Source organism: Lepidochelys kempii, chromosome 9 (assembly GCF_965140265.1).
Source record: "Lepidochelys kempii isolate rLepKem1 chromosome 9, rLepKem1.hap2, whole genome shotgun sequence".
Lineage (NCBI taxonomy): Eukaryota > Metazoa > Chordata > Testudines > Cheloniidae > Lepidochelys > Lepidochelys kempii.
Genome location: NC_133264.1, coordinates 62017894 through 62089982, shown reverse-complemented (window position 1 = coordinate 62089982; position 72089 = coordinate 62017894). Strand labels below are relative to the sequence as shown.

Genomic DNA, 72089 nt, shown 5'->3' with positions numbered 1-72089 from the left:
CTTTATACACATGGGGCCAAATTCATACAGGGGGCAACTCCATCAAAGAGGAGAACTCTGGAGACTGAAACAATGGGAAGTAAGAAACCTAGAGCATAAGGGAGATAAGACAGCTTGGCTGCCAATTAGCTGTACCTGTTGTTTCCCAGGCCACATGCATCATCACCCAATTTTGTATCGCTTCTCCAAGGATGAGAATTTCGCCTACTCGGCAGACGATTGCTGTGCATTGTTATTAGGAACTCGTATACTGGGTGTTCAATTATTCGGTCTGAAGTAGCTCATGGCATTTGTTACATGTCATACAATGGTCTCGATAATTAATTGGTATTTAATTAATTAAGGGATAATGGCATTCAATTAAGGCATGTCAGTGTGGCAGGGTAATTAATGGTTTCCTGCTGCTACGCAAGTGCCCACTCAAAAGGGAGGCGTTCATGGAAAACAAACACTGAGGAGAGACAGATGTTTATTTCCACAGCAGGACGCTGTTCTGGGCCAGTGGTCTCTATTCCTCTTGCCCCACGCAACTGACGTAGTCGTGGTATCTGCTGGACATTGGTGCCAGAGCGGGACCATTGCTAGTTATACCGTTATTGCCCTGTGGCATTCAGATCGACTCAGGGAACAGCTAGCGTCTGACTGGTGGAAGCATTGTTTGTTCAGCTCAGCGGTTATAACATTCATCCAGTCCAGGGAATGTCCTGGGCTGCTTAATTTATCTCACACCATCCTTTTAAGGATCCTGATGGGCCTCATTTGCCCAGACTCTAGGCAGAAAGCAGAGGGGAGATTGTGATCATTTCAGTAACACCCAACTCTCACACAGCTCTTTTCATCAGTAGGTCTCAAAGTGCTTTTCACCATCCCAGTTTTACAGCTAGGGAAACTGAGGCACGATCATGTTCCCCTAATGCTTGGTCTTCACAGATATAGTCCAAACCTTCATTTCTTCTACACTCCTTTACATTTACTGTTTTCCATACATTATCTTTCTGCCAGGCAAAAGTGTTAGGATTTCTGAAGACTTGCCCAACATCACACAACAGGCCATTGGCAGAGTCAGGGACAGAGGCCAGGTCTCCAGAGTCCAGTGCTTTAACCACTAGGCAACATATTTTTAGGGACATGGAAAACTCATTCAAAAGATACAGGCATACTTTTAAAAAGTCCTGTTGTCACCACTGCCAGATTCTTTCTCAGCAGTGACACGTATGCGGCTCTCAGCTGTGGGGACTTTTTTCCCCCTGGAACTTAGTGTCTGAATGAGTTTATCATGAAACATTGTCATTAACATCCACTCTGAGCAAAAAAACCCCGACACTGACAGTCTGCACTCCCTGTTCAGCACTCTGAACCCTTGATCTGCTGGGCTGCTTGCTCCTGGAAAATGCAGAACAAGTTCTACTCAGTGTATCTATGCAACCTTGAACATACATAACAAACCCCCCAGATTTGGATTGACAAAATGAAAACCTGGGACATTTCACGTGGCCCAAGAGGAATTCCTGGGATACTAAGACACGAAAAGAGGGAGTCTGCTCCAATAAACCCACAGCAAACGATCACTTTACAGAGAGGAGAACGAATCCTGACAGTGTTTCCCCAAATCACAGCTTCTAAAGAGCGAGTAATTTGGCCAATCATGTCTAGCTGTCCTATAGCTGTATAATGGATGTGGAATGAACATACATATTTCAGATTTTAGTGTCTGTCTGTTCCTAGAATTTAGTGAAAAGACAAGATCAGCAATGCGGATATTCGTAGCTGAACCCAGCAACCTCCTCCATCAACACTAGTTTGGTTTTGGTGGCTTTCTTGGTACAGACATGGATGGAAGACCAATGAATTATGGAGCATGTCTTCCAAGGAATGCTGTTACATGGCTGGCGATCACCTACTCTCCAAAAAGCTTTGGTGGTGCAGTAAGATCACCAGTGATGGACAAAAACGAAAAAATCAGCCAGACTCCCTCCCCCCCGTAGGGACTTAGCTAGAGATCCACCTGAGGGTGGGCGCTAAGTCCCTTTGGCAATTGCCATGATGATGATGATGAATGAAAAACCAGGAGCAATATTTCCTTTCTTGATAGGAATTAAGCTTGTAAGATCTGTGGGGAAGGAACCATCTTTTTGTTCTATGTGTACACTACTTAGCAGAGTGGGGGCCTGGTCCATACCTAGGCACTCTCATAATACTACTAATAATTAACTTGCCTGCTAATAGCGGTAAGAGCCTTTTGAGTCTCTCAGAGTCAGAGACAATTTGCAACTTACCACCCAGCCTCTGGCCTCATCATTCCTTCATTTAGAAACTGGACTATTGCTAGGAGGAATGGAAGTTAAATGCCCTTATAAAACCAACGGGCAGCAAGAAGAGACATTGGAGTGGAGGTAGGTATTGTCTCTAGGGAATGGGAGATGATGCCATCACTTGAGTAGGACGCAATGGAGGGCAATGAGAAACTCGGCTGAGCTCTGGAAGGGTGCTGAGGTTTTCCACACCTCGTGTTCTCCAGCAGGGTTGCAACGGCACGACAGTCAAGCAATACGTAGGGTCACCAACCCCAAATGCTCAAAAATCATGAATAAGCCACTCCTCCCTATCACAAGATTAGCCAAAAAATTGCGATGGTTTTTTTAAATAATACTTTAGGGGTTCTTTTGTCTGCCAATTTTTCAACCTTTAGGTCACACTAGGCTTATATTTTTTAGCTTTTTTGTGCAACTATGAAGACTAGAAGCTTTTTTTAAACAATGGAATCTGAGATTCTCAATAAATAACATGACTCCAGCATTTGGGGCTTGGAGAAAAGTGCCAAATATCATGACACTCAGGATAAGAGTGGTGAGAAGCCATATATTACAAGATCAAATAGTCATTGATTGATGTACCATGTGGTAGGGGCATCATTTCTAATAGCATGCATAGCCCTTACAAATGGACCTGTCTATGGGTGTCACAAATCAGTAGGGGAGATGGAGTATGAGTTAGGATCACAATGCCAGAGACAAAGAGGTGCCTGTCATCAGCTGTGGTCATCCCTAGTACCCTCTTCTGCTCACTAGAGAGGAACAGAGTGCCATTCCAAGCAGGCATGGGTTATGCCAGCATTCTCTGCTCAGTTTCCTTCTCCGTAGTTGGTCTCCTCAGCTCTCCGCCTGCCTTCGGTGCTGGAGATGTGGCTTGGCCCTCCGACCAAGTCTCAAACAAACTTAGCAAAAGCCCAAATAACAAGTCCCAGCAGACAAAAAGCCCTTTGGGGGCTTCTCCTCAACCTGCCCTCTTGGCCTCTATTCCTTGCGTCTTTTCTTGCTCTCGTACAGCGCTCTGGGCCCCCAGGCTGGTTCCCCTGGAGTATCTGGCCTCTGGCAGACCCTGGCCATCCCCAGCCCTCAGGACACATCCCTGTTTCAACATCCAGCATCCAAACGCCAGAGGGAATCTGAATCCTGCCTGGCACATTCTGGGCGTGTCATTCCACTTCCTGGCCTGGGGTAATTAATGGGGGGCAATTTCCATGGGGAAGTTTGTTTTCTCCTGGCAGCACCTATGCTCCATCCTAGGAAATCTAAAGCCAGACCTGCCTGGACTCCTGAATGAGGCCGGATCCGTACCTGGGAAGGGGACACCATAGGAGAAAACTCTTGGGCTGCCAGCCTTTCTCCAAACATCCTCTGCTCCAACCCACAGAAAAACTCAATACCACTGTCCCTGCCTCCAGGAAGCCTGAATCCCCCTTGGATGACACGAGTGCTCTGTCCTCGTCTCCCTGTCTCCGGCTCAGGACAAGCGGAAGGAAGCTGGTGAACACAGCTGGTTTGCCTCCAGTAGGCAAATCAGTGATCATCCCCAGTGGTCCAGGGGATGCTGGGTGGAGGATGTGACCCCCTGCTCCCGGGTAGGTTGTCAGATCTCTTATCCAAAGCTGCATCCAAAAAACCTCCCAAGAACAGACATGCTTCAAAGTCTCCTGCCTACCCCTGCATCAAAGCAGTGCATGCATCGACGTCCCTTTAAGGGCAGCTCTCCCACGAGGCCGAGCACCAGATTGTAAAGATGCAGAAGGGGTCCCCTCCCCCCAACATAAATAAATCATATTTCCCTGCAGTCACCATGGCCTATATTTGAATATGCTTTTAATTGCCAATCCACTGTTTAAATGCTACCAGATGGAACAGGAGGAATGCTCACCATCCCGCTGAGCACCCTGGGGGCAGCATGGCTTTACCACTCCTTTTACAGCCAGGGAATTTGACTTATTTAAAGGGATGAGTCAGACACTGCAAACACAGAAGCCTTGTAATTAGAGATGGGCCTGCCCCAAAGCTCTGGATCGGAGCACCGCTGAACGCTGCCAGAGGTCAGATCCAGGGCCCAAGCTCCTGGACTTCCAGGTTCTCAAAGGTATTTAGGCATTTAATTCCCATGGGCTCTGGGGCCCAATGAATTATGAATAAAGCAATGAGATGCTAGTTCAAAGCCCATGGGAGTCTTTCCGTTGACTTCTTTGGGCTTTGGATCAGGCCTTAAATCTTGCAGGGAAATGGATGGCTCTGGGAATTCATGACAGGATACAAAGCCTTTTGTGTCTAGCTCACAGTGCCCAGCCTGCCTTTGTAGAGACCCACCTCCTTGACCCCACCCCAGAAATACCATCTAAGGAGGTGGTATCAACATTGCAAAGAGGAGCTTCCTGGTCAGAGACAAATGCCTCCTGCCCTTGCAGGTCGTCAGAGAGGAGGGGTTTGGAGCAGCTGTGTTTCCCTTCAGTGTGGCAAGCGCTTGGATTCTTTCCCTGGGCTCACTGTGTTCCTCTCAGAAGGGCTCAGCAGCCCAGCTACGAATTGTTTGGCCCAGAGGGACTCTTTAAACACATGGCTGGGTGAAGATGATGCTCAACGAATGCAAGGGGTGGGTAGGGCTGGCTAGAGCCAGCAGTGGGGTAAGCAGTTGCTGATTGATCAAGGCACCAGCACACCATTCTGCTGATGTGCCTCAGCCCCGGCCCACAGCACCCCTGCTAGGCTTGTCTTAGGCTCCCTATACAACCAGCTTGATCAATGCACCTTGATCCTGACCTGCCCCCCTCCCCTCCCTCTACTCCAGTCCTAGGCTTCCCCCACAAACACACAACTCTGCCAACAAACCTGAATGCTGATCCCCAGCCCTGCTGCTATTCCAGTCCTAGGCTGGCGGGCCACACCTCCAGAGCTCTGTCAATGTACCTTGATGCTTCCTGACCTGCAGCCCCTCTGCTGTTCCAGTGCTGGGCTCCTCTACCCATGCAGTGCTGATGGTGTGCCCCCATCCTAGCAGGCACCAGCAAAACACCACAGCTACTAAATCCTTTACTTCTGCTTCAGCAGCTGCTGGGACTTGGGGTGTTAACGGTTTGGTGAGCAGCCAGAGGAACAGGAAGAGAGCTGGGTTGCAGACTGGAGACCATCAGCACACTTGGTAAGGAGCATGGCATGACAGAGAGATCTAGATGGCACCTGCTTATTAATAAGCCCCCCCACATGCTAGTCCTTGTCGCTGCTCCCCATAGCACATGCAAGCCCAGCAAACAGCTCTTGATTTGGTCTTTTGGGCCATTGAGAGGAGGAGGAAGAGGAGGAGGAGGAAAGAAAAGGCTGCAAACCTCAATCAGCCAGGGGGTTTCTCAGGTGTGATTTCCAGACTGGCCTCTGGGAGTGAGGTTGCACAGCTCTGCAAGAGGGGTTTTTGGGGCAGGTTTTCTGACAAGCGCCCACCCAGACTGACATGGGCTCAGCACAGTCACAAGCGGGCCAGGGCTCCGTGTCTCCCGTGAATGAAGCCTGCGGAGCACTTTGGAAAACTCTGTTCTGGAAGGGATGGATCCTGCCCCAGTGATGTGATGGGAGTCTTGCCATGGATTAAAATAGGAGCCTAAAAGCAGGAGAAGGTGTTGCATTCTCAGCGGAATCTCCTACACCTGCCTGGGGCTCTCACGTGTCAACCTCTCTTCCTTCCACTCCCTCCTAAAAACTCACGTCTTCCACAGAGTTTATTTGCCCTCAAGATTGTCCCGATTCGGCCAAGCACTTCCACATCGAGGGTCTTCAATGTGGTGAAAGCAAAGCACCTGCTTAAGGCCCCAGTCCTCACAGGCATGTAGCCTCCTAATTCACGTCAATTTCCATGGGAATGAACTTAACACCTCTGGCTTCAAACCTCTGAGCCACTGCTGCCTGCGCTAAACACCCACCTCTGTGAGCCAACCTGCAGCAGGCTTATGAGTCTGTGTATGCCGCCCAGCCACTGCTAGAGGAGAAGAGCCCATCGGGCTGAGTAGATGTACGCACGTGCTCTCTCTCTGGGTACATCACTCTGTAGCTCGCTCGTCTCACTCTCGATTTTGCTTGCGTCCACTCATGTGCTCTTGTAACACGGACAGACCCCGAATTTAGTGAATGAGCTAAAAACCAACTGGCTGTTAGCTAAGGCTGTAGAGCAAACTCATTAATCTCTCGCTTTCTAAGTGGTCTCGGTGCCACTAGATGGGACAGAATACCACACGCAGGAGGTGTGTGGGTTACTGTTACCAGATTTGCCCATTACTTTGGGGTCTGCTTATTTATTAGGGTTACTTTTCCGGGGGGGATTCTGTAATTCTATCAATGTACTGCTTGTGTCATTTGTGTTCTCCTACAGAGCTCTACTTCTCCCTTCTGCAAGTCCCCTCCCAATGGAGCTGTCCTGCAGGACCTAGTTCCCCAGGGCCAAGCTGACCCCTTATATGTCCCTGGGCTTAGCAGGCTGGGTCAAACAGCACTTCCAAGCTGTCACCCTCCTATGTCCCAGGTTCAGCACGTCCCTCTCCCCACTTTCACTTTACAGTTGTTCTAGGGGGTTCAAATTGCAGTGTAGACATACCCACAGTGGGTTTAAAGGAGTCTTTCTAGATGCCAGGCTTTGTGCTGTCCCTCTACAACAGAATGAATTTACTCTTGGCCCAGATCTTCAGAAACCAGGTGGCCAAGGACAGGGTAAAGGACAGGGTACACACTCTAAATGCTGTGGCTAAGTGACCAGTGGCTTGTTTAGCTTTCATAGCAATTTGCTGCATATTTTTTCCAGAAAGTGTGAATCCATTTTTGCTCAAAATTGATGTGCCCAGTTGAAAAATGTAAATCAATTGAGAAAATATGCAAATTGGCCTTTCGTAGCTTGGTGTCTGGTGCCTCCTCTGAAGGAATTGATTGCTAGTTCTAATTGTTTTGCCCAAGAGTTTAATGATGCCATTAATAATTAATTGTTTCTTACTCTTGCTTATATATTACACTGCATTTTAGCTATTTTCAGCCTCTCCTCTATCACCCTCCCTCTTTCCCAACCCCCTCTCCCCCCACTTCAGCTTTTACCTTGCTGGAATTTGTAAGAAATGCAAAATGCAGAAAGCTGTTAACTGCCCTGCCTTGCTAGACTTTTGGTCTCATTTTGTTGTCTTGAAAAATGTCAGATCCCTTCCAAATGCAGATCGGTGAGTGGCAGTTTTCACAGGAAAGAGGCAATAATGATGAGTTTAATAATGCATCAGCTTCCTCAGTTCTTTCTCAATGGTCTTATGCAACAGGACAAAAGATGCAAGGAAACTCCTGGATATAAGAAAAGGGAGGAAGCGTTACACTACAAAGTTTCGGGCTAAGCATTGATTCTGTTAACCGTTTATATGCCAATAAGCTTGTAAATATATAAAATATTTCCATGTCATTCATGTTTTCCACAATGTCATTGCTCAGCAAGGCCCTGATCCTGCAGAGCACTTTAGCATGTGCTTGAGTAGTCCCATACTTTCTCTTGTGTGTAATTCCATTGATTTCAATAGGGCTACTCATGTGATCAATGTTACCCACATAATTAAGTGCTTTGCAAGATCTGGGGCTAAAAGCAAGTTGTGTTTAACTATGTTCTGAATTATTGCTCAGCTGTCATGCTCCACTACAGTAGGATAAGGCAGATGGATCTTGTCTTGCTGTTATGTGTGGGGACACAGTCACTGATGGGGGGACAAGGTCCCTAATAGTCTGCCCGACACACCTCTGCCCTGCTTGGCCTCCTGTTGGAAAGTTGCAATGAAAGAAGCTGCTTTTGACTTTCAAAGGCGGCCTTGTAAAATCTCCCTTGCTGCAAATGCTACAGTCTGGTGCATTGGTAACTTGGGATCTCCTGCAGGGGGAAAGCAGCCCTGTGCTGTGGGGGTGGGAGTAATGCTTTTGCGGGGGACAGGTTGCAAAGTGGTCATGGGAGCCCTCTATTGCTTCTGGAGCATTTCAGGTTGGAGTTAAGCTCTCGGCATGGGAGGATAACAGTTGATTAGTTGGTGCTGGTCCCGTTTTGAGCAGGGGATTGGACTAGATGACCTCCTGAGGTCACTTCCAACCCTGTTATTCTATGATTCTATGAGTTAGTGCATTGTAACAGGATGCCATGCTCCCAGCTCCAGAGCCTCCACACCCAAAGAATATCATCTACGCTAACTGAAACACTTGTTAAAAAACAGATCTCGACAAATTAGAGAACTGGTCTGAAATCAATACAATAAAATTCAATAGAGACAATCGCAAAGTAATACATTTAAGAAGGAAAAACCAAATACACCACTACAAAATAATTGGCTAAGTGGTAGTCTGCTGAAAAGGATCTTGGGGTTATACTGGATCACAGACTGAACATGAGTCAACAGTGTGATGCAGCTGCAAAAAAGGTGAATAACAGTCTGGGGTGTATTAACAGGAATGTCGTGTGTAAGACACAGGAGGTAAATGTCCCGCTGTACTCGGCACTAGTGAGGCCTCAGCTGGAGTACTGCAGCCAGGTCTGGACGCCACACTTTAGGAAAGATGTGGACAAAGTGAAGAGAGTCCAGAGGAGAGCGACAAAAATGATCAAAGGTTTAGAAAACCTGACCTATGAGGAAAGGTTGAAAAAACTGGGCGTGTTTTAGTCTCAAGAAAAGAGACTTGGGGGGCGGGGGGGAGCTGATAATAGTTTTCAAACCTGTTAAGGACTGTTGAGGATGGTGATCAATTGTTCTCCATGTCCACTGAAGGTAGGACAAGAAAAAATGGGCTTAATCTGCAGAAAAAGAGATTTACATATTAAGAAAAACTTTCTAGCCCTAAGGGCAGTCAAGCTCTGGAACAGGCTTCCAAGGGAGGTTGTGGAAACCCCATCACTGGAGCTTTTTAAGAACAAGTTGGACAAACACCTGTCAGGGATGGTCTAGGTTTACTTGGTCCTGCCTCAGCGCAGGGGGCTGGACTTGATGACCTGTTGAGGTCCCTTCCAGCCCTACACTGCCCTCATTCTGTGATTTTTACCTAAATGAACAGAAATCATTCAGGATTAAGACCTGGGGACATCACTGGGGAAAGTTTTGCAAGTAGTTGTGCTCAGCCTGACATGTGTAGCCACCCTTATTCAGCATGCAAGAAAAAGGGGCGTTCAACAGCACTGAAAGGCAACACATTGAGACAAGGGAATTTTTTTTACACATGCATAAGTGGCCTGGGGAACTCCCTGCCACTTGATATCATTGAGTCAAAGTGCTAAGTAGGACTTTTAAAAGGCTTAGGCAGGTACATGGATAATGAGAATATCCCTTTACAATAAATGGGACAGAAGGAAATTATAAGATTTTTAAACCTGTCTGCTTCAGGACATCACCCAGCTGGGGTAAGGAAGCCACTTCACCCCATAGGAAGGTTATTGCATAGTTATCCACTAAGGGGGTTTCTTGCAGCTTCCTCTGTCACAGCTAGTGCTGTCCATTTATGGAGGCAGGGGGCTGGACTAGATGCACGTGGTTTGGCCCCCTCTGGCAATTCCTATGCTCTTGTGCCTGGATCTGGCTCCTCCCTGCAGCTAAACAGCATGCACTGGGATTCAGGGTGGCTGATTTCCCCTGCACTGAGGCTTTTGCTGTCTTCCAGCTCCACTACAGTGAGCCCACAGCCACAGGCTCATCCCGCATTCCTCTGACTGCCTGGGTTCTTGTAAACACTCTCCTCCCACCCTAGGGGGCTGCTTATAAAAGGAAGAAGAATGCAACTAAACACAACACCCTCCCCCCCCCCCCCCCAGTTTCCTGACAAGCCAAGAAATTCCTCACTCCCAACAGTGCCTCAGAAAAGCCAAGAGTTGGGGTTTTTTTTTTTTTAATTTAAAAAGGGAACCACTATTTCTCTGTGTATTTCAGCCAGGCCAGGGAGCAGCTCTGGGGTGGACATGCTTGATCTTTTAGACTGAAGAGAGCAGCCTGGGTAAATTGTTTGGAATGAGGCTGGAACTGCCGCAAAATTTGGGGCAATTGCTTTCTGGCTTGCTGCAATCTCCCCACCCCCTGCTTCCCCACAAGGAGTTGCAAACATAAGCTGTTAAGGGGGGCGGGGGCAAAACTGTGCTTTCCATGTGGGAAGCATGCAAGGCACAGCATAACTGCAAAGGGGCACAGATGAGATGTGTGTTACTTCAGAGACCTCTCCCATGGGGAGAAATGGGTATTTATTTTCTACCTCCCCCACACCCCACTTTATTTGTCAGATAACCCCCCTTCCAAAAAAGTATTAGACATGACACAGACCCTGCAAATACACCACCCTCCCTTATATATGCTATGACCCTCACTTGATTAGAAGGGATTTTAAATATGTAAACAATAAAATTCATGGCAAGGTATAAGGTCATCAGTATTGTCAGCCCCAAGAATTTGTAAATCCTGAATCAGGCCATGAAAAATCCTGAGATTGGCTTCAAAACCATGATTTAAAAAAAAATATTAAATGTTGTTTTTTTCCATTTACCTTCTGGTTTCCAAGCCTTTGGGCTGCACCTTAACCAGGTTTCTAAGCTCTTCTCCGTAACCATCAGGCCTAGAAACATACTTTGATAAAGTAAATGAAAACAGTCTCAACTAATCACATGACTCCACGAGCTGGGGCTTGAACAATAACTATTGCAAGAGCTGGCAGCACTGGGTTGTAGCTGTTCATCAAACAACCTTGCTGAGTTACAAGGCAAGAGACAAAACTGCATGGAGTTCCAGTGCAGCTGCTCCCATTACCACAATCCCCCCTCCGATCCACTTCCTTTCTTTCAGTCTCTCATCAGCATTTTCCTTAGATTGCACCTGGGTCCCCATGCAATGTTTTGTGATAGTACCATTGTACTGAAGGGTATGACACAACAGGGGGACAATGTCAACCTGTTGGTATAGCAGACAGGAGATGCTACACAGGCTTTCTCTTGATCCTATAAGAATTTAGATGTGCATCATGGAAATTAGATGATAAAGCTCTCCTAGGCGGAATGCTGAAACTTTTACATTAAAATGAGAAATGCTCTCGAGTCCACTGCCAAGAGGCTGGAATGTGTTTGATAGTTTATACCTGGTGTTATTCTTGGCTCTTCTCAGATTATAACCAGAGACTGTCTAACACCCCAGTTCCCAACCCACCCCTGTCTGAAATCCTGTGGAGAACACCATGTTTCCTCAGACACATCATATTCTTGGAGGAAAAAGGGGTCTCACTTTTATGATCTACTGAGAGTATATTTCTGACTCTAAAATTTCTTCAGCCGAAGTAGCATCTGTGACGCTGTGTACCCAGGTGCCAGCTCACGATAGGGCTGCAGGCTAATTCACTCACATGCTAATAGAAATCAAACAGGGTATGACCCAAGAGATAGTGTAGTGTCTGGCCAATTCAATTCTGTGTCAGTTTAGTTGAAAGGAAATGTTAAGGGTATTATCTTCACTCATCCATAACCTGTTGATTGCTGTCACATTACATTATGTCTATCCGCGTAACTAGTTAACCCTGGTTCAAAAGTGTTTGCTAGTGTTACAGTGCGAATCTATGTGATGTGTAAACTTCAGGAAAACTAATGAAGGATTGTTGTTTGTTATTACATTACCTTTTACATTGTGTCTACCCCTGTAATTAACTTACCCATCAAATGCGATTAGAGCCTTGGAAACATAAAGGAAGAAGAGTGCTAACTTCAAAGCAAGGGCCATTGTGTTTGACAATGGAAATTCACTGGCCCACGTGAGTGAAGACTGTCAGATTGTCAGCACAAACTATAAATACTGATCCAAAGGACTGTTTGGATTTGAATATCGGGACAAGAAGACGGAGATCCCCAGAGTTATTCTGGGTAACCCTGAAAGACTTTGCGGAAACTAGCAAATTACTACATCTCTGCTACCATTTTGGATTTACATACTTTGACTCACCTGTTATTGTATTTTACCTGCATTAACCTCTCAATAACCCTCATTTCTTTTCTAAAAAATCTTTAGTTCGTTTACTAAGAATTGGCTGCCAGCATTGATTGGGTGTGAGATCCAGAGTACCAAATTGATCTGGGGTAAGTGACTGATCCTTTGGGATGGGGAGGAACCTGATGTGGTGTAATTTTTGGTTTATATAACCTTTTGTCATCAAATGCAGTTTATCTGGGTGGCAAGATAGGCTGGAAAGTCAAAGGAGACTGTCTGTGACTCCATGGTAAGACTGGTATAGTGATCCAGTTCATGTGTGTTGCTGGCTTGGTGAAATCTAATTATAGAACATACCACCAGTTTGGGGGGCCTGTTTTCTGATAGTCTGACCAGAGATTGGCATTCACAGCTGTGAGCCACTCCAGACAGCGTGACAGCATCCCCAAGTCCCATGGTCCAGATGGGACCTCTACATAGCAACACAGGGAAAACACAGTTTTCAGAATGGAGAGAGATAAATAGGGGTGTCCCCAGGGGTCTGTACTGGACCAGTGCTGTTCAACATGTTCATAAATGATCTGGAAAAAGGGGTAAACAGGGAGATGACTAAGTTTGCAGATGATACAAAACTACTCAAGATAGTTAAGTCCCAGGCAGACTGTAAAGAGCTACAAAGGGATCTCACAAAACTGGGTGACTGGGCAACAAAATGGCAGGTGAAATTCAATGTTGATAAATGCAAAATAATGCACATGGCAAAACATAATCCCAACTATACATACAAAATAATGGAGTCTAAATTAGCTGTTACCCATCAAGAAAGAGATTTGGGAGTCATTGTGGATAGTTCTGTGAAATCATCCACGCAATGTGCAGCGGCAGTCAAAAAAGCAAACAGAATGTTGGGAATCGTTAGGAGAGGAATAGAGAATCTTACAGAAAATATCATATTGCCTCTATATAAATCCATGGTACACCCACATCTTGAATACTGCACGCAGATCTGGCCACCCTATCTAAAAAAAAGGTATATTGGAATTGGAAACGGTTCAGAAAAGGACAACAAAAATGATTAGGGCATGGAACAGCTTCCATATGAGGAGAGATTTATTAATAAGACTTTTGGACTTTTCAGCTTGGAAAAGAGATGACTAAGGGGGGGATATGATCAAGGTCTATAAAATCATGACTGATGTGAACAAAATAAATAAGGATGTGTTATTTACTCCTTCTCATAACACAAGAACTAGGGGACACCAAATGAAAATAATAGGCAGCAGGTTTAAAACAAACCAGAGGAAATATTTCTTCATACAACGCACAGTGAACCAGTGGAACTCTTTGTCAGAGGATGTTGTGAAGGCCAAGACTATAACAGGGTTCAAAAAGGAACTAGATAAATTCATGGAGGATAGGTCCACCAATGGCTATTACTCAGGATGGGCAGCAATGGTGTCCCTAATCTCTGTTTGCCAGAAGCTGGGAATGGGCGACAGGGATGGATCACTTGATGATTACCTGTTCTGTTCATTCCCTCTGGGGCGCCTGGCATTGGCAACTGTCGGAAGACAGGATAGTGGGGTAGATGGACCTTTGGTCTGACCCAGTATGTGTTCTTATGATGAAATGGAACTCAATCAGTACAGGATATAGCCTGCCCCCCTTCTCACCACTCAAGGGTGTATCTGGTACTTCAGTGGTACTGCACTTGATCATTGCTGAAAGACCATGTGGTTATACTGGATATCTGCATGTTTGTGGCATGCTGGGAAGTCACAGTGATGTAAGCCAAAGCTTCAACCACATAGGAAGTGGTGATTTACCTGGGCAATGTCACAGTGTGAAATGCTCCAGTGCAACCCAATGAAAATGCCCTGTAATATGATGAGCTCTTTGTGCGCTGTTGATTTATATCAGATACACATACCATTCGGTGGCCAATTTTAGTTTTCCATTCACTCTGGTCTTATTTATAGATCTGGGCTGAGGTTCTCAAAGCCAAATCTAGAGCTGGTCAGAACTTTGGGTTTTTTAGGCATTGAAAATTTAAACTTATCAAAAAATTCAAAACCAAAATACTTAGGTCCAAATCTGAAATATTTCAGTTGGGATTCCTGCCATGGTGTCTCATGGGAGTTGTAGTCCAGGTGCTTCATGCTCCTCTTCTCCTCTATAGGCTGGGACCTTTGTTGAACTACACTTCCAATGATGCACCATGGTCTTCCCTCCTGGTGAAAGGAAGCGGTATATTGTGGGATTTCTATGAACATGGTGCATCATGGGAGAAGTAGTCTAGTAAGAGAGCCCAGCCCATAGTAGAGAACAAGAACATGAGGCAACCCCAACTACAACTCCCATGAAGCACCCAGGTGGAATTTTCAAATCAAAGAATTTCAGATTTTAGCCAAAAAAAGCAAAAACTTTTCAGTTTTCAAGCATTTAGTTCTTTGACCGAAAACATAAATAAACTCCATGGAAAGCAGAGGCTTTTTCAAAAACACTTGTTTAGTCAATAAGGCAATTTTCTGTTAAAATCATTTTAGATGGAAAATTTTTGAACAGTTCCAGCTGAATCTAGGGGATTTAGATGCACAGTTGCCATTCACGTCAACAAGAACTATGTGTCTAAATCCCTTGTGCAGCTTTGAATAGCTCAGCCCAATCATTTTGAAAAGAACAAAAAAAAGAGCTGGGAAGGGACTGGAATTAGGTTAATCATCGGCTACATTTATTAACCCCGGGAGCTCCAATCACAGTCATGCTGTCGTAAAGGCAGGAATGTCCATACTGCTTGGGCGTAGGTTTGTCCCTACAGACACAACGCAAACCAGTCTCAGTTTCCTCCTTCCCATCCTGACTCCTTCAAATATTTTCACTTCTAGGATTTGTACAGCTCCTTTCATGCACAGTTCACCCTTGACTGCCCTGGAAACAAGCAGGCTGTAGGTTTATAATCTCTGCCTGTGGAGCACCAATTCCTGGAATGACCCATTGACCAAGAAACCACTGCTCTTTGTTTTGAATACATGGACCAAATCCTGTTGTCAATGACCCCTGAGTGACCTGGGTAAAGTCAGTGAAATCAGACAGGAGGTAAATCAGTTAGTCCCAGTGCCACCAAATAACTGGTTTTAAGTAAGAGGCTCTCTTAAATCCCTCTTCAAGGAGGGCTCAATCCTTCAAGATGCTGAGCTGCTCCTGGTCATCAATAGGGGCCGAGGACACCCAGTACCTGGCAGGCTGGCCCATCATGGACGGGATGCAGGGGAAGGTGCCTCTTGTGGCTTTGGAAGCCAGTCAGTCCTGGGTGGTGGGAGGCTTCAATCCCAGCCCCTCCCCTCAGACATGGTATTTTTTCAGTAGTTCGCTTTGCCACTGCCGCTTCTTGTTGGGGAAGGAGACGGGGATCTTGATCTTCCTGAAGTCTTCGATGCACTTCCCCAGCTCCGACTCCAGTGCCCTCCTCTCCTCACTGACGGAAGGTGCCTCGGGGCATCTCTCCACCCCGTTCTCCTGGATGTTCGAGTGGTCACTATTCCTCCTCTGGCCCATCTGCTTCACCTCCTCCAGGAATTTGAGGGAGTTGGAGAAATCCAGGGTGTTAGGCTGAGGCGGACATTCCTCCGGCAATTCCGGCCAGGGTAAGGAGGCTGTGGAGCTGAGGTCACCAGCCTCCAACTGGGGACCTTTGTCAGGGAGACTGTCTCCAGGGGCCAGAGCCAGGTCAGGTTCACAATGGCTGTCCAAGCTGGAGGTTGAAAAGTCATAGCTGCTGTCCATGCCGGCCGAGTCCTTGTGTGTCTCCAGGATTGGGTTTGGCTCTTCTGTCACCTCTGGGGCACTGTCTGCTGCTGGCACTGGAGGGGAAAAATCAGAGACCAACGTTAGGGATAGGTGGCTCGCATAAGGGCACATTCAACATTATGGGCCAAATTTGGTGCCCGCTGACATGCCACACAACCACACTGAGCTCAGTGGAGGCTCCAGAAGCCAGTGCAGAGTTTAGCTGTTTTGCTGCCATTTCTTCAGCTACTGCTCTGAGGGGAAGGAAGTGCAAGGAAAGTACTGATGTATTGCTAGCTGTTTTCAATGCACAGCATTTTATCCTTTATTTAACCATTTCCTTTGGCTTCTCAGTTCACCCCACCTCCACCATTTCTCTCAACCGCGCACAGGAAGAGACCAATCCACATGCCCCTCATGCTCCGTGGATCACAGCTAGGGAACCACTGCTGTAGGCCAAACACAACAAAATAGGGGCTCTAGCATGAAATCCAGACCCAACTGACAAAACTCACATTTACCTCAGTGGGAACAGGGTTTCACCCATAATCCTTGCTGGGAGAGGAGGTTCAGTCAGTAATAGAGCCCCATACAAATGCTTGGCTGTTTTTCATTCTCTACAGACCCTGGTCAAACCCCACAAGATGGGACATATTCAGCATGGTGTGTAGAGCTGGGCTCAGCTCTTGCTTTGAAACAGGAATTTGGTTACCTGTTGGGCCGTGTTCATGAATCATTCAGCAAGCCTGGGGCTAAATGCTGGGCAAACCTGGAGGCTGATCTATGGGTTTGGGTGGAAATTTTATAAAGCTCACTGGTTTCAAAGGATTTGGGACACTGAACACTGCTGTTGTTAGGAGCTGAGTGAAAATTGTTATGGGTTGAGTTAAAACGCCCTTGAGATTGATAGGGGAGTACTCACCCTTCAATTAACATAACTGTAAGCATAAACCCCCACCTAAGACAAAAGGTGTGGGTGAACTCACACAGGAGATTTTGGCTGAGTATTGTTTTGGGTAGGGATGTGCGGGGGAAGAGAGATCACATAGAAACTGAGATCAGGCAAGAACAGAGAGAGGGACTGAGGCGAGTTAATAAAGCCAAGCAGGAACCTGTAAGCACAGTGTGACGCTGGAAGAAACTAGAGAGAGAGATTTGGGTTTGGTGTTGACTAACGAGTCTTGGGGGCTGTAAGCCAAGAAACTGCTCCTTTGTTCTTGGTTCCTTCTGCATTCAGAGACACAGGACTTTGTACACTCTTTGTAAATAAACAAGACGGCACCAAAGAAAATACCAGATGCCCTCAACTTCTATTTCCAGCTGGAATGTCCCCAGGGCCCCAAACTTAGACTAGCTGCTTGGGTCGAAAAGAGGTAACAACATTCAGCATAATGCGTAGAGCTCGGCTCAGCTCTTGCTTTGAAACAGGGTTTTTGCTACACATTGGGCTGTGTTCGTGAATCATTCAGCAAGCCTAGGGCTAAACTTTGGACAAGCATGGGGGCTGATCTGTGGGTTGGGGTAGAAATTGTGAAAAGCTCGCTGGTTTCAGAGGATTTCAGGCTGAGCTTTGGGGTGATTCAATCATGAAACCAAGATGAATGGAAATTGGAAAGTGAAGAATAAGTTGCACAGCTTCCTACATCTCTAGCTTCTGAGTTGGTCTGAAACAGTCACAGCGCATCTCTGTATGTTAGCACTGGTGGGAAACAAGCAGTGACTCTGTATTGGAAACAGCCACTGTGTTTCAATTTCTAGCCACAGGAACAAATCATGCAATAAGGAACTTTAATGGAAACTGATACTAAACCATTTAGCAAGTTCAGCCCTGTCCCCTTGCCCTGAGTTAGTGAAAAGCAGCATATGCAGCCACAGCAGAACCCAAGGGAGTGGGTCTTTTACTGATCCCTGTGCCCAGCAATGTTCAGAGATTACAGGGCTAATTCCCTAAATGCATCTAATGGCTGCAGACTGCAGGTTATCATGACAGTGCCCTCCCTGAGGTTCTCTTGGGTAGAAAAAACTCAGTGGGTAACTCATTTTGCATAAGGAAACATTTTCCCAGCATGCATGTATCTAGTCCAACTGCATACTGGGGCGTGCATGAAATATCACCGATACAAGAAGCTGCTACCATGTGATCATCTCAAATGATAAAACAGTTAGGGGATTATTGAGAACAGTGAGCTGAGCATTGTATGCAGGGCGACGTCTCTCTCTAGCCACATATTGTTATAATAGCAATATAGGGCTGGAAGGGACCTCAAGAGATCACCTAGCCCATCCCCTCACTCTACGGTGGGATTAAGTATTACCTAGACCATCCCTGACAGGTGTTTGTCTACCCTGTTCTTAAAAACTTCCAGTGATGAGGATTCCACAAGCTCCTTGTGTCACCTGTTTCAATGCTTAGAGTTAGAAACTTTTTCCTAATATCTAACCTAACTCTCCCCCTTGCTTCAAACTAAATCAATCACTTCCTGTCCTACCATCAGTAGGCACAGAGAACAAATGATCACTGTCATCTTTATAACAGCCCTTAACGTATTTGAAGACTGTGATCAGGTCCCCCATCAGTCTTCTCTTTTCTTCTCTAGACTAAAGATGTCCAGGTCTTTCAATCTTTCCTCAGAGGACACATTTTCTAACCATTTGTTATTTTTATTGTTTTCCGCTGGACTCTCTCCAATTTGTCCACACCTTTCTTAAAGTGTGGTGCCCAACGCTGGACACAGTGCTCCAGCTGAGGCCTCACCAGTGCCAAGTAGAGTGGGATAATTACCTCCCAGGTCCAACATACGACACTCCTGATAATACATACTAGAATTACATTGCCCTTTTTTGCAACAGCATCATGTTGTGGACTCATATTCAATTTGTGATCCGCTATAACCCCCACATCCTTTTCTTCCATACTACCACCTACCCAGCTATTCCCCATTTTGTAGTTGTGCATTTGAGTTTCCTTCCTAAGTGTAGTACTTCACACTTGTCTTTACTGAATTTCATCTTCTCGATTTCAGACCAATTCTCCAGTTTGTTGTCAATTCTAATCCTGTCCTCCAAAGCACTTGCAACCCTCCAAGCTTGGTATCATCCCAAAATTTTATAAGTGTACTTTCCACCCCATTATCTAAGTCATTAATGAAATTATGGACTAGTACTTGACCGAGGAATGACCCCTGTGGGACCCCACTAGATATGTCCTCCTATCAAACCATTGATAACTACTCTTTGAGTATGTTTTTTTTTCAACAAGTTATACACCCACATATAGTAATTTCATCTAGACCAGTGTTTTTCAACCTGGGGTCTGCAGACTATGTCTAAGATTTCCAAAGGGGTCCGCATCTCCATTCAAAATTTTTGAGGGGTCCGCAAATGAAAAAAGATTGAAAACCACTGATATAAGATCACAGTTCCCTAGTCTGATTCTGAGTTATAGCTGAAGTGCAAACAACTACAGCTGGTTTATAACTTTCAAACAAAACCTTTATTTTTTATTTTATTTTTATTTTTTTGGTGGAAATTTGACCATTTCTCAAAATGAGAATTTTTTGCAAAAACTTTTTTTTCTTTCTCAAATCCCTTATTTCAAATATTTTCAGGAGAAGCTTTTAAGGGGAGGGGGGAAAGAAGCCTGTTAAATATTTTTGTTTGTTTTTCCATTTCTGCAGTCGTTTTGCATTGCCAATTTTAGATCAGTTGAGTCACATGGAGGGAATTTTTGTTCCCCGAAGTGGAATTTTTTGAATAACACGGACAGATCTCAAAGCAATTTACAAAGGTCAGTATCATTATCCCCATTTTACAGATGGGGAAACTGAGGCTTGGAGCAAGGCTGTGACTTGCTCAAGGTGACCCAGCAGGGCAGTGGCTAAGCCAGGACTAGAACCCCTGAGTCCCACTTCCATGCTCTATCCACTAGACAACACTGCCTGTGTGTTGTGGGGTGGGTGAGCTGCAAATAAAGGCACATCAGATACCAGCCTTCAGGCTTGCGAACCCCATCCTGTCTGGAACCGCCAGCTCCTGTGCCGAGCTCCTCCTCACATCCATGCCTGTCTGCGGGTATGTCACTGACTCCAGAGCCTGGGGAGAACAATCCATAACAAATAGAACATCAGCAATCGGGACAGGTGATGGTGCACTTAAAAGATGGGAGGGTCATTAAAGGGCATGGTATCCCTGAGCAAAGCAAGGTATAATGCAGGCCAGCTCTGGGCCCTACACACAGCTCTGCCAACGCGCCTCAATCCTGAGTCAGAGGCATCAGTATGGACAAACTGTGAACTCTCTGCAATACTGACCATTGCTCTTGTAGCTCTCTCTGTCTCCGGCTTTGCTTTGTCCTTTTGGATTGGACTGGATGCAGAATAACTCTACTTCTAGAAAGCCCAGAGGGAAATTAGGGGATTTAGGAGCCGGTCTCCGGAGGGGTGCATTCGGAATGAGATGAGCATACGCTGATCCTGGTGAATGCCATTGCTTTGCTATGCGGTAAGGGGAGATCTTCTAAAGCACCTAAAGGAGTTAGGAGAACAAGTCCCATTAACTTTCAATAGGACCTGTGTTCCTAAATCCCAGAGGTGCTTTTGAAAACCCTGCACCAGAGCTATATTTCCTGAACAGAGGGTGCATCTCAGTGTTAAAATGGCTTGGAAGGCGCTCTGCAACATACTGCAGCAAACGCCACAGTGCAGTACCCAGCCCTGCTGCACAAGCCTCCTTATATATAACTGTATATGCACATACATATACGTGCATGCTCAGGGCTAGATCCTCAGCTGGTGTAAATCAACACCACTCCACTGACTTGGGTGATTTACGCTCCATGGAGAAGCCGCGTCTTGGCTTGCACAGCACAGGCTGCATGTAAGGATGTCCTCAGCGTGAGGAAAATTACGCCATCTCTGGGTGCCCGCGTGGCTTTGCATTTAGAAGCAGGCAGATGCTAATCACTGGCCCTTGGAAATGCCTTAGCTCAGTAATAGCACATAGATATCAGCTTAGCCTGTTTTTATCCCTTTACTGAGGGCATGTCCTCGCTTAGCCCATCCAGCAGGGCCCTTATGCTAATGGCTGTAATTATCTGCACTTTGCTAGCAGTGCAGATCTCAGGGCGTCTTTGCTGTCCTCAGCCACTGCTGGCCACATGCCCGCCTCCCCTGCAAACACCCTACCCAAGGTTCACGTGTGTGTCCTCTGAGTGTAACATCCAGTAAGGCCATGGGGCACAGAGGCTGTTCTGTCCAGAACTGATCCCAAAGGAAATGAACTCCTAGCTATGCAGACCAGGGGAGATCATTTGAACCATCCAGGCTGGTGTCTCTGTGCTTTACGGACTCTTTCTATCACAGAATGTAGGAATTGCCATACAAGGCGAACGCGTGGCCCATCCAGCCCAGTATTCTGTCTCCATCAGTGGCCAGATGCTTGCATGAAAGGTGCTAGAAACCCAGAAGCGGGCAACTGTGGGATAATCAACTCATCAACCCCATCAGTTAGAGCTTAGTGCTTGCTGTGAAGGATGAGAGTTCAGATCCCTTCTGCATTTCAGCAAGTCCTGAAACACAGAGATTAGCCTGGATTAAACCTGAGATCAACCCCCCCGTCCTGATTTTGGGACAGATTCCACCTCAGCTCTTATTCCTTCCATGACCTATCTGTGCCCCTGACCTGCTGGGTGACCTTGAGCAAGTCACATCCTCGCTCTGCGCCTCAGTTTCTCCTTGCGCTCTGTGTCTGTCTTGGCTATGTAGACTGTAAGTTCTTTGGGGCAGGGGCTGTCTCTTACTATGTGTTTGTGCAGCACCATGGGGCCTTGATCTCAGCTGGGAGCTCAAGCCATTATCGCAGTACAAACAATAAATAGCACTAGCTAACCTGCTCCTAGACACACCTCCTGGGCCAGCTGCTCTGTCAGGAAAAAATCCCAGGTGTTTCGCCTGAATTTTTCATCCCTCACTTTTCTTAAGCCTTTGCTCCTTGCCTTGCTCTTCTGTCCATTTCAGTGAGTAAGGTAGAGTGCGGAAGTGACATTTACCAAGTAGTTCTTCTGCGCCATTCTGTCTGTCAGAATCCCGCTGGGTGCTATTAACGTGATCCCTGCTTCAGTTATGTTCGGAGTTTGGAGCGGGAGCCATGCATGCATATCCCGGCCCTTGGATCTCTTTGGTCAGCATTTACTCCCAAGATGAATTTACCATGGGCTGGGAGCGCCGGGCCCCCCCGGCACCGTTAGAATATTCAGCGCACTCCTTTGTCTGATGCCTCCAGCTCCACGGTCTTTCACAGCATCCAAGATCCAGGAAGGAATCCAAAGTCTCTAACACGTCCTCGGACTGTCAGTGCACTCTACAAACATTTTGGAATAGAAGAGGAAGGCGGGGGAACATTCCTATTGAGAGGAAGCCAGCAATGGCCTCGCCGCTCTCTCTGCAGGGTCCCAGCACCTAGGAATGAAGCTGAGCAATGCACAGCAATGAGCAGGGTGTAGCGGAGCCAGCCCCATGGCAGGCCGAGGCAGCTCCCCCAGGTGGATCTTTGTCTTTCCTCCACTCCAGAGTCCACGATCTCCCTTCCAAGTGAGGCAGCTGAGCCAACTCCATTCCACCCCAGCTGGCTGAAATCAGCCCTGGGCTTCCATGAGGATTCTGACTCCCTGATGCATCTACAGCCTTTCCAAGTCAAGAGCTGCCTAAAATGAAGTATCCTGCTTTAATTGCCCCCTTGTGGAGACCCAGCCCTGGTGGGCAGTTACCCCTGCTCATTGCCAAGAGGTGAGAAGACTGGGTTTGACTCTTCTGTGTTTAGAGGGCATTGGCAGTGTCCAGAAACGCTAAGGGGGCTGCCACCATGTGGTGATGCCATGTCATGACAGGCACATCTCACGGATCTAACTCAGTGGGTTGGTTGTGCCGGAGCAAGGCCTTCAGGGATGTGAGAAAAGCAAAGAGGACGCTGAACCCAGCACTGTGTTAGCAGGAGCAACAATGCGGCTTCCCAAGAAACGACCATAAAGAGACCCAGGAGAAGCAGCTAATTCAGGTTCCACCTTCATAACCAGCCTGGGTACTTTTACACTTTGGTAGGCTCAGGGACTCTGCCAGCCTCCAAGCATGGTTTGTTTACATTGGTGCCCCCTTTCCCTCTTTTAGCTCAGAGAGAGCAAAGCTTCCCACAAATTGGGGGCCAAGATGTTTTCTACTTCATCTCAGCCAAAGGGCACCAGGCCAGGGCTCTCCATCTCAACCATGATCTCCAAGGGTGTCCTCTCCTTCATCTCAACCAAAACCTTTCTCTGAAGACGGCCTAGGCCACGGCTCTAGTCACAGGCTCCTGGCTAGAGGGACTCCCGTGCCCACAGTCAGGAGGGAGCCTGAATGGAGAGCGAAAGCAGCAGTAGGTGTGCTGTGATGGACGATGCTGTGCATTGACCTTGTGATGGTTACCACCACTGCATGTCACTGGCAAAGCTTTCCACCAGGATCACTCAGGCTACACCAACAAAGAGGTTTTACCTCACGTGAGCTGACTGCCAGTGAACTCAAGGTAGTTAAAGTGATCCGAGAGGCTACTCTGGTCACACCCCAAATGTTTATTCCAGGTGACAAATGGGGCCGATGCAGAATGGTTGTGTCACCTGGGCAGCTCCTGGAACATATGAATCTCAACTCCTGCACTTGTCCAGACTGCAGACGGGAAAGTCAACCTGTGCTGCTGTTTCTGCATGGCTTTGGTCCCTGATACACCATCAGGGGCGAGCAAAACTTTCTGTAAATGTGCATCTCCGACCCACAGCCTCGGAGCATCTCCCTGCTCGCTAAGGCTGGCTGTGCCAGCAAAGGCTGTTTGTTAAATCTGCAACGTAATCAACACTGCAGCTGGATTAACTGCCATGGCAACCCATCTGTGCCACCAGAGTGCCTGCACCAGGTTAATCAAACAGAGAGCCTGTAGTTTTGAACCAGTTTACGGCTAGCAATTACTACTCAAGTTTGCTGCTGTGCCAATGCACCTCACTCCTGACCTGCAGCACCCAGTGCAGTTCCGATCCCAGGCACTCACACAGCTCTGCCAATGTGCCTCCCTCCTGACTCACCGTCCCCTTGCTATTCCAGTATCTGGTTCCTCCCCAAGAGTTCTGCCAATGCCAATGAGTCCTGACCTGCAACAGCCCTTGCTAGTCCAGTCCTGGGTCCCTCAGGTTGGGTCTACATTGCAAATGAAAGACCTGCGGCATGGCTGTGGCTGGCCTGGGTCAGCTGACTCAGGCTCACGGGGCTATAAAATTGCAGCGTAGATGTTTGGACTAGGGCTGGAGCCGGGCTTTGAGACCCCGGAAGGGGGGAGGATCAGAAACCGGGCTCCAGACCTCCATACTGCAGTTTTATAGCCCTGCAGTCCGAGCCCAAGTCAGTTGACCCGGGATCTGAGACTCAGTGCAGCATGATTTTTATCACAGTGTAGACCTACCCTCACATGGTACGTATTTACCGCATTGTAAACCCAAGTTTGTGGGACCTGGGCTTATGGACTTGGTGTTTCTAACCCTATGCTTGAAAATCCATGCTGCATGGTAAATCCAGGCTTTCAGTTGCTGGACCCAGGGCTCACAGCTGTGCTAATGCATCCATGCTACGCTACCCAAACCTTCTGACTCAGGACTGTGGCATCCACACTCCAAAATGACAGGGCTTGGACCCGAGTCCAGCAGGACTCAGCCTCTGACCCATCCCCCTAGCAGGGTCCTAGGATCCAGGTCCTGAGTGCTTGCTGACCTGAATCAGACTGTGGTCAGGAGGGCTTGGGCTCAAACCTGGGTCAGAACCCAGGTTTTGCATGCAGTGCAGACATATCCTGAGGAGCAAACACTGCTAATCTTGAGATAAGGTGCTACACCATGTGGGTGTTTGTGATGTTCACAGAGACCAGCTTCAGACAAAACTCATTTCACCTGTGACCCAAGACAGGCTGCAAACAGGCCTCCAGAACTGAAAGTCAGGAACTCCCTGACTGCTCTGAGTCCCCTTTTTCCTAATGCAGCTTTTCATGATCAACTCCTGCAGCTGCTGCACCAAAGTGGGGTGTGGGAGGTGGAGAAAGAAGCCTGAGCCCTTGAAAGAACTAACCTTGCTGAGTTTAAATTATAATTCTGATTTCCCTCTGCCACTCAGCTTGTCCTTCGCTGTCAGGGATGCAACGTGGGCTCAGCGCTCGGGAATGGCAAAGCAAGAGGCTGGGGCCGCGCAGCGTCAGGTGAAATGAAAATCAAAGAGGAGCTGCTGTCAGCTTAGGGGGAGAGCAGGCGCATTTTAATTAGCTATCTGGAACCTGGGCTGCTGGACTCGCCCCTCAGGACTTTGAGCTCTAGAAGTGGAGGGAGGACACGTGGATCAATGGTTGCTTCCATGGTTAGGTCCAAACACCTTCAAAATACCTGGGATGGGGAAGGGGAGGAATTATAGTGGGGGAAGAATTAGATGGAAACATCCTGGCTAATGAGGCCTCTCTGTTCCTGGTTTAGTCTTTGCATAGTCTGTTAATGCACCAAGGCTGTTCAGAACCAGCTCCAAACCGCACCTTAGATGGATGTTGTTGAACAGTTTTGCTACGTTCATTCTACTGTTACCAGCAATAGAGATCTTGATCCTGAGCTCACTAGTTGAATTGCATGACAGAGCCTGGAACAATAACAAATTGTCAATTAAAGTGAAAAGCCATATTTATGAGACATGTGTTTTGCCCACTCTTCTATATGGCTCACAAACATGGACGATTTATGCCAAATGTACCAAAAGACTAAAGATCTTTCATATCAGATGCTTGCATAAAATTCTTCGAATAAGAGGGCCAGATAGGGTGACAAATACAGAAGTGTTAAATTATGCTGGCATGTCATTCAAGGGAACGTTAGTAAAAGACTCAGGCAGCTTGGACATGTCACATGAATGCTGGATTACAGGATCCCGAAGAGTGTGCTGTACTCTGAAGCTTGCAAAGGACCTAGAAAGAGAGGCAGGACACTGCGCGGATTTCAGGATGCTTGTAAAGAGGACTTAGTATTCTTTGCAAAAAGAAAAGGAGTACTTGTGGCACCTTAGAGACTAACCAATTTATTTGAGCATAAGCTTTCGCGAGCTACAGCTCACTTCATCGGATGCATACTGTGGAAAGTACAGCAGTTGATAGATTTCCACTCCATACGGCTAAATGCAGTGCCTTGCATAATGACAGGTTTCAGAGTAACACGGGTGTTACTCTGAAACCTCTTAGTATTCTTTGGAATCTCTGTGGATGATTAAAGGAGCGCGGAATGCCGCTGTGGCTGGCGGAGCCAGCTTGTAGATGGAGCGAGGTGGACTGGATCAAGCTTTGCGATGACTGGCATCAGAGGAGGAAAGAATCTGCTGCTTGGATTAATAGCATTGCTAGCACATGGGTGTGCCCTCCTGTGAATGGGACTGTCACTCATGCATCAGACTCAGCGGCCATCAATTGGCCATGCTCTGTAAAGAGCGATGGTGCCATTGATTGAAACTATTCATAATGCTTGTGTAATTCTCTGGTCAGTGTGTTATACAGTCCCTCTGTGCTTGATTGTGACTCATGGCCAGAAAGGGTTAAACATCTCGCAAAATAAATAACTCTCAAAAGACGTGTGGGGAGATAATATTTGTGTTTTTGTGTATTTACATATGTGTGAGTAGGGTGGACAATGTAATCAACAGTCCCTGTCTATGCTGTATTCTGATAATTCAGAGGTCAAAAGAACATCCTATTATGTAAATTAATTGTAAACACCGGATATCTCTGTATTCATCTCTCTTTGAAATGTACAGCAAATAATCTGTGAATGGTGGAGGAACAAGCAAATTGCCTTATGTTACTTCTGCAGCTAAGTACCAGTGATGGACCTCCTCCAAAGTCACGCTAATTACCTGTTGAACTCCAACTTGTCAAAAGACATGAAATTGTATAAAAGATCCTTGGGTCCTGATTCTGTCATCTCAGATTTGCTTAGGCTTCATCAGGGGAAGTTTGAGTCGCAAGACTGAGGTCCCAGTTATGTTGGTATGCCCTGAATATGGAATTTGGACATTGGGCTATAACCTATGAACTATTTCTAAAAGAACTCTTTGTAACTACAAAGCTCACCATCTCTGCTATGAATCTGCACCTAAATGAATTGAACTCATGTCTGTATGTATATTGATCTTTTAACCATACTCTCTCTTTCGTTTTTAAATAAAGTTTAGTTTGGTTAATAAGAATTGGCTGTAGCGTGTATTTGGGTAAGAGCTGGAATATTCAATAACCAGGGAGGTGATGTGTCCGATCCTTTGGGACTGATATAACCTATTTCTTTATATGATGAAATAGGATTTACAGAAATTTTCATCACATTTGATGTGGGTACCTGGATGGAGGCCTGAGGCTGGATCACTTTAAGGGAACTGTGTTGTTTGGGTTTCTGAATAACCAGTAAGGTAATCAAGAAGCTGTTTTATGCTGGCTTGGTAAATCTAAGTATTGGAATATCCACCAGCTTTTGGGGTTTGTCTTCCCCATTCTTTGCAGTTCACCCTAATTGAGTGATCACAGCTGGGCCCCACTGGGACCCCGGTCACACTGATCCACAGAGGATATCAGTCCGGCACAGGTGTCCCAGCTATGGACATGTCTCTGTGGTTCAACCTGTAGAGAGGTCATGCTTTCAGCTCTAGAAGTCCCTGGTGTAGCCCTAATTATAAAAGGAGGATTAACCTCATCTACCATGCATGAGTCTGAGAGGATTCTGTCTTCAAATCGGCTGCAGTGGTGAGGTTGTCATTAGCATGAGGCCCTTGAGGAGCACACGAGAAGCAGTCCTCTACGTGGTCTCTAATAGTAATGTTGTCAACTTTATTAGCAAAACAGAATTACAAACACCGGAATACAGCAAAGGAGACCGCCAATACAGCACGTCCGACACTTGCGCTGTGTTACTCACATCATCCCTTGCGGGAACCCTGAAGTAGATGCAGTGATCCCAATGCGATCATCAGGCCAATGTGTTCTGATGGGTCTCACTGCCCACAGGCTGGGTATCACCTTTCCCACAGGGTTAGGCTGACACCCACCAGGCCTTATACATATTTAATGATGGGTTCAACCTCCTTTCCTGATACATAATTCCATCCCTCAGTAACATGGGGGCCCTAACTTCAATAGGTCACTTGGTCATTTATGACATATTCATTAGCATTTATGTCAATTAGTTGCCATGGTATATCTGCGACTAGTACATGTAAGTTTCGGATAAGCTCAACATCCTTTAAATTTGCCCTACATTTCCAAAAGTGTATTCTCATGGTTCCATATGTAACCTTTTCCCAACATGTAATAGTTTTGGTTACTGTCATACTAAGGTTGTGACTTAGGGTCTTTTTATCAGTTAGTTCCTTATTCCAAGCTATTCGTGTCAAGCTCGGCCTTAGTTATGCTAACCTAACTGTGTCACAGGCTTAAGGCCTGTGGGTTCTTGGGTTACAGCCGGTGGCGGCTTGTCTGGATTCAAATTCCTGCAGGCCTCAGATGCTTGGGACAAGCTTCTTCAATATGTAACTCATGGTTTGTGTGTTTAATTCAAAGAGGGTGTGATTCTGTTACAGAGCCTGGAGCAAGCTATGGACACTCACGGTCTTAGCTCTAGAGATCTGCAGTACCAGCCCTAGCTTTGTGCACGATGGTGGCCCTTATACTTGCAACGTTCTATGTCGGAGCCCAATCTGGTGCATAAGAAAATCAGCCAAAGGGACTCCCAATTGACTTTAGTGGGAATTGGATCTGTCCCTACATGTTTAGAATTATTAAGATATGCCTATAAAATAGTCCCTGCACCTGTCACAGGTGATCATGCATGCAACTGTCATAACTGAATATGCAAACAACCCATACTCCATAGGTCAGATCTCCACAATAGCCCAAAGGATTACACAACATTGTGAGAACTGGTATATGAACTATGCATGGGGCTTAGTGAAACCACTGTTGCGGAGATTGGTAGAGTCTAGCCAATGATAACTTCAGCAACTAGTGTCTAGCCACAACAACTCTGTAAAAGTGAGCAGCAGCACCAAAGAGGCGTTTGAAGAGGAAACAGAAAAGACTCTTTTCCTGATGAATCCACAGAGGAAGCATAGGTAGGAACACCATGAGTACCCAATCTAGGATTTGTCCAGGCCATCAAATCTAACACCTCTACTTTTACTGAGTTCCAAGTGGTTATGATGTTTGTTGCAAGTGTCATCTGAAAGACCTCTCCAGACACTCAGTGCCACTCAACACCATGTTTGTGGCTCAGTGAAGAATGCCATTGACTGAGACAGAAACCTTCAAAGACCTACCAAGAGAGGAAGGATGGGCCAGTGGTTAGAATACATCATGGGACTGTGGGGATTAGGATTCAGGCTCCTCCTCTGGTACAGACTTCTAGTAAAAAGAAAAGGAGTATTGTGGCACCTTAGAGACTAACCAATTTATTTGAGCATAAGCTTTCGTGAGCTACAGCTCACTTCATCTGTATGCATCCTGATTGGAGGCACTTGTGCTGCACTTTTAGTGTCTCTGACATTTAGTTTTAGTGGGGCAAGTTGAGTCAGTCATTGGCAACTATCTAGGCTAGGGAAGAGACTAATGCATGAGTTGGTTGGTTGGAGAAAGGTCTTATGGTCCTTCTTCACCATAGTAACACGGCCCATTATTGCCACAGACCTGCTCCTGTGTAATCACTCACGCATACAAACCATCTCTGCTCAGGAAGGATGGTCCCTATTCTGTTCACTTGTATTTACCATTTCCCCATTCAAGAACACTCTCCTTGTTCAGTACCATTCTGTACAGTTCACAAGTTTTGTCCTATCTCAGATGGTTCCTACTGGTGGATGGCAGATTCTACCCAGCACGATAAATCCAGTAATTAGGATTAGCAGTATCTGCATCATCCCTTGTTATCATAACATCAAGCAGATGGAAAGGGGAACTAGTGCAGTCAGATCCAGAACAAGCAGCCAACCCACTTTGAAGTTCCCTCAAGGGCGACCAGTTTTAATGATTGCTGTTCTCCAGGTGCTTTGATTTCCCAAGAGGCTGGGATTTACCAGGATTGATCTGAGCGCTAGCATCTGTTTTCAGGGAGTAGAAATGGTGCGCACACAATCAGCTAAAGAAAATTTTCTTTGGAGGAACTCTCAGGGTGCGTCAAACAACATGTCCAGCCTAGGGGAGGTAAATTTCCAACAGGATGGCAGCAGGAGTCCCCAGTACTTTGCTTAATCAAGAACTTTAACAATCAGATCACAATGTCGGAGTCAAATGACAAGGATGGGATGATGTGGCTGGGGTGTTGAAGGAGAAGTTTGGTCATTGCTCTAGTTGTTCAGTTTCATTGAAGATATGGGTCAAAACCATTGTGAATGCCCGGCTTTCCAGCATGCCGATCCAGCACAGTTTTGGGGGAGCTGTAACAGCGCTCCAGCACTTCTGGTGGATAGTCCCGCAAATACCAGGAGTGTGTCCCAGCATTTCTTTTTTCAGGACTTGAACACAGCCCTTATGTATCCACTGACATCACAGGGCCCTATCCTCAGCTGGCATAAATCGGTGTAACTCCACAGAAGTCAGTGGAGCTGTGCTGATTTACACCAACAGAGGATCTGGCCCACAGTGTGTATGTGTCTCTGTCTTCGACACTGGAGTGCAAATGGCACGACTACAGTGACAGCCCAGAGAGGTCTCTGAGGCAGAAATCTTTACTCAGCTCCCTTATGGGACATCAGGCACAAGGTGGAAGGAAGACTTGTGACACCTTAGAGACTAACCAATTTATTTGAGCATAAGCTTTTGTGAGCTACAGTTCACTTCATCGGATTCATCACTTGCATCCGATGAAGTGAGCTGTAGCTCACGAAAGCTTATGCTCAAATAAATTGGTTAGTCTCTAAGGTGCCACAAGTCTTCCTTTCTTTTTGTGAATACAGACTAACACGGCTGTTACTCTAAAAGGTGGCAGGGTAGCACATGGCAAATATTTTCCAGGAAAAGGAGTCCTGCCAGCATGACAAATTTCAAAGTCAACCCACCTCTATAACCACTTAGTTTCTTCCCTGGGTCAGAATCTACAGTGTACGCTAGATCAAGCATAGTGCTGCTTAGACACAGGTTGGACACAGCAGCAATCAAGTCATTGGTGTGCTTCATGAGACTCCTCCCTTTGTGTGTGGGTTTCTCTAGGCTGTGGCATGACCCTGGAAAAACATATCCCTGGAGGAAGCCATTTGTACCTGACTACTCAGAAGTTCAGGGGAGATGATGAGAAGTAGTTAACTCTCTGAAGGGCCTCTGGCACGCTTATACATGGATGTAAATGCACCTAGTTCATGGATGGGATGGATGCCTTAGAAATGCATATTGCAGTCTAATAATGTCAATAACTTCACAGCTGTTGTTGCCCTTAAAGCATTGCCAGTTCTTCCTTAGATAAAGGTTACATCAATATTTGCAAAAAGAAAAGGAGTACTTGTGGCACCTTAGAGACTAACCAATTTATTTGAGCATGAGTTTCGTGAGCTACAGCTCACTTCATCGGATGCATACCGTGGAAACTGCAGCAGACTTTATATACACACAGAGAACATGAAACAATACCTCCTCCCACCCCACTGTCCTGCTGGTAATAGCTTATCTAAAGTGATCATCAAGTTGGGCCATTTCCAGCACAAATCCAGGTTTGCTCACCCTCCACCCCCCCACACACAAACTCACTCTCCTGCTGGTAATAGCCCATCCAAAGTGACAACTCTCTACACAATGTGCATGATAATCAAGTTGGGCCATTTCCTGCACAAATCCAGGTTCTCTCACCCCCTCACCCCCCTCCAAAAAACATACACACAAACTCACTATCCTGCTGGTAATAGCTCATCCAAAGTGACCACTCTCCCTACAATGTGCATGATAATCAAGGTGGGCCATTTCCAGCACAAATCCAGGTTTTCTCACCCCCCACCCCCACCCCCATACACACACAAACTCCCTCTCCTGCTGGTAACAGCTCATCCAAAGTGACCACTCTCCCTACAATGTTCATGGTAATCAAGGTGGGCCATGTCCAGCACAAATCCAGGCTTTTTTTTTCTCCCGGGGACACACACACACACAAACTCACTCTCCTGCTGGCAATAGCTCATCCAAACTGACCACTCTCCAAGTTTAAATCCAAGTTTAACCAGAACGTCGGGGGGGGGGGTAGGAAAAAACAAGGGGAAATAGGCTACCTTGCATAATGACTTAGCTACTTCCAGTCTCTATTTAAGTCATTATGCAAGGTAGCCTATTTTCCCTTGTTTTTTCCTACCCCCCCCCCCCGACGTTCTGGTTAAACTTGGATTTAAACTTGGAGAGTGGTCAGTTTGGATGAGCTATTGCCAGCAGGAGAGTGAGTTTGTGTGTGTGTGTGTGTCCCCGGGAAAAAAAAAGGGGGGGGGTGAGAAAGCCTGGATTTGTGCTGGACATGGCCCACCTTGATTACCATGCACATTGTAGGGAGAGTGGTCACTTTGGATGAGCTATTACCAGCAGGAGAGGGAGTTTGTGTGTGTATGGGGGTGGGGGGGTGAGAAAACCTGGATTTGTGCTGGAAATGGCCCACCTTGATTATCATGCACATTGTGTAGAGAGTTGTCACTTTGGATGGGCTATTACCAGCAGGAGAGTGAGTTTGTGTGTGGGGGGGTGGAGGGTGAGAAAACCTGGATTTGTGCTGGAAATGGCCCAACTTGATGATCACTTTAGATAAGCTATTACCAGCAGGACAGTGGGGTGGGAGGAGGTATTGTTTCATGTTCTCTGTGTGTATATAAAGTCTGCTGCAGTTTCCACGGTATGCATCCGATGAAGTGAGCTGTAGCTCACGAAAGCTCATGCTCAAATAAATTGGTTAGTCTCTAAGGTGCCACAAGTCCTCCTTTTCTTTTTGCGAATACAGACTAACACGGCTGTTACTCTGAAACCTATCAATATTTGCACTATTTCCTAATCTCGCTCTGGGAATGGGTAAAGAATGATGCAAATACTGAGGAAATGCTGTTTAGCTAGCTGAAGCCACTGGCAGATTTTAAGGGGTGATTATTTTAGGTCTCTCTGCCTTTCTCCTCCTCAATAATCCCCTCATCCTGCCATTCAGGCAGAATTTAGGCCAGCGCATCTAGAGTTATTTGTGTGTGTGTGCGCCAGTGAGTGAGTGAAAGGACAGCCCAATCCTCATGGTAGCCTCACTGATCAGGTGTAGCAAGATTACTGGAAAACAGACTTTGCAAATTCAAAAATTAATCAGGAAATGGTTTGGAATTGATTTTGGAAAAGGGGGATTCACAGTCTCTCTTGAGTGCTGGATGCAATACGGTGTAAGGACATCATACCTTCTAGGGTTACAAGCTCTGGGGACGAATTCTTACCAACTGGACTTCTGTTTCCCCTCAAAGGAGCTTAGAAGAGCTGGGTGAATCCTGCTAAACACTGTCCACAAATATTCACTCAGATTTCTAGCAGGTTTGCATAGGGTCCATGTTCATCCCCCCTTTTGAAGCTTCCAGCAAATGGGTTTTGTTCACACAAAAGTTAGGCAAATAGCTATTAATTCTTCAGGAGGTAAAGGTTGTTGGTGTATGACCAAGATGATTTTTTATCATTTTCTATTTTCCTTTCTAAGAGGTTTGCCATCCAATCAGAGAGAAGAAACCCAACCATGTCTACATGCACCATTTCATCTTAGTCTGCTCGGGTCGTTGCCAATGACATGCATCCTGGCAAACTGATTTCTTGATATACCTGCGCGTGGCCAATTCATTGTGCATGTGGAGAGCCTGTAGCGGCAACATCCAATGTATCGTGTGTATCAATGACATACATAAATATACCATGTGTATACAACAGATTAGTTATGTATGGGTATTCATTTAGCTGTATTTTCTAAGTCATGTCAAGGGCACCTACAGTGTAATAAGCATTCTTTTTAGTGGGTCTATAAATCTGAATATATATAAGAGTGAACGAGAGAGAGAGAGGAAGAGAGAGATTAATGCACTGAGAGTGTGTGTGTGTGTGGGTACAGACAGAAGCTACCAAAACCATTTGGGGTGTGTGCAGGTACAGGCAGAGATAGCCTAACCCATCGTGTGTACATTTGCAAGCATAGTCAGCTATTGCCTAACAAATAGGATGTGTGGGTTGGCAGCCAGAAATTGTCTACGATGCAGTGTAGGTGTGTGTACATGCATCCGCAACTGTAGGAAATAGGGAATTCTTCATTTAGCTCCATTTTATTGCTCAGTCCCCAGAAGAAACAGGTGAGACATAAGCTAGACCCCTTTGTCTCCAGTTTTTCCATATGTCTCTTGTGAGTTCATATCTCACTTCTGCTGATCGTATTTGGGCCATGTCTCTGTTTCTCCCTCATATCCCCATTATAACTGGCCCAGAATCCTTCCATGAAACCAAACAATAGCAACAAAAATGCTATAGTGGTAGCAAGTCATCAGGACAGGGGAATCACCTCACCCTGAGCAACAATGGACACAAGGAGTCCTAGAAAGAGGACCACCGATTTTAGTGGGATTGTTGTTTCTGGCCAGATGGTATCAGATGTGTCCATAAGTATGAAGAGAGAAGATCACACATCATCACACTCAGAGGAAACTGAATAGGGCCTGAATCACAATCATAAAGAAAAGATTCAGTTTCTAATACAGAAAATTACACTGGAGGCTGCCAAGGATGGTACTACTTAACAGAAACACATTTTGGTCCGGTGTAGGTTCTATATAAATATTGTCTATTTTAACTGACAGGTTAAAAATCATACATTTTTCTAAAAAATACTTCTCTCTGTTACAAATAATGCCTTTGATTATTTAAAATGATTTTTTTTAAAACTCATTTACCTTTATCCAGTTTTGCTGCCTGCCTCTTCTCCCCATCCCCTTTCCCTTTCAGTCTGAGTACTGAAAATAAGACTGGTCAGTTTCATGTTTTAGTATAGCCAGTTTCCAGTCAATTTTACTTTCAAGCGCTCCTGCTAGCACAATGCTGCAAAATGGAGAGTGCAAACAGTAGAAGGCAATGTTTGTTTTTTAAAAAGATAAACTGCTTACATTGGAATGAGGTAAAATACAAATATTTGGGTTATTCTTATAGTTTTTAAATGCTTGGTTTTTACAAAAATCTAAGCTTGGTTTCAGATTTGCCATTTTAAATCAGGAATAGTATGATTAAATTTAAACATATAGATAGGTATTGATATATTTTAAATATCTAAGAATAGATATAGCTATATTTCAGATAGAGAGAAGGAGATTAGAGAGAGAGAATCTAGAAAGAGATCTAGATATATTCTAGACAGAGCTATATTACAATCATTATATACATACAGATATTAGATATTTAGGGTGAAATCCTGGTCCATATGTAGTACACAGAAGTTCTTCCACTGACTCCAACAGAGTCAGGCTTTCACACTTAGAATCCAGTTGTTATTCTCCATCTACAGTTATCAATTTTAAAACACAGTGGTTGCCATTACAAGATCAGTATTTAGCATTAGTTAATATGTAATGACCATGTGAGAGTCCTCATATCTCCCCTACACATAGAACAGGAAGTAAGTGTGGTCACAGTATGATATCTGTTGGCAACTAAACTAGGTCACGTAACTGACCTGACCTACTGGGCACAGGGGTCGGACTTCAAGTGGTATAAATTGGGGTAGCTCCATTGAAGTCAACAGATTTTATGCCAATTTACACCAGCTGAGAATCTGGATCAGGATTCTTTCAGGGTTTGTCTACATGGGTAAATAGCCCAGAGTAGCTAGTATGCTCTAGTTACTCTTCATTACCTCCCCAGGTAGACACTTGTGCATTAAGCTAAACCACAGGAGGGTGCTTTTAGTGAGCAGCAGGAGTGTCCACACAGGGAGTTAGTGCAGAGTAGCTAGTGCGCTTTAAATTCACAGCCTAGCTTACTCCTCACTAACTCCCCTGTGTAGACAACTCCTCAGTTGTTGATATGGCCAGAGCCTCCCTAAAAATGTTTTATGCTGTTTGGAAAACTCTGGAGCCAAGGGACTTCAAAGACGTTCTATTAATCACTTGAGTGCTGTACAACACACGTCAGACATGGACTGGGAAACTACAACTCTCAGGCTGAACCTTGGTCAGCCCTGAAGTGCAACATAAATGCTTCATATACCACAGCTAAAATCCACCATCACTCAAAGGGTGCAGCAGACAGCACTAGTGAAAGGCTTAACAGAGGGTACTGTAAATGAATCCATGCTGTCGGCAGTGGGAAAGGGAACCTCTTATGGTAAAAGGTTTCCTCTCATTGGAGTGCTGGAGCCAGAAGGGCTGAGCTTTGTGGCTTTCTCGCTGTTACTGCCTGTGGGGTGATAGAGGAAAAAGACCAAAGAGTCTGACTGACTCACTTCTTATTCATCCTTTATTTGAATAAAGCTCTCACTTGAAGGTCCGTGGGAGTTTTGCTGAGTAATGACTTTGGAATTTGGACCCGATGAAGTGACACTCATAGCCAAGTAAGAGTCCTCTGGAAACTTAGACCATCATGGGGCAGAAGGATGATCTCTTGGTTAAGGGGTTGGACTGGAATTTACAACAGCTGGGTTCAAGACCCCCTGTGACTTAGGGCTGGGTGTTTAGGCACTTACATCCCTTTAAAAACTTGGCCTTTAATCGCTCTGTGTTGCAGTTCCTCACCTATAAAATGGGAAGAGTTCTACTTCCTCTCTCCACCTCAGCTCAATAGGCTTTGAGCTCAGAGGCAAGAGCTATGGGTTTGTACAGCACCTAGTACAGCAGGGCTCTGATTCTGGTTAAGGCTTTTAAGTCCCGTCACAACAGGAATAATCATATTCCTACCTGCTAACTGGATGATTTATAAAACCCAGGTCCGTGTTAGAGGTGCTGCTAAGCAAGGCTGCCAATGTGACGCCAAGTGAATTAATTGTTCTGCTTGTGGCAACAAGACCCTGAGATTCTGCGAAGAGTCTGCATTTGGCCCCATGTGCCCACCGCCCATGGCATGTGGGACCCAACTGGCAAACGTTCTCACCTGGAAGTAATGCAGCTTCATGTGCCTTGAGGTCCAGCGTGGGCTCAGAAGAAGAGGAGAGATGCTCTTTAAGGCTCTGCTCGGGTTCTGCAGGAGGGGGAGCAGCCATGCTGAGGCAGGAGCTACCTAAAAAGCCCCGACCCAAAGAGAGTGATTAAGGTGAGATTCCTGACCAGAAAACTTGAAGAGAAGTCAAGGGCCATATGTAGCAGGAGTGCAGGGACTGTCTTATGAAATCTCTCCCATTCTAAGGGTCTTGCTGCCCTCCCGGATACAGACAACATCAGATGCTGCTTCTCCTCTAATACATTCCAAGCCTATTAATCCCCACATGAAGGTACCTTCCCCTGGGCAGTATGTAAAGGTCACACCACAGGATTTCACAGCATACACTCTACAGTCAGGGAGAGCATGACAATACTCTTTCAGTTTAAAGAGATCTGGTTCTTTCTATCTGTTTCCTGCTCTTCCTTTGTCCATAGAACTGGTTCGGAAACGGACTCTCCCATCCAGTGAAAAATGTCAAGATTTCAAAATCCTTTTGTCCCAATTTGGGACAAAGAGCCAACATTTTGAAATTTTTCAGAAAATGAAGTAATGAAAAAAAAAAGTCACTTTGAGTCAATCCAAACATTTCATTTCAATGAATTCAAAACACTGTTTTGATTCCAAACCCCTAAAACACATCAAATAAAGTAAATGTCCAAATGAAAAGTCATTTCAAAATGAAAAATCTAAATTTTTCCATCAGAAAATTTCAAAATGGGACAACATGTTCAAACTATTTTCTGATTTTTTTAATGAAATTTCATCAGAATTGATGCAGTTTCACAAAACATTTCAGTTTTGTTGAAATGGACGTTTTCTGACAGAAAACTCTTTTGACAAAAATTTTCCAAACAGCCCTATTTGTCTGTTCTCACTCCCTTCCTATCTCCAGCTCTCAAGACTTGGTCTGGCCCCAAAATATACTGGCAGGAGCAGAGAAGCTCTGTACAATTGTGTATCATAGAATACAACTAGCAAACCAGTCTTTCTCCACTCCACCCACTTTCCTCCCTTCTAGAAACTACCTTGCATACTGTAAAGAGGTAGCTAAATAGATATTTCCTTTTTAATAGGATTGATATAACATAACCACTCCCCTACCCATACAGGGCCAGTAGAACCATTCAGACAGTGCATTTTCCACACTATAAAAAGAAAAGGAGGACTTGTGGCGCCTTAGAGACTAACAAATTTATTTGAGCATAAGCTTTCGTGAGCTACAGCTCACTTCATTGGATGCATTTCCACACTATGGTATTTGTAACAAGATACTTAAACCAACAGTAACTGTAAATGCCCCCTTTGGATCTTTGGGCTGAACCAAGTCCAGGCTGTTTCATTTCCATTGATCGCATTGTGCTTTATGTGAGATTGTTTCACCCTTTGAGGGCTGCTCCCCAGCAGCGTGTGCTCCCAGGGGTGTGACACTGATACACTCTCACTGGAGAACGTGCTACGGCTTTCCACCTCTGGGCTATTCTGGTATGGATGCAGGGGTGTGGTGTGGAGGGTGAGGCTTGGCGTCAGTTAAGAGGGGTGATGGACAGACAGACAGACTTTTGTGCACATTTTCTCTCCTACATTCTCATCTCTGCATATTCTCTCTCTCTCTCTCACACACAAGCAAATTACTCAGCAATTATTATTTTTGACTGCACTGGTTTTGGGCAACTCATTTTCTAAGCGATTTAGCCTGTCTTTGCTAGCCTAATTCTCCTCCCTCTTGCTGGCTGCATCTTGCCTGACAATCTCCTAGTCTTCCCTCAGTTTCTTGTACACTGTAGGCAAGAGGGCTATTCCAGTTACTCACTTGCTGTTTTAATTTCCCATTTTGATCTTGTTTTAGGTTTGAGCTCTTTGTCAGCTCTCTTACATTATTGCTCAGCGTGCTAAACAAGTGAGGCAATGCACTGCAAATACCATTTTGCTCCTTATCTTTCCCTTTTCTCCTTCCCCCTCCATTTCCAGGTTAAACAAGTTACACACATGACCCCAAGGGTCAAGTTTTACAATATTGGGCCCGAACAACAGACCAACACGACTATTTACAAATTGTACAACAAAGAGTGCTAATGTCTCCTGTCTCTCACTTTCAACAGCCGTGGTGTTAAGTTTGGTGGCCAAGAGAGAATTCTTTTCCTCTCTGGCTAACATCTAGCCAAGAAAAGCACTTTAATCTTTATATATACTTAAAATGTGGCTTTTTGATTTTCCAGCCACGTGAGACCAACGTCCAATGTCAGGCCCTTTGTGCTAGGAGAGAGTGTAAAATGTTCCCACAAATGCACTCACTCACTTTGCACAGCAAAGGGCAAGGCAGTGGGGAACTGGGTCCTATAGCCTTTTCCTTTGTGGCCAGCGAGCAGCACCCTTATTTGCCTTGAGCAGCGCCTCACACCTTAGGTATCCCATTGACATCTGTAGCCCTGATTATCTTCTCACATGGGGTTAAATCATGAATAACTCTACTGGAATCATTGGCAGTGTAAAAACAAAGGAGAATCAGGCCCAATGTGACTACTTGAGCAATAAGGTACTACTCCATGGCCCAGATCCTGACCAGTTACACTGGGGACAATCAAGAACAACTGCAGTGAAGTTGCTCTTGATTTACACCAGTTTAACTGAGGTCAGGATCTGGTCCCATGTGAGTGAAGGTGGCACAAACTGGGCCTTTCCAACTAGAGCAGTGGTTCTCAAATGATGGGGCGGGCCTCCCAAGGGAGGCACGGGAATGTGTCAAGGGAGGTGTAAGCTTTGTGTTTTTTTCTTTTTTTTAAGAACTCTGGCTGAGCCCAGGGTAGCTGGGGCTCGAACAGCATGGCTGTGCACACCTAGGAGGTGGGAATGAAGAAGGGGACAGCCGGAGCCCCGCCACCTGGGCTTTCCTTCCCCTGACACCCTCATTCCCTCACTGGGAGGTAGCCCAGACTCAGGCTCTCCTCCCCCCACACCTCCAATCCTTCACCTGGAGGCGGTTGGGCCCTGGCTGTTACCCCACAGTGGCAGCAGCAGCAGCGCAGAAGTAAGGGTGGCAATGGGGTGCTAAGTCTGCTGTGAAAAGTAATATTGATGAATATCACTTTTCACATTGCCACCCTTACTTCTGTGCTGCTGCTGGTGGCGGCATCGCCTTCAGAGCTGAGTGCCCGGCTAGCAGCTGCTGCTCTCTGCTCTGCCTTCAGAGCTGGGTGGCGGTATATGTACTTGGGAGGGGGGGCATAAATGACTACAGACACAAAGAAGGGGGGCCCTATCAAATAAGGTTGAGAGCCCCTGGATTAGAGCACAGCCAGAGATTGTTCTGTTTATGAAATCACTGACCACAGCCAGAGCCCATAGACAGCATAAAGGGTGTCATTCTTGGCCCTATCAGAACTATGCCATGAGCAGAAGAGAATATTATTTCCTCTGGAAAAGTTACATTTTAGAGAGGCTTCTTTCCCCACATCAAAGTAGAGCCCATGAATGTCCCATTGCCCCGACTGGCTGGTTCACGGGGAGGTCAGGGGAACCTTAACAGAGAGTGATAAATACCAAATACCGCTATCTAGAACTTCAAAGCTGGCAGAGAGACTACCCAAAATGCACTGGGGAGGATGAGCGAGGATGCTTTAGGGAGGGCTGCCCTGCAGCAGGAAAGAGCCCTCCAGAAAAACAAGGGGACATGAATATGATAAAGCTGACATCTGAGGGAAAAGTGCTCGGAGCACAAAGACATGCTGGAGTGGATTGGGCAGCGGGATATCGCCCTTCACTGCCAGTGCACCCCCGCTGACACATTCCCCAGGGGCATCGCTGCAGCTGTCAGAGTCATTGCAGGGATGATATGTCACTGTCAGGCTCTAGGCAGCCTGTCGTCAAGGGGGCTAGCAGAACTGGAGAGACAATTGATGCCGCTGTCAGCTATGGAGCACTCAGAAGATTACTAGTGGCCTGAATAACGTTAAGCAGCACCTTCTTATAACTCCACAAACTAACTCCCCTGGGGGAAGGGGACTCTCTCGAGGCCACTTGTGCCCGCTGCCTCCAGAGCACAGATGTGTGGTCTTTGGGAGCCACTGGACCATTCCACCCCTTTGAGCTCTCCTGGCTGGAGTTCCTCCCGCTTCCTGCCTGAACTTCCCTGTGGAATCCACTCCCCTCCCATGATGCTACTGATCTGCTGATGGAGCATGAGTCGCATCTGTCACATTTCTCCTGAATTTTGGGGGCAACGCTCTATAGTCCTGTTCTCCACCTTTCCCTTCTCTAAACAGCAAATTAAGACTCAATTACTGAAGAAATCTGGAGTCTCAGGCTCTGGCTGTTTGCTGATGAGGTGAAGTGGTGTTGAAGAGAGCATTCTGTGCAGCCAGGGCAGTACTCAGTAAGTTGCCATGGGGAGAAGTGATTTGTGCTGCGTACGCACTATAGGACAGAATGGGATCTAGTTTTCCATAACATCTCTCTTTCTCCCAAAGCGCTCCCCACTTCCCCATTCAGAGTCAGTAGCCCAGTGAGTTAATGGGCAGACAGATGGAAAAATGATCTGGTGGTTAAAAAGTCAGACTGTAACTCAGGAGAGCGGAGTTGTTGGCTTTGCCAGAGAAGACATTGGACAGGTCACTAAGGGCTGGTTTACACGGTGCAGCAACGCACATTGGAGGCGTGTGAATTCTAAAGTCTACCAATGTGCTGCACACTAGAATTTCCCTACTGCATGTTTCACAGATTCTAAGGCCAGAAGGAGCATTGTGATCATCTAGTCTGACCTCCTGTATAACACAGGCCAGAGAACTGCCCCACAGTAATTCCTAGGGCAGAGCTTTTAGAAAAACATCCAATCTTGATGTAAAAATTGTCAGTGATGGAGAATCCACCACGACCCTTGGTGAATTGGTCCAATGATTAACTACTCTCTCTGTTAAAAATGTACGCCTTATTTCCAGCCTGAATTTGTCTAGCTTCAACTTCCAGCCTTTGGATCATGTTATACCTTTCTCTGCAAGACAGAAGAGCCCATTATTAAATATTTGCTCCCCAAATTGGTACCTATAGAGTCTAGACTATGATCAAATCCCCCCGTAACCTTCTCTTTGTTAAGCTAAATAGATGGAGCTCCTTGAGTCTATCACTGTAAGACATGTTTTCTAATGCTTTAATCATACTTGTGGCTCTTTTCTGACCCCTCTCTAATTTATCAACATCCCCCTTGACTTGTGGGCATCAGAACTGGACACACAAGTCACAAGTGCTGAAAACAGAGCTAAAATAACCTCTCCGACTCAAGTTAATGCAGTACACAGTGGAACACAGTACTGAAAATCAAGGGTGAAAAATGACAAATTTTACACCAAAATGAAAATTTGAACTAAACATTTCTCAGTTTTGGTTTCCATTTTTTAAAAATGTAAAATAGAAAATTCTGACCAAAATGAAAATTTCCACAGAAAAATTTCCTTTTGAACAAAAAGCCATTTTCCATCATAAGAAAGGTCTTGACAACAAACCTCTGATCTGCTTTAAACAGAAGATTTGCCCAAGCAAGGGCTAAAGGTAAGGAATAAGGGCTGCACAGATACGGACATCCTGGGCATCAGCAGGGATGGAACCTGGGCTATTCAGCACCAAAAACATTACATTGCTCTTTGGACTAAAGGAGTCACTTGAGCTGTGATTAGAGATGGTTGAAAAATTCTGATTTCCAATCTGCTCTAGTGTTAACCTGTGTGCCCAGTGACGACAGCGCAGATGTCAGATCTGTTAACTGTTTCACTGCTCATGAGATGGAGGTCACCGATCAGCACAATGAATGCAAGTGACGGCTCATTTTGGTGATGACTGGAGGATGCTGCCACTTATCTCCCCCGCCCCTCACAAGCGCCTAGCCAAGCCCATGGGCTTATTCAAACCCTAAGGGGGAAGCCAAGCTCAAGAACTGGAGCTCAGGGAGCAGCACAATCATGTTTTGAACATCTGCACAATCTACTGTGAGTGATGTCTCACTTTGGTGACACACACTTTGGGCAGAGCTAATTTTGTGGGCGGAGCTTGGAACCGAACCACCACACTCTCCCCAGTCTGACCCGTTTCCTCCCCAGAGAGATGTGCTGTGTAAGCAATCCATGGCTGCCTATATACAGATTCCCAAAGTCATCAGCTGACCCGTACACATGCAGCCTCAGTGAGAGGACTATGATCATGATCTTTGGCTCCAAAACAGATCTCGAAGGGATTAAGTGGTCCCTTTAACTCAGTCAATGGAGGGAACTCTTGCTCACATGAGTGATCCTGAAATATTCCAGCCAGCCGAGGGCTCTAGCGTGCGTGCACACACACACACACACACACACACAGCTCATCTTCAGTACAAATACCTGGGGCACACAAGAGTTCAGTCCAGCTGCTGACCCTCACCCTGTAATGACCTATGGCCACATCCACTCATAGACTTCACTGTCACTTAATGCCACCTGTATGTGGTCCATCGAGAATAGGACTCATGATGATCTTGAGTTCCAATCCAACAGGCCTCTACTTGGTGAGGTAACATAGCAGCTAATTAGCAGCTATGCGCAGGCCTAAAGGATGACCCAACACTCTCACAAATCTTGGGAGACAGGCCAGTCCTTGCCTACAGACAGCCCCCCAACCTGAAGCAAATACTCACCAACAACCACATACCACACAACAGAACCACTAACCCAGGAACTTATCCTTGCAACAAAGCCCGTTGCCAACTGTGCCCACATATCTATTCAGGGGACACCATCACAGGGCCTAATAACATCAGCCACACTATCAGAGGCTCGTTCACCTGCACATCCACCAATGTGATATATGCCATCATGTGCCAGCAATGCCCCTCTGCCATGTACATTGGTCAAACTGGACAGTCTCTACGTAAAAGAATAAATGGACACAAATCAGATGTCAAGAATTATAACATTCATAAACCAGTCGGAGAAGACTTCAATCTCTCTGGTCAAGCAATCACAGACATGAAGGTCGCTATCTTAAAACAAAAAAACTTCAAATCCAGACTCCAGCGAGAAACTGCTGAATTGGAATTCATTTGCAAATTGGATACTATTAATTTAGGCTTAAATAGAGACTGGGAGTGGCTAAGTCATTATGCAAGGTAGCCTGTTTCCCCTTGTTTTTTCCTACCCCCCCCCCCCGATGTTCTGGTTTAACTTGGATTTAAACTTGGAGAGTGGTCAGTTTGGATGAGCTATTACCAGCAGGAGAGTGAGTTTGTGTGTGTATGGGGGTGGGGGGGGATGTGAGAAAACCTGGATTTGTGCTGGAAATGGCCCACCTTAATTATGCACATTGTAGGGAGAATGGTCACTTTGGATGAGCTATTACCAGCAGGATAGTGAGTTTGTGTGTGTGGTTTTTGGGAGGGGGGTGAGGGGGTGAGAGAACCTGGATTTGTGCAGGAAATGGCCCAACTTTATTATCATGCACATTGTGTAAAGCGTTGTCACTTTGGATGGGCTATCACCAGCAGGAGAGTGAATTTGTGTGGGGGGGTGGAGGGTGAGAAAACCTGGATTTGTGCTGGAAATGGCCCACCTTAATTATGCACATTGTAGGGAGAATGGTCACTTTGGATGAGCTATTACCAGCAGGATAGTGAGTTTGTGTGTGTGGTTTTTGGGAGGGGGGTGAGGGGGTGAGAAAACCTGGATTTGTGCTGGAAATGGCCCACCTTAATTATGCACATTGTAGGGAGAATGGTCACTTTGGATGGGCTATCACCAGCAGGAGAGTGAATTTGTGTGGGGGGGTGGAGGGTGAGAAAACCTGGATTTGTGCTGGAAATGGCCCAACTTGATGATCACTTTAGATAAGCTATTACCAGCAGGACAGCGGGGTGGGAGGAGGTATTGGTTCATATTCTCTGTGTATATATAAAGTCTGCTGCAGTTTCCACGGCATGCATCCGATGAAGTGAGCTGTAGCTCATGAAACTCATGCTCAAATAAATTGGTTAGTCTCTAAGGTGCCACAAGTCCTCCTGTTCTGTTTGCGCAGTCCTGAGTTACCCTCTCTAATGGAAGTCAATGGGAGTTGCATGTTCTCGGGAAACGGCCCTATATTAGAATCTTCCCCCTTTTATGGAAATGCGTTTTAAGAACATGCCTTGAACTGCAGCCAGCCCTGCTCTAGGGGAGGGAGGGATGGGTTTGGTCAAGAACATCAGAAATCTCTTCGGAAACATGTCAAGGAACCCTCCACGCCCATCTGCACCAGCTAGACACAAATGCGAACGGAAAGGATGGGATGGGACTGAATGCCTCTATCTCCAAAAAGCAAAGGGCTGAGTCAATTAGGACTCCTAGATGTAAGAAGCATGGATATCAGGAGAACGATGTGCAGACAACTAAGCCGTGCCCCGCAACCAGCTCTACCTGTAAGAGCCAGTATAGATATGGGCAGGAATAAAATAATCCATCCATTAGAGGGCAGCAGAGCACAAGTTTGCTCAGCACCTACTGCCAGTGACACCAGGTGCAAAGAACAGCGCTTCTAGAGTCTATTTTAATTAATCTCATTTGCTCCATCTAGGAACTCCTCCCTAAGCCATAAACATGGCCCTTATGCCTCCCACGTCACTGATCACCCATGCAGGCTGGTAAAGTTTGCATAGCCACCATCTGTCCCTCAATCTCTGTTTCAAATGAAAAGGGTCATTATAAATTTCAAGAATGCAAACTAAACTGAGGTCCCAAATCCAGAACAGAATGAAACACTAAAGGGCTAGGTAATATCACTGCATCCCAGGTAACTCTTACGGGAATTGAACGGGGGTGGAGAAAATGAATCTCCAAACAACAGCTTTGCAAATTGGTTCCTCTTTTTATTGCCCTGAGGTCATGTCGTTATGTTTCCTGGGTGGATGGCAATGACCTCAGAAGGCGTGCAAGGGGCGCAGCGGAAAGCAGCTGCAGTGATGTCATTCTGGAAGGAATACGCGGCCCCGAATTCAGGTCATGGCCGATACGTGAAAGGAAGGGTTTAAATGGAATTGTAGAGGCCGGCCATGCAGAAATACTGTGCTCAGCCCCCCTAAACACCTGTGAGAGTAAATGAGCTTTCCTGTCCACTGTTCACACATCCAGCTACCTGGCCCTGACCCATTCTCAGCAGCTAAACAGCGAGGCACACCGGTTAGGCTTCCATTCCTATGCCATTCCCCAGCACATCGGAGCTGCTGCTAAAGCTAATGCTTATTAAAGATTTAAAAGTCAAGCCGTCAGCCGTGCTGCTCCGAGATGGACTTTTTTCCTGTTATAGCGCTATCCACTCTCTAATACTAATAGGATTGGAGCGGAAGGAAAGGAGAGGTCCCTGCCGAGGCTGTACTGACCTACTGAGTGCTAGGCAGGGGCCTTGCTATTAATGAATCTGTAATAGAGGCTTTGCACACTTTGGGGAAGAGGGAGGAGACACGGCCTTACAGGAGATCTTTCCTACAGCTCCCTCTCCTCCCTCCACCCCATCTCAGCAGAGATGTCAGGTTAATAATTCAGTGCCTGCTGCAGGTAACTGGGATGGAGAGGCAGCTCTGTCTGAGCCACAGCAGAATTAAGTCGATAAGGTTAGTTGACTGCATCCTGCCATCTCAGGGGATGTTTAGATGATCCTGCCAAATGACTGAAGCGGGGACATGCCGTCCTAATGTGACAATGATGGAACATTGCGATAGCACAAGTCCGTGATTCTGGTGTCACATTGTGATACTGGATCTTGACCAACACGGAAGAGGATGAAATGCAGTGAGCCTCCTCCCAAATCCAGCTGGCTGAACTTGCTTCTCTGACCAAATGCATTCATGGGAGAGCCTACCATGGCTGTGAGATGCGTGGTCTTATAGCTAAGACACTGGAATGAGAGGCAGGAAATCTGAGTTCAATTTCTTGCTGTGCTCCAGATTCCCTGTGTGACTTCACGGAATTCTCTTCATATCAGAGCTGAGTGGACGGTGGAAATTCTGATTGTCAGAGGATTCTGAGATTTGGATACAAATTGGAACAAAAACCAAACACTTCCTAATTCTCTGAAAATTCCCTCCAAATTTCCTTTTTGGGTTGGTGTCTTTTATTTTGTAGTACATGATACATAATAATCTTAATGAGCTATTGCAGTATTGTCAGAATTCCCTCAGAATACTGCTTTGCTGAACTTTCTTTGATCAGCTCTACTTAATAGATCCCTGCCTTAGTTTCCTATCTGTAAAATGAGGCTCATGCTTGTCCACTTCCCTGAGGGGACTGTGTGGGTAAAGTCGCTAATGGCTGGGAGGTAATCAGATATTTGGACGACGAAGGGCCATATAAACGGAGAGAGAGAGAGAGAGAAAGTTGGGCTTAATTGCCATTAGATATCAACCTGGAGGAAATGGCTTGATGAGCAACTCCAAACTGGCTCCTCATACAGGTTTCACCTTTGGAAAATGTTCCTCCCTTTGCAAGGCCCAGGTTCAGAGGAGATCAGTGGTACTGGAACAATTTTTACAGTGGGGGTGCTGAAAGTCAGTGGTCCCCAAACTTTTTACCTCACCCCCTCCTTAACCCCTGCCCGTGCCCTCTCTCCCCAGAGCTAGCTCCGGGAGCCGGGGGGATGTGGACATGGGTAAGGGGGCTGAGGCTGAGACCACAGCTGAGGGCGGGAGCAGAGCCCCAGATGCGGGTCTTGCAGCCGAAACCCCACATGCAGGGCCAGGAACAGAGCCCTGAGTGCTGTTCCGGCGGCAACCAGGTCCCCACATGCAGGTCCAGGCTTGAGCTGCCACTTCAGCTTTTGAGAGGAAGAGTCCTCTTTCCAAAATCACCAGCCAACTTGCATGTTAGGGGAAGCAGGTTTATAGCTGTAAGACACTTCCACTTTCCATATACGTTGAAAAGAAGGCTCTTAAAGCACAACAAATAGAGAAAGGACAGTGAAGGCCTCTCGTCTAAACCCTGCATAAGTAGGTTCCACTATCTCCAAATTTAACAGGAAACCTCTATGCACTAGTGCCCCCCCCCAAGTTCCCTACCACCACACTGCACAGGGCAGCACATTCTTTGTGCCATACAATTAGTCAGCCTGAATGCCCCAGCCTGCATTGCAGGGTGGTAGAAGAAAGTTTGATAGTTGGGAGATCACTGACCAGGTTTGTTCAGATTTCCCTTCCAAGAGAAGCTACTATTCTCATAGTATTTCTTACCTGACCAGAATAGCACAGCTTCCCACAAGCATTTCCAATACCCCAATGCAAGCATATCTTGCTAACTCTGAGGGGAAACAAAATATGCAAGAGGCTGAACTGTGACCCATGTTGTACCTTTCACAGGTTCCTTGATAGTATAGTGGTAGGGAATGGAGGCACTCTGACAGTGCAGGTCCGGGAGTGGAGCCTTTGGCGTGGGTCCGGTGGGAGCCGGGACCCCGCATGTGGGGCCCGTAGTGGACCCCAGGGCGTGGGGCTGGGACCCCGCACAAAAACTGGGAGTGCTGCAGCACCCCCACACCCCTAGTTCTCACGCCTATGGAGGAGACTGGCATACCATCTGCCTGGCTTTGTTGGAACTGCCCTCCCTTTGCTACACTGAAGTCCCAGGGCTCTCTGCATGTTTCTCTTGCCACCCAGGATATGCTGCACTTTCAGTGCTACTCCCTTCACCTTAGCTTGCTCAGAGTTACTGTGGCTGTGTGCGCAAATCTGCGGTCACTGTAATTTACACCTGAGCACAATTCTAACATACACAGTGGAGCGAAACTCACCAGTGCACAGAGGACACCTCTGTTAATGCAGCTGTGCTGATTTACTCATTGTACTAAAGGGGACTTTCTGGATATGGAGATCTTCTGGAAAATCCAGCTCCCAGGCTCAGGTCCTCAGTGGTATTCACGCACCTGACTCCCATTGGTTTGAGGATCTGGGCCCCTGCAGCTTGCCCAAGGTCACAGAGTGAGTCATGGTAAAGTCAGGAATTCAAGCCACATCTCCTGTGTCCCAGGCAAGGGACCTCAACCACAAGACCACCCCTGTTCGCTTGTGTCTTGGGATGAAAGATGCTATAGATACATAAGCAATTTTGTGCATTAATGACAGTGATTTCAGCACCATTAGGGAGCCTCACAGAGGCTCTGCAGCCCAGCTTTCCCTCTTTAATCAATGCCTTGCGTGCAACCTACATGCGGGCTGTAGATCAAATCCAATTTAGTCCTTGACTGGGAGTGATGGTCTTGGAACTGTAAAATGCTAGTTAGTGTCTTCATAATTCATGGGCTGCCCTTTTGCCTTCTATGCTCAGGATGTTAAGAGCTGCTGGGTGGCTCCTGCTGCTAGCTATGGGAATTAGACTTTCCTGACAGCATTTTCAGTGGAGGGCCCATCAAACGCCCGTGGGTTTGATGAGATCCAGGGCTCAGTGTCTGGGTTTGACCGGGGTTCTGTAATGGGGAACAAGGATGCTAACAAACAAGTGTTGCTCGGCAATCTGTACCCAATCTGTTTGTGTTTAGGTAGGATTCCCAGATGCTGTGTCCCTGGGTACCAAATGATCATGCTTACTTAAAAATTCAATGAACCCAATTCTGGTCTGACCAGTACTGGTGTAAATGAGGAGCGAGTCCACTAAAGCAGTGTAAGCAAGTTAATTATACTTAGCTCTCATAACGGCCCTTTCCTACATATATCTTATAGCACTCAACAAAGGCAGGTCAGTAATATGATCCCCCCTTTGCAGAAGGGGAAACTGAGGTAAGGAGGGACCATTATCATACGGCAGGCCAGAGTCAGGGACAGAGCCCAGCTTTTCTTATTTGTAATCTCATTCCCCATCCACCGAACTGTGCTTCTCTAGTTGTCTCCTCGGCACCCCATCTGAGTTGACTGGTGCTTCTTGCCTCGTTTTCAAAGGGGAGGTTAGAAAAATGTACCTTCTGCTGCAGGGCCTGGACCGTCCATGGCTGACACTTTATAACTAGCTCTCCCTTGTGCTCGGGTATTGTTTAGTACAGGCCATCCCTCTCTTCAGATGTTCTATTACAATGAGCCACGTTTTCAGCTGGCCTCTTCTTCATTAAAGAGTCCATCTGGACAAATAGAACACTTCATTTTTATTTCAGCAGTGCTTCGAGGCCCCGAATTGAGATCAGGGCCCCACTGTGCTAGCACTGTACAGAGGAGGAGACAGGCCCTAGCTCAACCTAAATAGACAAAGGAAGCATTATTATCCCATTTGGGCACTGGGTTCTGAGAGACAAAAGCACTTGCCCAAGGTCACATGGAATGGCTGTACCAGAGCCAAGAACTGAATGCAGACATCCTGCGTAGCAGGGCACAACCTTCACCATCAGACCATCCTTCCTCTCATTTTCTCTGTCTTTCTCCCCATTCTTATTCAGAGTCTGAGACCTGGACTGCAGATTGACAGTAGATCTTGGACCAGGTAAAGCCTGACCAAGTCAGGTCCAGGGCCGGACAACCTCCCTTCCAGACAATGGATGTATCTTTTTTCTATCTCCTCTTTGCATTGTTTCAGTTTTGGAACCCAGCACCTGCTGTGAGCGCCTGGGAACTTGGGGTTAGACACTCCTGAAGTGGCAGAGATCTTGCAGTGAAGGGCTTGTCATAAAAATAAAGGGAAGGGTAAACCCCTTTGAAATCCCTCCTGGCCAGGGGAAAGCTCCTCTCACCTGTAAAGGGTTAAGAAGCTAAAGGTAACCTCGCTGGCACCTGACCAAAATGACCAATGAGGAGACAAGATACTTTCAAAAGCTGGGAGGAGGGAGAGAAACAAAGGGTCTGTGTCTGTCTGTATGCTGGGTCTTTACCTCTCCACCTCCTCCACATGCTTCCTCTCTTTTTCCTTCTCCTCCTCCGCATGCTTCCTTACCTCCATTTCCCTCTTGTGGGCAGCCTCCTGTACCTCCTTCTCCAGCCGCATGAGTTCTATCTGTCTTTCATGTTCCCTTTGTTTTTCCTCAGCCTGAAATTTGGCTAATTCCAGCTGTAGTCGAGCTGAGGATTTGGTCATTCTAAGCTCTCTGTTTTTAACTAACTTTACACCCGAGGTTTAGAAACAAACAAACAAAACGTGGCTGTAAAATTTTGCTGTGCTGGAATAGAATACCTATTCTCTGATAGTGACTGTCAGCCTACAGAAAAAGACAATTCCCTTGTCTCCGCTCTGGGCCCAAATTAAAGCAAAAAACCTCCAACTACTTGGAAACCTGCTTACCCAGCCCAAAGAAAAAGCAAATGGGTAGAACACACACCCCCTATTTACTTTTAGGAAGAAAAGAAAAAAAAACCTCCGGGTTGGAAGACTGTGAATTTCCCTGCAGGAGTTAAGTACCCTGCCTCCAGGCAAAGAAAACCTGCAATTCACAAGATAATCCCCTTTTGTCTCTGCTTGGCCACAAAGCAGAGAACAACAAGCTGCTTTCAGTTTCAAAGCTGCTTTCTGGACTTCCTTTCCACAGGAAAAAAAAAATTCCTTTTTAAAATCTGTATTTCTAGTTCAAAAAAATCTCAACTGGATCTCAAAATGATTTCAGGTTAATCCCACCACTATGCCATCATGTCAAGGTTCCTCCCCCACTCTGAACTCTAGGGTACAGATGTGGGGACCTGCATGAAAAACCTCCTAAGCTTATCTTTACCAGCTTAGGTCAAAACTTCCCCAAGGTACAAAATATTCCACCCGTTGTCCTTGGACTGGCCGCTACCACCACCAAACTAATACTGGTTACTGGGGAAGAGCTGTTTGGACGCGTCCTTCCCCCCAAAACACTTCCCAAAACCTTGCACCCCACTTCCTGGACAAGGTTTGGTAAAAAGCCTCACCAATTTGCCTAGGTGACTACAGACCCAAACCCTTGGATCTGAGAACAATGAAAAAGCATTCAGTTTTTTACAAGAAGACTTTTAATAAAAAATAGAAGTAAATAGAAATAAAGAAATCCCCCCTGTAAAATCAGGATGGTAGATATCTTACAGGGTAATTAGATTCAAAAACATAGAGAACCCCTCTAGGCAAAACCTTAAGTTACAAAAAAGATACATAGACAGAAATAGTTATTCTATTCAGCACAATTCTTTTCTCAGCCATTTAAAGAAATCATAATCTAACACATACCTAGCTAGATTACTTACTAAAAGTTTTAAGACTCCATTCCTGGTCTATCCCCGGTAAAGACCAGCATATAGCCAGACACAGACCCTTTGTTTCTCTCCCTCCTCCCAGCTTTTGAAAGTATCTTGTCTCCTCATTGGTCATTTTGGTCAGGTGCCAGCGAGGTTACCTTTAGCTTCTTAACCCTTTACAGGTGAGAGGAGCTTTCCCCTGGCCAGGAGGGATTTCAAAGGGGTTTACCCTTCCCTTTATTTTTATGACAGGGCTTGACACAGATAGCTCTTTGTAATGGGAGCCGAGCACTGTCTGAGCCCAGCCCCGGGGGGCGAGTCATGCCAGCGCACTGGGATGCTGCCAAGTGGGAGACAAGCTAATTCAAAACAGATTCCAGGCCATTAGCCAGTGCTTCCAGTCATAGATATAATCATGCATATGCTCTTTGTGTTCCCCTCTCATCTTTTAAAGGCCAAGCAAGAATGCTGCTCTTAAGCTGTCTCTAATTCTCTAGCCGGCCTGGCTAGCAGCCAGCAAACCCCACCTAAGTTTTGGAGTCATGGAATTTTTTCAAGACATCTGCAGCACAGTATCTGGTCTGACCGAGACCCCTGGTGCCATGACACAGTCATCATCCTCATGGCTCCAGGATGCTGTGTTCACCACAAACCCAGACCCAGAGGGGACAAATCTGCTTTGCATTCTCTTTCAGGCTCAAATGCAAGTAAAACTCACTACGATCAAAATCCTTTGGCTGTGTTCATCTGGGAGTGCTGAAATTAGACTAATCCGGGCACCCCCATGTGACTGAGATCCCCACCCTTCCTGGACATCACAGAGCACCTGGGACCCTCCTTAGCAGAGATGTTGGAAATTCCAGCTGGGGAAATCTACCACCCATCCATAAAAGGCAGCACTCTGACCACCACTAGGACCCATCTGAGAGGCAAGAGATCTTGCATGCTACCATACAGTAGCTAACCTCCCTTTCCTAACCACGCTAATCAAGAAGCAATCAAAACAGTCTCCAGTGTACCACGTCAACCTGTCCCTCCAGTGCCACCTGCCTGTATCCTCAGTCCCCCTCAGACAAGCTTAAGGGCTGAGTCAAAACCCAACTTCCAAACTTTAGTTGGGAAGTGAGGGCAGGTTCAAAGGCTGGAGACAAATGGCAGTTTTGCAGCTCAGCCCATCTCTGGTTAAATCTTTCAACCTTCCCATCTGGAGAGTGGAGCTCACACCCAGCCTGCTTTACAGGTAGAACAAGTGAGATGGTCTCAGTCTAGCGCAGGGGTGAGCAAACTTTTTGACCCGAGGGCCACAGTGGGGAACAGAAATTGTATAGCGGGCCATGAATGCTCACAAAATTGGGGTTGGGGTGTGGGAGGGGGTGTGAGCTCTGGGATGGGGCTGGGGATGAGGAGTTTGGAGTGTAGGAGGGTGCTCTGGGCTGGGACCGAGAGGTTCGGATGGCGGGAGGAGGAATCAGGGCTGGGGCAGGGGTGTGGGAAGGGGGGCAGGTTCTGGCTGCGGGTGCAAGCTCTGGGATGGTGCAGGGTACGAGAGGTTTGGGGTGCAGGAGGGTGCTCTGGGCTGGGATCGAGGGTTTTGGCGAACAGGAGGGGGATCAGGGCTGTGGCAGGGGCATGGGGAGAGGCTCAGGGGTACAGGCTCTGAGCAGCGCTTACCTCAAGTGTGGTGCGGCCTGGACCCTGCACCCCGGCTGGAGCACCGGAGTGGGGCCGAGCCGAGTGGTGGAGCGCGGGAGAGGAGCCTCAAGCCGTTGGTGCAGCCCCCGACCCAGCACCCCAGCTGGAGCGGGGCCGAGCTGCTTGGTCCGGCCCCTGGCCGTTGCAGGGCCGAGCTGAGTGTTGGAGCACTGGATCGGGGCAATCCGCGTCATGCTGGTGCGCCGGAGCAGGGCCAAGCTGCTGGTGCGGCCCACAACCTAGAGCCCTGGCGGGAGCGCTGAACCAGGGCCGAGCCACATCATGAGGCTCGCAGGCCGGCTTAAACTGGCTCGCAGTCCAGATTCGGCCCACGGGCCGTAGTTTACCCACTCCTGGTCTAGCCCATGGCTTATGTTTCTACACCTCAAAACTACAAACCCCACTTGTCCCTACTGGAGGACACACCTCAGACTGGCTAGCAGATGACAGAAGCATCAGAAATCCCTGCCCTCACGTCCACACCCCCCTGCATGCTCACAAACTCTCTGGGTGAAATTCTGGCCTCTCTGGAGCCCATGGTAAGACTCCCCTTGACTTCAGTGGAACCAGGATTACACCCACACCCACACCACAGAGGACAGCTGGACAGACACCATCAGCACAACAGCCACCAAGTTACTGTCTTGTTGACAGTCTAAGCAAAGAGACCAAGGAATGAATGAGCCTCAGTGAGTGAGACAGAGAAACCCTCTTATACTCCCAGAGAAGGTCTTGCCAAATGCAGTCCAGGTTTGCTTAGTTAGCAATAAGGGATGTCGCAGGTGGAGTTGCAGGAGAGAGATCTTTATTCCTCATGCTAAGAGGCCAGGGTTACATGCTCAGAGAACTGTGTTTGTCCAGGAGCAACCAGTCACCAGGTTGCACTCCTGGGCTCCAGGTCCAGGTGTCACACCAAACTAGGTCCTGCTTGAAACCTGACCCGCTTTTTCCAGCCCCCTCATCAGAGTATGATAATGAGGAATATGGCTAGGAAAGCTTACACTGCTGCCACTCACGCTGTACCTGCCAAGTAGAGACCCAGAGGAACTTGATCTCCAGCCATGGCCTTTCATCTACATGAAATTCACAACAAAAAACCCAAACCTACAGCCCAAGCCCTCTCCATACCATAACTGACCCTTCACCCCCCTCCAATAGCTTCCCCCCAGAACAATACCACTCCTTTATGTTGCACCTTACCTGGGAAGCTGAAGTGTCCAGAAACCTGCCTTGAGCCTTGCCCTCGGGCTCCAGAACCTAGAGTAAGAAGCAAAAAGAATGTGTTGCTCTGAGTTGCCACCAGCATCACTCTACAGCTCTGGTTGTAACATCTCTTTGTATAGGCTCCCAAATTTGGCCAGGATTAGGTAAAACCCCAACAATTCCACAATGATCCCCTCCCATTAAAAATCATTTTCAGGGACAATATTTCCCTATGAACTTGCAGCAGAGTCAGCCATGTTTTATGTTTCAAGAGCCATGGCCTTCTTTTGAAACATCTCTAATAATCTCTCTGGAATATGCTCACTTCTAGGAGTATTCATACCATTTCAGTAGGGGAGCACAAACCAAGGACCAACATGGATCCAGGTCAGAATTCTGCAGCTCAGACTCACCTCAGCACTGTAGTTAAAGTGATGTCCATGGACACCTTCCAAACACTGATTTTCAAGGCTTGAGTTAATGGACTTTTATTCGGTGGCTTTAAATAATGGCTTTGCTTGACTGTGTGCCACAGATCTAACTTAATTTGTAGCTGACTTAATTGTAACCAATAGGAACACAGTACGCAAATGAACTGAGGAGGAGGACAGTAACGAGGAAGGCTATAGCTTGTATCAACTAAAAGTGTTATTGCCCTACAGGGAAATGCCTTCATGCACGAGCCAAAGGCAAGTTCTTCTGCAAGGCTCAATTCTCCTGGGAAAGTAGTGTCACATGGGTGCCCTTGACTGTCCCCTTGTGCTACAACTTCACCAACCCTGTTATGTTCTTCCCATACACCCAGAGCAACCCTTCACTTCCCATCTGAAATGGCTTTCATTATAGGTTAAGGAAGAGGACAATAAGAAAGAACAAAAGCAAAGTCTCCATGACAGAGAGAGCACACACACACATACTGTCTGCGTCTCCCCTCTAACCGTCTGCAGCCAATCCCAAGACAAAATGGCTACAGTCCATGCACACAAGCAAAGGTCTTAGAAATGTAATGGTGCAGTACAGAGAAAACAAAAGCAATGGTTCCATAGCTTAAATACATCACCAGGACCAACTAGACTCAGGGACACCTTGAGGCCCAGTAAGCCCACTGAGGACATATTTGTGAGTAGCTTGGGTATCTAAATTACATAGCCTACCACGTGACTCATGGCACAATGCGATTTTCTTCTGACTCACCTCCTCCTGCAGTTACCTCCTTCACAAGCAGCACTTCTAACAGGGAGAACCCAGAGAAAGTGCCACTGTTTCAGTGTATCCACATGAATGGCCCTTTGAACAGCAGTCTTAATCTCCTGTAGTTCTAAGAACATTAGGAGAGGATTTTTTTCCATGGTTAGGGATGGAGAAACATGCCAAGCTCCAGGTACCTGCTGTTACTGTAAACATGTTATCTGTGAGTCAGAGCTGGCGGAATTGTTTATAACAAATACAGTTGGCTGTATGATCAGCCAATTAGAGTTTGTTCCCATGATGTCATGTCTGTAACTTCATAGCTGAGATGCTTTGGTATGGTCCAGGAGGGGGTGGAATTTGTTTAGCTGTGGAGACAGAACTAGACCACACTGTTTGAGTCCAGCTTCGAATGTTTGTCTGTGGGTTTTGCTTGGGCTCATCTCACTCAGAAACCAGACAGAGCCAGAATGATCTCTAACCTCCCCTGCAGACCCCAGTTCTCTCTCATTCCAAGCTCAACACTCACAAGTGGCAATGAGACCTGACAGGTGACTCCAATCCATGATGGGTGGGGGACTCACTGAAAAATCTCCAACCAATTATATCTGTCATGATATAATGACAGTTGAAGAGTAACTTTGCCAGCAGCAGCACCACGTATCACCAGGAGAATTCATCCACAAAGTGCCCTTGGTGAACAGGGGGACTAGATACCTTCGGAGACTGGTGAGGAAAGTAGGGGCCTTTCACCTGTTTAGATCTGGCTTGGGTTGGTGGTGTCTGAAGTCACCATCTGACGTAGGGGCTGGAACTAGGGGTGCTCCAGTGGTTTCCATTCTATACAGGATTAGCAGTTTGGTTCAATGGCTCGCAGCACCCCCACTATACAAATTGTTCCAGTGCCCCTGCCATATGATGGCTCACAGAAAAGGCTGTGGGGACTCAGAACATTTCTATTCTATAGAAGTTCTTATCCTGCCACCATCACTGCTGTATCTCAGTGCCTTCTGGTCAAGCATTAAGTGATGTTGCTAACCCCACTCATGAATGGTTCACTCTCTCACATCCTTGCCCCAGGGGGAAGAATTGTGTGTGCAGTGGAGTGGTTTGTTCTGAAAGGTGTTTTTCTTGATTTGTGTTTTAAATATGCACTTTGCTCTGTGTTTGTTAGCCAAGGCAGGTCAAAGACTTATACCTTGCCCTTGGAACTGAAGGTGGTGGCTCTTAGTTCCTGGAGGAGTTCATTCCAAGGTGTCAGACAAGCCTTGGGAAAGCTCCGTCTTCGGCACAGGTGAATTTACCCTTGTGGTAGAGTTTTATTGCACCTGAGGTGGGGAGCCATCGACCGCAATCCCCATCCCAGAGCTGCAAGCAATCTTCTAGGTACCCTAGGCCCAGGCCACAAAGTGCCTTAAAGATAAGGATCGAGGCCTTGACTCAGCATTCTCTGGGAAGCCAGCGTAGAGCACAGAGGACAGGGCTGATGGGCCTGCAGTAGCCAGTGTGGCTGAGGTGTGCTGCAGCATTCTCAACTAGATGAAGGTCCATAAATGGTGGCTTCATGCCCAGGTAGAGCACATTGCTGTAATCCACTCAAGAGATGTGTGTAACCAAGACTAGACCATCATTCACAAGGAGGAGACTCTCCTAGCCAACCAGAGACGGTAGATAGCCACCTCTGTGTGTAAGGCTATGAGAGCACTCAGCATCAACAACGAATTTAGGAGCACTCCTGAATTCCAGACTGAATTGACCAATTACAGGTGTGTCCCTCCACCCAAATGAGACCGCACCGAGTCTGCAGCGTGTTTCCCGCACCTTGTCTAGTGAACTAGTATCGGTGCCACAAAAGCTGTTGGCACAGCTGGGCCCCTTGTGCTGGTGTCAGCAGAGAGGCCGAGAGGTGACTAGGCCCCAGAAGTTGACCTCCTCTTGCAGCCTCCAGGGCAGGGCTGAGGACATTGGCAGGGACACTCTGAGGGAAGCCTGGCCTGCCACTGGCACTGTCCTTTTGTAGGACGAACTCCGTCTCCAGGGCTCTTAATTTAGTGCCTTACACTTGCAATAATTTCCTTCAAATATAACGTTGGACAAACTTCCCTACATAGATATTCCCAGAGCAGCACAATCTGTCTCAGCCAAAAAGCTAAATATTAGTCCTTTCAAAGACCTGCCTTCATATGTATTTATACAACGGGCTCTCGCTGCTACAACCCATCTGGTCACTAATCCATGTTTTAAACAAAACCTCTGACACATAATCCATGGTCTCACAACTATTTAGATAGCAATGGCCAGATTCCCAGCTGGGGTAAACCAGCATGGCTCTACTGAACTGAGCGGGTCTCCTTCAAACTACACCAGCCAAGGATCTGGCCATATGTGTTGGAAGAGTCCACGGGCCTCATTCTCTGCTGGGTTTTAACAGTTTTTTGTCAGTGCAGCTTCACTGAGGTCAATGGAGTTTCCACTGAAGTCCAGGTTCCTCAAGTGCACGACATGGTCGTGACAAAGTGGGACAATGTCTATTTTTTTATGACTAGTCTGTGTGAGTCAGTTTCCCTGCCTGTCTGAATGCATAGAATTAAATTAAGGAGGGCCAAGAAGGGGTTGTTGCAGAAAGAAGCAGGAAAGGTAGTACAGTGACATCCTCACGTTCAACGCTTCAGAGGAGTTCAGATAGCAGTGAGGGGAGAAACTGCTAATATGGCTCCATCCGGGCTAGGATGGGTTACCTGTCCCAATGCTAAGCCTGGGATCAAAGCCCATAAAAGAGGGAGAGGGTTTGGGTGAACTAGGAGAGGCTACAGAGGATGCGGCAGTGGAAAAGCTGACAGCCTGGGAAACCATACTCCTAGAGAGGGATCAGGCTGCAGGTAGCGGTTCGCCCAATTCAACGACGGGAAATAACAATCCAGGCCTGCGTGAGCTATGGATACAGAGGTTAAGGTTAGATAAGCAAATATGCATGTAGGACTTTTTGTTTATACTTTGGCCCTGCATACTTTGTACTGTTGGAAGAAAGAATAAATGCTGCTTTGTTCAGAAGTTGTTGGTTTTGAATCATTTTAATCAGCTGCTGTCACAAGCTCCACAGGGAAACCCACTTGGACCTGGTGAATGAGTCGTGGTTGGTACCCAGGGGGCTATGACCCAGGTCCTGGTCTGAGAGTGGGTGAATTGCAGAATTCCACCCCAGAAGAAAGAGGCCTGTTCCTGTACCGGATCCGGATTGGCTACAGAGCTTGCTTACACCATCTGATGTATTCATCATAAGATCTTTCAATGCTCTGCCAGGCATGGCTGAAGTTTGTTTAAAGCAGGTATTTTATACACAGTGCCATCAGTATATTACAGTTTAGCATTCCATTACACTGCCCCTTTAAGTTCTACATTCCTGCCATTTACAATCATTACGATATCACGCGGTCTTTGAAGTTCAGTACAGATCAGTCTGTCAAGTGTCTCTGAATTGTACTGATTTTCTAATTACATGACCCAAATGTATAACAACTTGGTCATCTGGCTGTCCTTTAATTGTATCAACTGGCTGTGGTTGAGTTGGAATTCTTGAGTCTTCTTGTTCTTCATTCACCATCTCTGGAATTTGCTTTGTTGATTGTTCTTTCTGAGGAACAAACTGTAGATGTTGACAGTTTCTGTTGAGCTCTTCATTGTCGGTCTCAATCACATATGATCTGGGCATGGAATTCTTTTTCTTTATGACCGCTGGAGTTGTCCATCCATTTTCTCCAGCCAATTTGACAGGAATTCGATCACCAGGTTTGAGACCCTGTAATTCTCTGAGTGACATCTGTTGCAAAAATGTTCATAAGCTTCTTTTAGCCCTTTTGGCTACTCTCTTCATGTCTGGCCACTTGGAAATAGGTTCTTTTCCAAAGTTGGAACAGTAGTTTTGAGTTCTCTCCTCAGGAGTTGTGCTGGACTATATCCAGTAGCTGCTATTTTTGCTGATCTGTAACTTAGAAGAGCAAGGAAACAATCTTCTTGCTATAGGATTTTCTTGGCTGTCCATAGAGCTCTCTCAGCCTCTCCATTCGCTTGTGGGTAATGTAGGCTGCTAGCAATAAAATCAAAATCATATTTCATTTGGAAGGACGTAAATTCTGCAGCAGTGAACTGTGGTCCATTGACCGTCAATAGTTGTTCTGGAATACCAAAGTAAGCAAAAGTGCACTTCCTGTTTTCAGTAACACTGCAATACATGACATCTTTCAAGTTCACTCTTTCTATATATCTGGAAAAATAGTCCACAATGACCAGAAAATGATGATCTCTGAACTTGCATCAAATCTGCAGCTAGTCTCGTCCAAGATTTGCCTTGTAGACGTGTTGTTATTAAAGGTACTTTGTGTTGTGGTGGTCTGTTAGTTCTGCAATATTCACATGCAGATACTTTATGACCTTGCTGATGTCTGGCCACCACACTGACTGGCTGACCCATTCACAGCACTTAGTTACTCCTTGATGTCCTTCATGGATGCGGTTTAGGATTTCTTCTTTCATTTCATTTTGAATTACGATGCAATTGCCTTTAATCATGAGTCCATTTGACTTGCTTAATTGTCCATGCACGGCAAAGTAGTCTCTTGTCACTTCCTTAGTGTCCTTTAGATACTTGGGCCAATGTAACTTAGAACCTCCTGAAGTTCTGTGTCTGAGGTTGCTTTTTGTAGCTGGAGCAGTCTTTTTTCTGTATGTCTCCACAGCATCCATGCATGCCTTTACATCATCTTCGAGCTCATGGGAAGTTGAGTGCGATGCTGTGCTCCATGACAGAGAGACTGCTACTAACAGATTTTTCCCAGGAACATACTTAGCAATTGGGTTAAATTGCATTATCCTTTGCAATAGACACTGGCATCTCAGTGGTGCTGGATCCAGGTCTTTTCTGTTGATGAAGGTTACAAGTGGTTTATGGTCTTTTAGCTGTATAAATGAGTCCAGTTCACACAGATATCTGTAAAAGTTCTCACACATCTATATGCTCAACAGGCACTCATTTGCAATCTGTGCATGTTGTTTTTCTGTGTATGTGTGTGTGGCTATGTGCTGGACTTTAACAGTTCATTCAGTGGTTTCAGCACAGTAGAAAGGCCTTGCAGATATCAACTAAGGTAATTTGCCATCCCAAGTATATGTCTCAGTTCTGGTACATTAGTTGGTGCATTCAATTCTCTAATTGCTTTTACTTTCTCAGAGCTAGGATGGATTCCATCTTTGTTTATTGTCTGTCTCAGAAACTCAGTTCAGGGTAGATGGAAAATGCATTTTTCCTTGTTTTGCTTCAGTCCAGACCGACTGATTAGGCTTAGGACTTTGCTGAGGGTTTTGTTGTGTTCTTCCACTGAAGATCGATATCATCCATGAAAACCTACAACTCCATTTGTGTTTGTTAGCAGTTCTGCGATCTTCCTTTGGAAACTTTCAGGTGCACTGGGAATCCCAAAAGGTGATCTTTGAAAGCAAAATATCCCAAAGGGTGTGATAAATATAGTCAGCTTAGCACTTTCTTTGGCTAAAGGAATTTTTTTCCAGAATCTGCTCAAAGCATCCAGCTTGGAGAATACTGTAGCTCCTCCTACTTTGGGGAGGAAGTCATCCATTGTTGGGAGGATATATTTTTATCTTGCGACTGCTTCATTACATTTTAAGATACACAGAGATTCATATTTTTCCATTTTTCTTTATAACTGGTACCATTGAGGCCCACCATGCTGTTGGCTCAGAGATTTTCTCAATTATGCCAATCCACTTCATTCTCTTTAACTCAGTTTCTACTCTATGAAGTAATGGGACAGGAATCCTGAGAGATGTATGTAAACAGGATTGTTCTGCATTGTCTCTTAAGGTTACTTGTACTGGATCTCCTTTCAAAAGTCCAGTATAACCAAATACTTCATCAGGTTCTTCTACCTTTCTCACTAGGCCCACCATGACTGCCACACTGCAGTTGAGAAGGTCTTTGATCCTTCGAGTACATACAAAGCTATGCATTTAGAGTACAAGTTGTTTCTGCGGTGCACGGGCCATGCATTTCAGGGCTAGTCAGAGCTGGGTCAGGTGACTTCAGCTCTGGGAGGGGTTGAGGGTTACCGTAAGTTCTTTCTGAGATGAGTCCCAAAGAAGTGGCTGAACTGTTAACGAAAATATGTACTGAAAATCAGCTTCTATAGGAGAGTACATGATAGCAAAAAGTGTCATGCATATCTTTGCTAGGGGTGATCTGGGAAATCACTAAGCCTTATTCTGTGTCTAGTACGTTAATTGAAACAATAATTAAAGAGAGAGTTAAAAGACACCTACTAATACCTATCTCTTTATATATTCCTAGATTCCAAGGCCAGAGGGGACCATTGTAATCAACTAGTCTGGCCTCCTGTGCAGCACCGGCCAGAGAACTTCCCCACAATAATTCCTAGAGCAGATCTTTTACCAAAACATCCCATCTTCATTTTAAAATTGCAGTGTCCCTGATGGCTAAAGGTGGCCTCACAGGCATCCCAGCCTCAGCATGGTCCCTCAAATTTTTAGGTCAATAATGCCCTTGCTGCCAGATAATTTATTTTCATAAATGCTCCCAAAGTCACCAGGTGTTGCCCATCACCATAATACCAAAACCAGACTCTTCCTCAGACTCCCTCTTCAATCAGAGCGGGCAGGTTTGCAGGTTACTCTCTGGTGACCTCCAGCTGACCTCAAAGCCCAAACAAAAAGCACAGAATAAACATCAACCACCCACGCTGGCTTAACGAAGATTCAAAGTAACTAAGGCCCACCCACCCGGGACTTAAACTCTTAGTCCCTCCTGGGTTCTGCCCCTAGCTTGCGACTATTCCCTCAAACCTTCCTTCTCTCTGGGCTCAGAGAAACCAGTAGGCAAACTTCCCCCCACTGCCCTCCTGGCCTGGGGCTTTCCCAGCTCTCTTCCCACAGCAGCTCTCCACTACTGCTCCCTGGGAAAACTCCAACAGCTAGTTCACTCTCTCAAGATCTTCCCCCACATCCCAGCAGTCCCTTCCCACCTCTCTTTCTGAACCACTGCCTGACCCTTTAGGTAGGCCAAGTATCTTCTCTTCAGTCCCCCCTGAAGGAAATCAACTAGGCACAGCTGGGCCGGGCCTGCTCCCTCTTAAAGGGGCCTGGATAGTCTCATCTAACTTTTCAGCAGTAGTTAAAAAATTTGGGGGCTCCTATTTACCCTCTCTCTTAATACACGAGCAAGCGAGCATTCGGTGAAACTGAAAGGCAATACATTTCAAATGTCTAAAGGAAATCCCATATACAAGGCACAGCTAACCTGTGGAACTCACTGACACAAGGCATCAAGCCCAGTAGCATTCAACAAAAGGGTAGACATTTGTATGACTAAGAGCGGGCCAGCTCTGCCAGTTGTGTAATTCCTTGTAGCTCAGTGGAGTTTCACTGATTCACACCAGCTTAGCATCTGGCCCAATACCTAGAATTACATTAGATAGGCTTCAGAGTAGCATAACATTTTCTAAGGTTGCTTTGGGACACTAGCCAATCACTAACTGCCCGGGAGTAGATAGAAATCTCCCCACAGGCCCCTTAATGCAAAATTGTCAGTTATTTTGTAGGGCTTTCTCGCATCTTTCTCCAAAGCATCTGGTATTCGCCACTGTCAGAGACAGGATACTGGACTAGACAGGCCATTTGTCTGTTCCTGTCTTGCAAATCCTATGTTCCTTCCTATTTTGTTTGCTACTGTCATTATCTGCAGTTTTAGGTCTCCCTGTGTATTGTTTCTGGATAGGCTTCAGCTCTTAATCTCTATTTGTTTATTCATTTTGCTGGAAAGCTTTTTAGTTCACCTTTAACAAAACTCACATGTAATTTAATTACAAGGGATGTTCAGTGGTGAGTTCATCTTATCAGAGAAGAGTATTAATTAGATCATGAGCAGTCTGGGGGGGTGGAGGAAGAAGTGGGAGATACATTGCAAGAGTGTTGTGTTATGTCATCTGAGCAGTGATGACATTATTATTATCTCCACCTCTTCAGTGTGAATTTCTCACACAGATAGATGACTTCACATAGCAGAATTTCACTATCAAACATTCATTGCAAGGTCGATTTTTAAAAAGCCTATTTTATTTGATGAGGGTTTATGGACACCCCTCCAAGGACCCAGTGGGACATTCCACAAGAATGGGACTGACCAATCCTGTTCCCTGCTGGAGGATCAAGTCAGCAGTGCTTGACTGCATGTCCTAGGGCCTATAGAGTGTGAATGGAGATTCTCCTTTACCTCAGAAGGTAGGCATTTGTGTTTTGGAGCAGGAAGATCAGTGCCCCCACCACCACCACCACCACACACATACATTATTGCTGTGAAGTTCTTAGTGATAGTGGTATGCAAAATGGTGACAAATGGGAAATTGTAGATGGCCATGAATTTTGTTGTACTAGGTACACAGAACAGACAGGGTGGTGGGGATGTAATAAAGAGCCTATTTCCAATACTTGCAAGGGACTGGTGGGGTGAAACGGAGCAGCAGTGTCTATTGCACACATTCCTCACCAGCAGTGGCGGGATTATGGTTTTGTGGGGCCCTGGGCCAGAGCAAGTGAGGAAATGGGGTCAGTGCATGGAGGTGCCCATTTTTCCGGGGCCCCTCAAATGGCCGGGGCCCCTGGGCACAGACTCCATTGGCTCAGTGGCTAATCTGATAGCTCACCAGTACGTTTGTTCTGGTGCTCATCATGCTCTGAGGGCTGTTTAAGGCAGAAAGGCAGAAAATTTGCATTTGATACAGATTTTCCAAAAGTCACAGGCTGATCACAAGTTTGGTGGCAACATGACATACTCCGCGCATGGGCAGGCAGGGAAGGTGCTCACAATGCACACTTCACTCTCTAATGCCCCCTACTGCCTGGAAGGAGCCATGCCTAGCATGGCTTAGCCAGAGAATAGGAAAACCTGACACAGAAGCCTTTGATGCAGTGGGAGGCTTCAAGGGAAACTCTCCCTTGGCCAAAAGCCCTTGGAAATTAAAGAGCTGTCCTGTCAGCCTGAACTCTGACTGCTGAGTATATGCTTCTCCTTAATTATAATGGAAGGATAATCTCAGTTTGGTTAAACCCCAAGGGTCTGATTCTCCTCTCACCCTGGTGTAGATGGGCAGCAACTCCACTGCAATCAGCATCCCATGTGGAGCCAGCATCAGGGACAGCAGAATCAGGGGCAGGATGTTTTTCCCATTATTTGTGGAAGAATTAATCAGAAAATTGCAGTCCGGCAGGCTTCAGAGCAGGAGTCCAATCCCCTTAAATCGTCTATGCCCCGCCACTGAGCTCTCAGCCACAGATTATTTAAATAATGGTTCTGTTTTGATTTTATTCTATTTTTTAAAAGCGACCCAGGATTTTGTATCAAATCATATGTAAAATGATATTAATCATCCTAACATGGCTGTCTGGATTTCCCAAGCCGCTGGAAGGTGGAAGAAGGGCAGGCTGACAGGTTCATGTCCATGGCCCAACCTGTGATGAAATAACAGCCTGGGAATGATGTCTGGAATAGTGCTGGGAGGGATATTGCTGTCAGCCTTTCACTTGTGCAGACCTGATTTAATATTAGGACTAGATCACATGTGAAATGAGAGTGGTGATCTCAGCTTAATCCGCTATAACATTCCAGCTGGTGGGTCAGGGGGCTGCTGAAGGTCAGAACAGAGAGCTTTTCTCATTGCTCCCAATGCCCCATTGGGTCACCCTTCTGCCTCTATGTGTTTGTCCCCTACAAATTCCCTATACAGGACTGGCCCAGAGGCCCTTTCCCTTCCCTTGAAGCAAAGCTTCACTTCCCAGAGTTACTTTATGTTTTTTAGTCTGGCTCAAATTCAACCCAGGTGTAGACTGGCACACCTTCATTTGAGAGGAGTTGTAATCGCACCCTCTAGTGCCATGGCTGAATTTGTTCCTTTGACTCAAAGGGCAAAATTCTGGATAGATAACGATGGACAGATAGAGGGGTGTGAGGACAGACAGATCCTCTATCTTACAGCAGAATTTGCCCCAGTCTTTGGAATCTATATGCTGCTCCAAAGAAAAACAGAGAAAATTAAAAACAGCCTTGAAAAAAATACAGCATGGGGCAGAACCCCTGATCAGTCCAGATCTGCTCTCAGCCTGTAACCATGTCTGCAGGAAAGGTTGTCCTAAGACTGAATGCAGTTTTGACCTTGACTTGTTCTCACAGAAGGCACAGCACAAGGGCTGACTTTCCATGTGAGCAGGAGTAAGAATTATTATATGCAGACCAGGGCTTGACAAAATACAATGCAGGCCTGGCCCAGCCCCAAGGAGTCTAGAAAGGCAGGACACAGTGCAAGACCCTGAGGAGGGAGGGGCTTGGCATTCATTTTTGTAGCGCTATTAATTCACTTCGAGTGGGCAGCACAAAGAAGCAAGGCTTTAAAGGGGACTGGACTGAGGATTGGGTGGTGGGTGGCGAAAAGCCGTGGCCAGGAGCAGTGCTGAGGCAAGGACAGAGAAAGGGTGTTGCTGGCAGAGCACAGGCTGTGAGCGTGGAACATGGTGAGAGGTGGTGGTGAGCCTTCCCTTGTATACAGTAGGATGGTGAGTAGCGCACTCACGCGCCAGGTGCAAGACTTGGTTCAAATCCCCACTCTGCCTAATGTGGAGCAGGGATCTGATCCCAGATCTCCCAGCTAAGTGCCTTCACCACTAAGCTGTAGGGATAGTCCAGAATGGGCTGCTTTCAATCTCCTGGTGAAGCTGATCCGCTTTGTAAAAACTACTTAAATATATGGGAGCAGGGACTCAAACCTGACTTTGCCACAGCCCAAGGGCATGCTCAAACCACTGGCTAGAAAGTCACTCTCACCCTCTCTCTGACACAATATCTCGGGGTTGTGGATTCCACTAGGCAGCAGTGTGCCTAAAGTTAGACCTTCAAAGGCTCAGCCTAACTCCCCTTTGTGAATCTAGCCCTAGCTGTCTCCCTGTGCAGCGTAGCATTCCATGCAGGGCATAGTCTCTGGTCAACAAGAGAGACAAAGTGGGGAGACCCAAATGATATGGAAACTTGTATAATGCCTGGTTTGCACTTCACAATTAGATCAACCTAGTTACTGCCTCTCAGCGAGATAGATTAACTACATCGATAGAAAAACCTCCTGCTGTCAATGTGGGAAGCACCTAGGCTACACCAGCATAGCTGCTGCAGTGGAGACATGCTCTGAGTCTGTAGCCGAGGCTGTTTTGTTCAACAAATGCCTCCTGTTCAATAAGATCAGCGATTCCACATATTGTGCTAGGGAGCATCCAGAACAGTCATGGATGTGCAGCATCAAGGGCCGGCTCATGCACCCAAACTGGGTGGGGCCTGGTGTAGTTAGTTCCTGACCTCCGCTTTTAAAATATCCCTGTAAAATGATCCGGCAGGTATCTGAATAGCTCCAAACCATAGGCCCAGCTGGCTTTCAGTTTTAAGTATCATGCAGGAAGGCTCCAAGCCTTCAGGGGCAGGGAGGAGGGATGCTGCAGATCCTTCTGCTTGACTTGCCCTGTGGAGATGAACCTTTCCTACAGGGCCTTTGTGTAACTTCAGCATTTAATGTATAAATTTAGCCCTGCTTTACATCCTTCCCGATGTAATTCAATTTGGCTGTCAGCAGACTGGCAGGGAGCCCAGGCCTCGTGGAACCACCCAGAGAATAGCACATCAGGCTACAAGAAACACCTTCCCAAGGCCGCAGACTGGAGCCTGCTCCCATCCTGGAACTGCCTGGAGCCAGGCTGAGGTTATTTTTGGGGAGGAAGGAACTGAATTGGAGGATTCTCTGCTCCTTGAAGTCTTTAAACTACGATTTGAGGACTTCAATAGCACAGATATAGGTGTGAGGTTTTTTGCAGGAGTGGTGGGTGAAATTCTGTGGCCTGCATTGTGCAGGAGGTCAGACTAGATGATCATAATGGTCCCTTCTGACCTAAATACCTATGAATAAATGAATCTATGAATTGCTTTTTAAGGGGAGTTAACGTTGGGTGCTGGATAAGGTGCCAGGCTGACGGACTCAGGAGACACATACAGCACAAGCTGCCCTGCCAGTGAACAAGCCATGCCCTGGCGGGACTCTGCCTTGAGGAGGTAATTCAGCCTCTATGCTCAAGCAGCCCCAAATATGCCGCATGGGGAGCCACTGGCCCTCTGCATCAGCAGTTGTGCGGAGATGAGACTTCGGGGCACTGGACTGAGATGAGTGGGGACACAGAGGGAAGGCCAGGATGGCCATCTGCAAGGTCCTCCCTCAGCCTCTGCACCGCCCAGCAGAGGTGCTGTGCTGCCGCTCACTGAGAGATTGCTAAGCAATCCTCCCCAGCACACACCTCTCGGTTTCCCACAGCCAAGCGAGCAGGGGTTACTGCTGATCAGGGCAGCAGGAGTTATTATGTTCCACAGCCCTGAGAGGAGAACACGCCAGACAGCAGCCCCTTCCACAGTTCTGCCCCTTGGCTCCACATATGTTGTGCCACATAACCCAGCAGCATGGGGAGAAGCAGGGAAACGCTTAGCTGGGGGCGCCTTGCAGGCTCTCATACCATCCTGCCCCTCCCTTGTCCCGCTCCCTGGCCCTTTATTGTGCTGGGTCAGGGTCATCCCGCTCCACACCAGGGGAGGTAGACAGTTTACGAATCTGTTTTCCCCATTTAGAATCTGTGCCTGCTGCTTCCTCGAGAGCCTCCATCCATGGCCTCTTTCCCTGAGTGCTGGACGGAGGCCTCTGACTCACCTTCCCGCCTGGTGCTGGGTGGGAGTAACTAATGATTGCTATGCTGGGGTAGGGCTGAAGTCCTAGGCAGGGAAAGCCCCACATCTCATTGGGAATCTCCTGCACCAGCCAGGGTACGTGGAATGTGCAAAACCTCATCATGGGCAGGCAAACACGGGTGGGCACTGTGACATCCTGGCACCCCAATATTCACCACTGTCATGTAATTAGGACATGTTTTGTACAAAGTAGGCCTTGTGAGGTGTCATTGTAAAAGTCTTGATCTGCTAGACATTAATATCACATTGGATTATATGTGCTATCGTCGTATGTGAAGTGATGAAGTTTGGCTATGTACGTGTTCCTGAAACATGTTGTGAAATTGAAAACACCCACAAGCAGCCTTTTAAGTACAACAGTAAAAAGGCCAAACAATGTTCGTGGGTTATGGAGGAAATGCACACAAGCACAAGGGTTACCCCAGGAACTGTGAACAATAGAAACCTTTCAGAGATAGCACTACACAATGGGAACTCTTTGACCTAGGTCCCAGCAAAAGAGCTTTCCAGCAAGTGGGAAGAAGATATAAAAGGGGGGAAATGACATCATGTGGGTACCTCAGTCTCCCTACAACAACACACCTGAAGATACCTGAGTAACAAAGACTGAATTGCGGGGAAGTGATGGTCCCAGGCCAAAGGGATTTCTAGCCTGTGTATGAAAATCTGGGAAACCCAAGCTGCAAAGCTAAAGCAGCTTGTGCCTTAAGAATCTGCCAGCCTGTTTATCACTCAGGATGAGAATTTGCTATTTCATATCCTGCCTATCTAGTGTGTTAAGCTCAGTTTGTGGTTTTATTTATTTACAAGGTAATCTGCTTTGATCTGTTTGCTATTGCTTAAAATCTACTCCTTTTCTAGTTAATCAACTTATTTTATGTTTTAATCCAAAACAGAGTGCATTTGCCTAAGGTGCCTGGGGAAAATCTCAGCTTGGTTACCACAAGTGTGCATGGTTCTCTTCACATTGAGGGAGAGGCGGACCGGGTGTTAAACCCATATACTGGCCAAATTTGACCAGGGTAGGACAGTTCTGCTCTGGGGTCCTAGGCTGGCGGTTAGAAAGCCTGCATGTGACTGCAGCTGGGTGTGTCCCTACCTGTGTGAATGCTGGTGAAAGTGCAAGCTTGGAGGGCTTTGCAACTTGTCACAGCAGCACAGGAGCCCAGGCTGGTGGGTCAGAGGGCTCGGTGGTACCCCAGTTCCAGGTGGCACCCCGGGGCGACCCATCACAGGCACGTTACAGGAAGCTGAAATGGTTTGCACTGATCAGAATCAGTTAGTTACAGGAAGGGCTAGTGACACCAAGCTAGCAAGAGACAGACATGGGGCAGTCGAGGGAGGCACAGAGAATTCTTTAGCCTCCCCCCAACCTCCAATTGCCCCACAGACTCTCCAGGTCCTGCTACCCTGATGGTGTTGCAGTGTCCCTCACGGTGGACATGGGATGGGACTGGATGCAATGAATATAAAAGGAATTCTTTAAGGAGGCTGCTGGACACAAACTAACTTTGAGGTTCTCTCTCGCCCCCCGACTGATTCATACAGCCGTTGCTGCCACCCTCTGGGCTGGCACTGTGGGATTGGAGTGGGTGCCTCCACATGAACTGCTACAGTGTGAACTAGAATGCCAGAACCGCCATTGCAACAACTCATGTCCTCCGGGGATCAGCACAGAGGGGGACCTGTAACACACTCACCACTGGGTTAGCTCATCACTCAGGGTCTCCTTATTGCCTGGCCTGGCTGAAGCTCTGGAGAACCCCATGCCCTAAACAGCCTGTGCTTAGCCGCAGACAAACACACAAGGCCAAGCCCCATATGCACACTGTTGCTCTGTTTGGATCTGGAGGCTTCTGCAATAGAACACACAGTGAGGACCACTAAAGGGCTCCCAAACTATTTAAAGGGATACTCCCCAATTCCTATACATTGCATGCTCCCTGGGCTCTGTTCTAGGGATAAAAAGAGGAAAGCTCAGGATGGCAAATCCAGAGCTAAATAAACGTAAGTTTTTAAAACCAAAGTATTGCCAACCCCAAGAATTCAAAAGTCACAGGACTGGCTTAAGAATTTTGAGATTTAAATACACACACCGTTTGGTTTCTTTTTATTTAATTGCTGTCTTTTTTTTTTTTTATCTTTTAGGTCACACTGGAGTCATATTTCTAAGCTTTTATTCAGGACCACAAGGGCTAGAAACATACATTTAAAAAAAAAAAGAGTTTCTCATTTATTCACATGACTCCAGGAGCTGGGACTTTCAGAAATACACCAGATAGTACCAGTCTCATCATTTAGTCATGAGAGTTAGCAGCACTGGAAATACAAAGGGAGGGGGAAAGTTGCCTCCATATGAAAGCTTTTCCTGGGGACATTTTGGAAAGGTCTCTGTAATAACACCTAGCTCTCATATTGTGCTTTTCATTAGCAGATTTGAAAGCGCTTTAGAATGGGAGGTAAGTACCACGATCCCTATTGTACAGATGGAACTGAGGGAAGTGGTCACCAGTGGTGGAGTTGGGAATAGGCGCTCTCTCTCCGGAGTCCCAGTTCAGTACACTACCTTTTAGGTCACACTGCCTTCCTACAATATCCTTCCTTCCACCTAGCCAAATCAACGGGGTGAGGGAGCCCCAGGTCAAATGCAGAGTGATTTGGTGAAAAAGCCCCAGTGTGTTTTAGCAGAGATTCAGAAAAGCTGCTCTCCTAGTGCGAGTGGCTTTCTCCTCCTCCCCCTCTTCTTAGGGAGGGAGCACCCACAGTCAGCCACCTCC

The 72089-nt window shown here is 46.6% G+C and overlaps 1 protein-coding gene across 1 annotated transcript; it reads right to left on the bottom strand.

Annotated features, from left to right (window-relative positions):
* Positions 1-14959: 14959 nt before the first annotated feature.
* On the bottom strand, positions 14960-55329 carry LOC140917570 (BTB/POZ domain-containing protein KCTD16-like). The gene is made up of 4 exons (XM_073360687.1): positions 55278-55329; positions 37205-37330; positions 20023-20128; positions 14960-16110 (listed from the first exon to the last, which is right to left on the bottom strand). Exons 2-4 carry the CDS (start codon positions 37223-37225, stop codon positions 15593-15595), a joined length of 645 nt encoding a protein of 214 aa, XP_073216788.1. The 5' UTR covers positions 37226-37330; positions 55278-55329; the 3' UTR covers positions 14960-15592.
* Between the last annotated feature and the right edge of the window lie 16760 nt (positions 55330-72089).

Excerpts from the sequence above, each read along its gene's own strand:
- LOC140917570 (XM_073360687.1), bottom strand. The coding sequence starts at position 37,225 with ATGAAGCTGCATTACTTCCAG. Across the intron at positions 20,129-37,204 it reads TGAAGCTGCATTACTTCCAG|GCTCTGGAGTCAGTGACATA; the intron begins GTGAGAACGTTT and ends TGTTCTCCCCAG. Across the intron at positions 16,111-20,022 it reads GTTCGCAAGCCTGAAGGCTG|TGCCAGCAGCAGACAGTGCC; the intron begins GTATCTGATGTG and ends TTTCCCCTCCAG.